Genomic DNA, 72,089 nt, shown 5'->3' with positions numbered 1-72,089 from the left:
TCCAGCAGGATAGGTACTAGCAGAGTCAGTCCAGCTAGCTGGTTCAAGATGCCCTACCAATAGCTAAGGATAGTCATTTTCATTCAAGGGTTTCCACCGCAGGGCAGAGCTCGAGGGGGTTGGGTCCGCTTCCTTCCTACTACAGATGAGTTATGATAGGCCACTCAGCTTTAGGATGTTTTGATCATGGCGCACTAGAGCACTAGGCTAGAGAGTGTCCCGATTGGGCTAGACCTTTAGAGTAGTACCACCTCCGCCCAGAGGTGTAAATTGGGTTCAGGTCCATGACGAAGGCTAGCAAAGTGTTCAAGGAGGTCCTTGGAGAGACAGGTCAGATGGCAGGGTAAATGGTCATAGGGGAGTTTTACAAAGCCATTTCTATGTTGCTCCAGCGAGGGCAAAGGCTGAGTGATGCTATCATAGATACTATTCTTATTTGTCAGCAGACTTCTTTAGATTTATTTGACCCAAGTTCTACGTATTCCTATGTATCTATATATTTTACTCCCTAGCATGGTATTTTTTATGAGTTATTTGAGGTGTTGTTGCATGTTTCAACCCCGGTAAGGTAGTATTTAGTAGTGGATCAGGTTTGTAGATCCTGTGTTGTGACTATTCATGGGCCTGAGACCCTGGCAGATCTTACTTTACTTGATATGCTAGACTTCGATATTATTTAGGTCATGGATTGGCTATCCCCTCATCATGCAGTTTTTGACCATTACTTTAGCCATACATGGCATTCCCTTGGTCTTGTGGAAGTGATTATAGTTGCTCACCAACTGGGATCATATCCTTTTTGAGAGCCCAGTGGCTAGTTGTGGCTGGGTGTTTGGTGTACTTGGCATATGTCTGTGATGGGCTAGGCCCACATCTATTACAGAGATTCAAAGATTCATCTGATTGGCTGGGTATTATAAGCGTTTTATTGAGGGTTTCTCTACCATTGCAGCCCCATTGAACCGATTGACCTGTCAGGATATTCCCTTTGTTTGGTCCAAGGAATGTGAGTCAATCTTTCATAAGCTTTTAGTATATTGTAATACTTCTGGTGTGGGTCTTGGGTGTGTTTTAACACAGCGGGGTTGAGTTATTGCTTATGCTTCTAGATAGTTGAGAATGCACGAGCGCAACTACCCTACTCATGACCTAGATTTAGCAGCTATAGTTTTCGCGCTTAAGATGTGGAGGCACTACTTGTACGGAGTCCATTATGAGATATAATAGATCACCACATCCTGCAGTACATTATGAGTCAGAGGGACCTTAATTCTAGAAAGCAGTGCTGGATTAAGCTATTAGCCAATTATGACATCTCTATCCACTACCATCCGGGCAAGGAAAATATAGTAGCGGACTCCTTGAGCTGAAAGGCGGAGAGTATGGGTAGTTTAGCTTACTTGCCTATTATGGAGCGACCCCTAGCCTTAGACATTCAGTCTTTGGATAATATGATGGTCAGGTTGGACATCTCAGACTTCAGACCTATTTTAGCTTTTGTGGGAGGTCGATCATCTCTATTGGATCAAATTCGTGGCCGACATTTTGAGGATGGAGCATTGGTAGAGCTTTGAGAGTTGGTATTATGAGGCGATGGTGGCCAGGCTTCTATAGATTTAGATGGTATACTACAATTTGATGTTCGCCTTTGTGTTCCCAAAGTTGGAGACTTTATTCAGTTGATCCTTCTCGAGGTCCATGATTCTAGGTACTCTATTCATTCGGGCACTGCGAAGATGTATAAGGATTTAAGATAGCATTATTGGTGGTGTGGCAAGAGAAAAGATATAACTGAGTATGTATCTCATTGTTTGAGTTGTCAGCAGGTTAAGGCCAAGCATCAGAGGCCTAGTAGAGTGTTTTAAAGATTACTCATTCTCGAATAGAAATAGGAGCGGATTACCATGGACTTTGTGATGGGATTACCTCATACACCCAAAGGTAATGATGGTATTTTGGTCATCGTTGATCGATTGACCAAGTCAGCATATTACCTGCTGGTGCAGTCTACTTTAACTACAGATCACCTAACTCGGATCTATAATCAGGAGGTGGTCCATCTGTATGTGGTAGCGTATCCATTATATCATATAGGGGATCTCAATTTACTTCCATTTTCTTGAGGGCCTTTCAGAGAGAGTTGGGCACCTGGGTTGATCTTAGAATGGCATTTCATCCATAGATTGATGGCCAGTTAGAGCTTACTATTCAGGTTCTGGAGGATAAGTTATGAGCTTGTGTATTAGAGTTTGAGGGTTATTAGGAGCAGTACTTGCCTTTGGAAGAGTTTGTGTACAATAACATCTACTACACTAGTATTTAAATGGCCCCATTTGAAGCCTAATATGGTAGGAGTTGTCACACTCCGGTTGGTTGGTTTGAATCTTTAGAGCCTGGGTCTCACAGTACCGATTTACTTTAGGAAACCATAGATAGGGTCCTTTATCTAGGATAGGCTGAGGATAGCTCAGAGTAGGCACCAGAGTTATGCTGATCGCAGATGTCAGCCCTTGCGCTTTGAGGTTGAAGATCGGGTGTTCTTGTGGGTGTCTCCCTTGAAGGGCGTGATGAGATTCGGTAGGTGGGGTAAGCTTAGCCCCAGGTATATCGATCTTTTTGAGATTTTGAGAAGGGTTGGAGAGGTTTCTTATGAGTTGGTTTTTGCCTCTAGCATTTTCAGCTATATAACCTATTTTTCATGTTTCTATGCTGTGCTGGTACATTCCAGATGAGTCTCATGTACTTCATTATGATTCTGTTGAGTTGGATGATTGCCTGACTTTTGTTAAGGAGACGGTTGCTATTCTAGCCAGAAATATTTGCCAGTTTCGTTCTATGTCCATCCCTGTGGTTAATGTCCAGTGGCACCATCATCCAATTGAGAAGGCTACCTAGGAGATTAAGCAAGAGATGCGGGAGCAGCTTCCTTGCTTATTTGAGCCTCCAGGTATATCCTTATCTTTATTTTCGCGGAAAAACATTCTTATAGTAGTGGACGTTGTAATGACCCTTTTGGTCATTTTCCTAATACTGCATCCATTTCATCGTTTAGAGCATTCCTATAACGACCCCAAGTCATTTATGACCTGCTGGCGCCGGTAGCACGATCGCCTGGTCGTTCATTTGGGTTTTAGACTTGTTTCCCCATCTTAGAGCTTTTATAATTTAAAATGTTGACTTCAGTCATAACTTTAGGAAAACGACCTTAGAACGAAATTCTGACGATTCCATCAGCTCCGGAATGGCCAAATTAGGCTAATATCATATCAGCCCAGGTATCGAGGCAACTAGTACGAGTTTGAGACCATTTGATGCTTTTGCCTTTCAAATTTGGCCCATGGTTGACTTTGGTCAACATTTTTGGAAAATGCACTCGGATGAAAATTTTAACAGCGTGGTTAGCTCCGAAATATCAAGTTTGGTCTAGAATGACCCTTCATTCTCTTTCCGAGGCTTCTGGTCTAATCCCAAGGCACATTATGGAATTTGGCTCAAAATGGCCCTTGTATGTGAGACCCACTTTCAGTCATAACCACCTCGTATGTAAAATTTTGACTACGCCACTGAGTCTAGAATATCGAATTTGATGGGGGAGTATATCTCATTTGTACGCACGGGATTCTGAATGAATTCTGAGCACCTCGTCGGAATATTTGAACTTGAGAAACTTTAGCTTTTTAGCTGATATCTTGTGCATCCAAAATTGTTCTCCGCAATCACGGGCCCTTGGCAACGTTCATGGAGGTCCAGGAAATTGAACTCCGTGTTCGCGGGACCAGGGCAGGGTTCACAAAGGTGTGTTTGGTTGGCCTTCGCATTCGCTGGGCCTTGGCCTCATTCGCAGAGATGTGAGACTTTTGCCTCCGCATTTGCGAGCCTCTTGCCAAATTCGCGAAGGCCATCTTCTTGACCTCTGTGTTTGCGGGCCACCAAGACCGCGTTCACAAAGGCCAAGTCTTTCCAAGAACGAATTTCAACCATAACTCATAATTTCAAACCTCGATTTCTACTTCAATACAGCTCAAATTTGACGATTTAAGGGTCTAAAATCAAAAGAATTTCATGGGGGTTGGTAAGCTCAGAATCTTGCGGGGGAGGCTTCATTTGAGGTAAATTTATGAAACTAGCCACAATTTTAGTCATTTTTAGAATGAAATTTTATTGTATTTTGGAAGATTGTATCTTGGCTAATTTAGCTCCATTTTTAGTAATTTTTAGGCTAGATTATGGGGGTTTTGCACGGAACATAGTGGTATATTTAGTTTGGATTGTGGGGGTATTGTTTGTGAGAAATAACTGCATAAAGGTGTTGTCATGTTCATCTTTTTAGCTTAAAATTTGGGAATTATTGCATGATCATCTTGCATTGTTTTTCCAGCCCGAATTGTGTTGTAATTTGATCCTTGAGCTTGGAGTGCTGCTTAGAACCTATTTTGGGGTCAATTTCGGAATTCTAGATGCGGGTCCCATATTTTTCATTTTAGACCCTGAAATTGGTCCGTCTCTGAAAATTATGAAATTAGTGTCTAAACAAATGTAACAATATTATGATTTTATTTTTGACAGTGTGGCGGCATTTCGAGGACGTTCAGAAAGGAAAAGCTCTGTCTTAGTGATTTGGAGTGCACATTTCAGCCTACAGGTAGGCTACCACTTCATTTCTTTAGATTAAGCTGGAATGTGAAAAAGCATGTTGAAATAGATGGAGTTTGGGTTGGGTAGTTTATTTGTATACCTTAGGTGTTAGAAATCATGTTTTTGGCATTTATCTGGTTTTTCGGGTAATTGGAAGTATGTGTTCCTTTCAGTGATTTGTTAGTATTGTAGAAGGAGTTGATTGATTATGTTGTGGATATTGTGGAGGATGTTGACCTTAGTATAGGTTGTAAAGTTGCCTTAGTTGCCCCGGTGTCACTCCGATGGGCTTATATCCTTGTAGAATGGTGTAGTGGCCTAGTTCCTGGTAGTTTGGCCTTAAACTTGCTCTTAAGAATACCCTTATCCATACCTCGGCAGGATTGTGACTTCTGAGATCCTTCGGTGATACTAGACCCTGTGATCATACTATTTCAGCTTCGGTTCAAGCTTCGGTGGTATATCAGTTGATTCAATAGGAAAGTGATTCTCATAACTATTAGCGTCCAGTTGGAAGGGAGAATATTCGGCACTTGATATAATTATCTGTGAGCATCTGGGTACCCAGCCCCGGCTTTCATTTTGAATTTCCATCGGGGATCATCTAAGTTCTCAGCCCCGGCCTCTACCAACTTGCTAGTTTGGTGAGAATTCGATACCCAGCCCTGGCCTCGACCTTACCAATATGTTATGAAAAGCATTTGGGTACCCAGCCATGGCCTTGACCGTACTGATGCATAATGGAGAGCATCCAGGTACCCAGCCTCGGCCTCTACCACTTTGAATACTCAGGCGAGCATCTGGGTCCTAGTCTCGGCCTCGACCCCTAAGGCATTCCTGGTTCATCAATTCTTGGAGATTCTTGGTTCAAAAATGAAATGGTTCATCGATTCTTGGCATTACAGATTCTTGGTTCCTAGCCTTTGAAGTTGTAGCTATTTTGTATACTCAGCGGGCTTATGGGGGTTCATTTAGGTTTTTATTTTAACTTGCGCATGATTGTACCGGTTGGGCTTATGGGGTTCCAATTGGGTGTAGTTAGTTGTAGTTCTCTTTGCTAGTACTCTTTCCACCTTAGATGCTTATTATGATTCCTGTTTAGGCTTATTCCTCTTTTTCATATTATTCTTACATTTCCTGCTCAGTCGACCTATGATGCCTACTGGGTACCTGTTGTCTTGGTACTCATACTACACTTTGCATCTACTTTCATGATGCAGGACCGAGCACCAGCTACCGTCGTAGATAGATCGACCCTATTGCAATCAGCTTCAAAGACTAGGGTGATCACTTGTCATTTTGAGATCATTTCTACCTCCTTCAGTTTGGATGGCCCATCTTTTGCATTTCTGAGACTAGCCAATTGATGTTTATATTTTTGGTCCACTTTTGGGACTTGTACTCGTCTTTTATGTTGTAGTAGCTCTGTACTTGTGACCTCTAGATTCTGGGAGGGATCCTTAGTTGTATATATATCAGGTTTTGGTTTTATTTTTGCTCATTTATTTTGTCTATGATTAGAATTTCCTATTCGTGGTTGGTTTCTTCCCTCAAACCCATTACTTGTTATTCTGAATTAAGGATTGGCTTACCTACTGGTGGGTTATAGTAGGTGTCATCATGACTTGAGAGATCAGGTCGTGAGAATATACTATCAAGCTAATTTTACAAGCTGAGCCCGTGAATTTTGTAATGACTCGACTATTTCTCTCAGGACATCTAGCAAGATAGTCTATAATGTTTAATCAATATGAGATCATATACACACCTCAAAAGGTTGTGAAGGGGAAAGCACTTGCCAATTTCCTGGATGATCACCCTCTTCCAGGAGAATGGGAAACTTCAGATGAGTTTCTTGATGAAGATGCAATGTTTACTAAAGAATTACCGCCATGGACGACATTTTTTGATGGATTTGCACGTCGAGATGGGGCAAGAGCAGGAGTTTTGCTAATATTCCCAAAAATATTAATACTGCTATTTTCCTTTGTTTTAGGTGAAACATGTTCCAACATCGTTGCAGAGTACCAAGCTTTATTTGTGGGACTTGAAATGGCGTCAGATTTGAAGATTCTGAAATTGGATATCTACTATGACTCTAAGTTGATCATCAATCAACTCTTGGAAAGTTACTAGGTAATAAGGGAAGATCTTTTTCCATATCACCAATATGATGCATTCTTGCTTGAAAGATTTGATGAATTATTCTTAAACCACGTTCAAAGAGAAGAAAATCGCATGGAGGATGCTTTGGTTTACTTGGCCACAACAATGGTACTCGGAGAGAATGAGTCAACAAAGGTGTGTGTATGTCATCGATGGGTTATTCCTATTTGTCTTGATCTTGAAATCAATGAAAATCACCATACATCCATTCGAGTGGTTGAAGAAGAATATTAGAGGAAACCACCAATTGAGTATCTTGAACATGGAAGGTTGCCTGAGGATCTACGAAAAAGAGAAGACATTAAGAGAAAGGTACCACAATTCATCTTTCACGAGGCGACATTGTTTCATCGTTCTTATGATAGACTATTCTTGTGGTGTCTTGGCAAAGAAGAAGCTCAACAAGCAATGGAAGAAGTGAATTCTGGCGTATGCGGAGCACACCAATCAGGCCTAAACTTCATTTTCACATCAAGAGGATGGGCTACTATTGACCAACAATAGTGATGGACTGTCTAGAGCATGCCAAAAGTGTCGTGTGTCAATTCCATGCTAATTACATCCATCAATATCCAGAGGCTCTTCATCCAACTGTAACCTTATGGCCTTTCTGCGCGTGGGTACTTGATGTTGTTAGACCTCTTCCAAAGTGGTCAAAAGGGAAAATGTACATCTTGGTTGCTACTGACTATTTATCAAGATGGATTGAAGTCGTGCCATTAAAAGAGGTAAAGAAGGAAAATGTTGTTGATTTTATCAAGTCAAACATAATTTTTAGATATGACATACCAAGATGCATAGTTACTGATAATAGAACACCCTTCAACAATAAGCTCATGAAGAGTTTTGTGCGAGAAATTAAGTTTTAAGAAACATAAGTTTTCAATGTATAATGCACCTACAAATGGTTTTGTTGAAGTTTTTAACAAGACACTTGGTAACATGTTGAAGAAAGTAGTTGTGAAGAATAAAAGGGACTGGCATGAGAGGATTGGTGAAGTTTTGGGTCATATCTTACAAGCTTTATAACTGCTATGCAAGCAATTCCATATTTATTAGTGTATGGCGTATAAGTAATCCTTCCATTGGAGAAGCAAATTCCATCATTGAGAATAGCAATCCAAGAGGGACTTACTACTGAAAATAATGTTCAACTTCATCTAGCAGAGTTGGTGGCATTAGAAGAGAAGATATTGGAAGCACAACAAAAGTTGGAGTGTTATCAAGCTCGACTTGCTAGAGCTTTCAACAAAAAGGTGCGACCACAATCATTTCAAGTGGGGGACTTGGTGTTAGCAGTTCGAAGACCCATAATCCTCAACAGACGCATCGGTGACAAGTTTACATCAAAACGGGATGGGCCATATGTTGTGAAAGAAGCATATTCAAGTGGCACTTATAAAATTGTCAACCAATAGGGCGTAAGAGTTGGTCCAATCAACAGCAAGTTTCTGAAGCAATACTTCCCATGAAGGTCTCCTACTCTCCTTAAGGCACGAGCATAAACTGCATGTCACTCCTGGCCCGCAAGAGTATAAACTGTGTACAACCCACAAAAAGAAAATAAAAGAGTAGTCTGCTAGGTTGAAAACCTCAAAAGAGGTGGCCTACGCAAAAGTTAGGACAAAAAAAGAGAAATATATAAATAAATAAAAAAGAACTTGTTTTGTTGAACTACGATATGATTTGATCCTCTTTACCAAGGTATGTAGGCGCTTGGAGTAGTTACTCTAAGCTCAATCACATGAGTTAAAAAAAAAAAAAAAAGTAAAGAGGCTTGTGGCATTGCTTGATCATACAATAGCTCTTTGAAGTGGAATAGATAGCAGATGAACTTGATATTTCTTCACCAAATGTACACAGATGCACAAAGGAGAAGAGTCCAGCAAGACAAAGTCTGATCCAACTTCAAATGCTTATCTGTACAAATTTGTAAAGGTTTTGACCATGATTTTTACATGTATTGTAGTATTTGGAGTCCTCTTCGTAATGGAAAAAGCGTCTCATGATTCAGAGGCTCTTGCATCTGAGTTATGAATTTTCTACCGCAACTGCTCAAAGTTACGAAACAGACCATCAGACTTCGAATTTAATTTTAGCAGACTTTAAAGGCATATCTGTACAAATTATTGAAGATTTTGATCAGGATTTTTGCATATGCTGTAATTCTTGAAGTCCTCTTCACAATAAAAGAAGCAGCTCGTGATTCAGAAACTCCTGCATAGAGTTATGAGTTTCCTACTACGGCAGCTCAAAGCTGTGAAACAAACATGTCAGACTTGGAAATCAACTTCAAATTTTAATTTGAAAGGAATTTTGATTTAAAATCTTGACATACAACAGGCTGTTAAATTCCATTGTTGTTGCATCAAGTGACTTGCAATTCAGCTTGAGTTTTGGCTTGCTGTAGAGTGACAATTTTGAGTAATTCATTGAAGCTTCAAGGAGTCACTCAAAATTTGGGGCATCTTTACCCACAACATCAAACTGGGAAACCCGTCAGATCAAAGCTTTACTTATGTGTGTTGAAATAGTGTTCTTGCAAAGATAGTGAACTGATCACTACAAGCTCAAGAGATAGACTTTTGTTTTGAAAAGGGTGGACAAAGCTATAAAATTGACATTCCAGGAATGTAGTCAACTTTAAAAAAATATCCCGTCAATTCAGAATGAATTTTGTTGCGATTTCTACACATGTTGTTGTTCCTGGTGTTATCTTCGCAAAGAAATAAGAATCTCATAGTTTCATCACTCCTACGATGATTTGTGGATTTCAGACCATAGACACACAAACCTGGAAACAAAATCAGAAAAGAAGGGTTGAGCGAGGCAGAACCTGAGCCGACATTGAAAACATATCTGTACAAATACGGAGATCCTTTGGCTGATATTTTTATGTGGATTGTAGTTCTTCACGTCCTCTTTCCAATGGAATAGGAAGCTCATGTTTTTTACGCTCCTACTCCAAGTTATTGATTTTCTACCACAGATGCTCAAAGCTTAAAAGTTGAGCGAGATGGAATTTGAGCTAACTTTGGAAGAATATCTGTACTAATTCGAAGATTTTTTGGCCACGATTTTTACATATATCATATTTCTATGAGTTATGCTTCCAATTGAACAATAATCTCGTCATTTCAATACTTCTACACCGAGTTATTGAATTTCTACCACAAATGCTCGAAGGTGAAAAGTTACGCGAGGCAGAATTCGAGCTAACTTTAAAAATATTTTTGTACAAATCCAGAGATCTTTTGGCCATGATTTTTACAAATATTGTATTTCTGTGAGTTGTGATTCCAATAGAACAAGAAACTCATCATTTCTGTACTCCTACATCGATTTATTGATTTTCTACCACGGCCGCTCAAAACTGAAAAGTTGAGCACGGAGGAATTCAAGATAACTTTGAAAAATATTTGTACTGATCCGGAGCTCTTTCAATTATGATTTTCACATATATTGTAGTTATGTGAGTTACCTTTTCAATGAAACAATACACTCATTATTTAAATACTCTTACTACGAGTTATTGAATTCCTAACATAGGAATTCAAAGCTCTTCGAAGGGTTGGGGAAAGTTGACTGGCATATAGAATCAGTTATAAGTTGCACAACAAGCATTTGAACTGCGAAAGTAAAAGAAGGCATTTAAAAAAGAAAAAAGGTCACTTTTATAGTTTTATTTATCCAAGGAGGATTGTCACTACATCATGATAATGTTCAGGAAAAAAAACACCGAATAAAAAAAGAGGAAAAGAAGTAGGCATTCATAGGTAGAAATAAAATTATCGGAAAAGTTTAAAGCTAAGGATATGTTGGTGACTTGTCTCAATGTTCTCCTTTGGCTTAGTTAGTTCTTCTATTTCTCTTTTAGACAATGGGTTGATTTTCTCAATGGCATGAATCTCATCCCCAATAGTCATGATACTCTCTTGGCTTTTGGACAATTTCTTTTGGTACTCCTCGATAAGTGTTGTGGTTTTCTTCTTCTTAACAGTCAAGACCTCTAGCTTTTTTTCAGTTCTTGCAAGGATTATTTGAAGCTTTCCTAGGTGCTTGTCCTCATTTATAGTTTCCTCATTGGCAATATGAAGGCATTGTTGCACAGTAGAGAGTAGCTCTTGATAAGAATATGTTGTCATCTTCTGAGATGTAGACAACCTCACAACATCATAATCACCATGCTTCTTAAAAATAATCTTCAAGCAGAAGCTCCAAAGGGGAAAGAACGATGACATTGACCACCTGAATATCTTTAAGAATCAATTCAACCCCTTTCCTCAACTCTTTGACACTTTCCTAGGATCCTCCAGAGAATTGTGTAATCCATTCACACAAGGTACGCCACATCCCAGAGACATAAGAAAGTTTGAAGTTGGAAATACCCTCTTGGGATTCAAAATTTGAAGCAACATGTTGTAAAGGTTGGACCACATTATGAGAAACGATAGAACACTTAATATGATTCGCTCCTCTCTCTGTATCAGTAGTTGAGGCAGGTTGGGAAAGGTTAACATTTTCTGAAAGAATGGGGGTCAACTTTGGCGATAAATTCTCATTTGTAGCTTGATCATTGGCGTCATCAAGAGAGAGGTAAGTATCCTTCATCATGTGAGAGGGGTTCGGGCTTGTAATACAATCCTCAAACACATCATCATCAAATATATCACTGCCAATGTATCCAAGACCCAGCAGAAGAAAAAAATAAAAAAATAATAAGGCAAAGTTAGTAGCCGAGTAAGAAAGAAAGTGAGGTGAAAGATTAAAAAAATAAACTTTACATGGTGTGCAAATTCAGTCAATGGCATTGTTGAACCAGCAGCCCCATCTTCGATGATTGTGGTATTAATGCTAATGGAATCCAAATCAACGAACTCATAGTGTTGTTTGCCGAAATCCTTAGGCTTTTTCTTCAGACGCTTCCATTGTTTTTCCTGACTAATATTTCTCTCATTTGAGCTAGGAGCTAGACTAGTGATCCCATCTTCATGGACTGAAACAGAAGGTTCAGAGGTATCCCTACAAAATGGCACCATGCTTGGTGAGTTTTCAACATATTTTTCCACTGAGATAGAAGGTTTCTTTCTTTTGAGAGTGACATTAATCGCATCCGAAGCGATGGAAGTGGCTTCCTTGAGGGTCAACGAAGGACACCCGACTCCGCTGTCCTCTACTTGTGTACCCTTTCCTTTCAAAATTTTAGACTTCGAAGCAACTTTGACAGTTTCCGGAGAATTGCTCGATGTCACCTTAGACCTGGAAGAATGAGAAAACTTTCCTCAAACATTCAACTTAAGTTGTTCTCCTTTGGTTGGCAAAGGAGCATCATCCTTCCTCGAACCTCTAAAAATTATGTGGGTACTTCGTCTCAACACATTCTCTCGATGGGATGGCCACCATTCTGAATACTCACGAGACATTAAAGACCCCTTATTGGATGGACGCATTGGTATGATGATCTTCGAAGAGCTTCCAAGATGGACACATGAATCAAATAGTTGTACCAAAGCTAGCACTGAACCATCATATAGTGCTCTATGAGAACACTAGGAACATCTTCACAATACCCAAATTGTCGACTAAATCAGTGCAGATTATAAGTCTCCAAAATCATATCATCATCCTGTCTCAAAGTGACAAAACTTGAACGAAGGCCTATAAGGAAATCGCTCCAGGAATTGGACAGTTTGCCACTATCATCATTGTGTAGCTCCTTTCCTTGTAGCAGGGCCAAATAATGGAGGTTATGCACATTCACTAGTTGAAATAACTTGCGAGCTTCAAGATCGAAATGTTTGCCATCTTTTCTCCAGAAATATGCCTCATTCCCACACCTTGTTGGGGGCGGGTAACATGGTAATAGGTTTCAAAATACTCACCTATCTATCCATTATACATAATGAATGGGAAGTAGTATGTTGCAAGCACCCAAGTTTGAAGAAGTGGATATATCCTTAAGGCCGCGATAGATGCTTGCAACGACCAAAACAGCCAAAAAAAATTCTTTCCATGAGCCATCAAGCTTGCAACTTTGAAGACACTAGCATTAATACAATCAGCCTTCTTGTTAGGAAGCACAAATTTGCAAAGCCAACATGCAAGAAAATCTGCCAGATTAGTCTCATCTCTGAGTGATTCATCCATACCTAGCTCTACAAAAGGGGCATTCTCCTCTTCGGTTCATGGTAAAAAGCTCATGTCAATGTTCCCAAAAGGATCATGATTCATCCTTGGTTTTGTATGATTCTTAGACTCTTTGGTGAAGGCTCAACATATTCTCTCGGTCCTCAAAACCAGAACTTTGTCCATTCTCGAAAGGAGACTTCGTCGATGACACCTTTGGTAAGTCGGTAGAACACTGAAAAAAAGTATGAGCAGATTCTAGTGAGAAAATACTTCCCACGTCATCTACATGCTTCAACTCCTTAACCGAGGGTATAACTTCATCATAAAAAGGACCCATGAACAGGAAGGCCTCCAATGGCTCTCAAACCCCATAAAGATATAGATAACTATGCAATGAAGGTAGAGACCATGTTGGTGGATGGACGCCAATTCCAACTCTCGCAAAAGGGGTGGAGAACATTTTCATTAAGGTCATATATGAACATCGAAGCAAATATAGCATCACAAGTCTTGATGGACTCCAAAGTTTCCTTGCGACGGGAAAGCACATCTTCTACCCACTTCCAATAGCTAGACGTATAGCGAAACTCACCAAACCCAGAAGGAGGAACACGCCAACTGCAAAGATTCTCATCACGACGAGGAGGGATGAAAATGACAATATTTTGATGAGTGGAAGACTTCAAGAGGAGGAATTTTTTGGTTGTGGCTTTGCTCGAGAAGTTGTCATGACGTCCTTCATTTCTATTGTTGACCATTCTGGGAGATGAAGAGTAGTATCCAACAGCTTTCTAATAAGTAGGAAGGCGCCAATCACCGAAAGATGAACTTTCAAAGCGAGAACTTTGGCACGCAAATTTTGCTTATTATCCATGATCTCAAGACAAGGGTATGGCACCTCTCAATTACTAAAATCCATTGTCATTGCTGAAAATCAAGACGTTGTTCTGAAAGAAAAAAGTTACTTGGGTGAAAACACAATTGATGAAATCAAAAGACAAAAATAATCTGATGTTGAGTTCAATATGAAAAACAATAATGGTAGCAATACAAGAGGAATCCGGCTGCAAATCTTTGCTACATCATAGTTACATGTTTTTAGTTACGAAAAAATCAAGCTGCTTGCAATTTCAATTTTTCTACAGTGATATTTAAATTTTATACTACAGCCGTGCAAATCTTGACCATAAAAATCTGCCAGCTGCTAAACAAACTTTAAAAAACAAAAATTGTAGTAATGCGAGAGGAATTTTAGCTGCAAATCTTTCCTATGTTATAGTCCGATGTTTCTAGTTTCAAAAAAATCAAACGGCTTGAGATTTTGATTTTTCTACAATGAGATATGAATTTTACACTATAGAAGCACGAATCATCAAAAACGGGTTAGTGCTAAACTTTCTTTAAAATTACCTGAGAAAGTGGAAGGAGTACTTTTGCTCTAGGTTTTTGACACACAATGGAGGCTACGTCTCTAGATCGATAAAGCTAAGTGATGTCACAACTTAGCAGTTAAACATACTCATGTGAAATGGAGAAGCTTATGTAGAATTCTTTGACGAATCTTTACAGATTACGAATTTTTTGATGAATCTTTTGAATAATGGAGAAACTTATGTAGAAATTCTTGTGAAAATTCTCATTCGTATTCAAGGAAAGTTTGGGTGGAATTGGGAGAGGAAAATCCCTGACTGACTCTTCAATGGAAAATTTACCATATTGAGAAAGATCTCTTTGGAGAAAATTTTGATCCCTTTTGAATACCAAAGGAAAGTTAATATTCTTTCTTCTTTTTTTCTTGGTTCAAAAGTTCTAATCAAAATTATTATTTTTCTGATTCCTTAAAACACAAAGTCACGTTGGGGTAATGTGATCACTCAACGAGGATTCTTCTATTTAAATTTATATTGAGGGGTCACATTGTTGTTGAGCCTGAGATTTTTTTTTTTTTCAAAAAAGAAATGAATTGTTATTTGGTATCACTACAAGAAGTCATTTGCCCCTTTAATGAAGTACTTTCATCTGGTGAAAATGTAAAGAAGAATTTTGATGGTAAACAATTCTCAAAAGTGGCCTAACTAGAATGCCACAAGAAATAAGTAATTTTGAAGTCATAAAAATGAAAACACATTCATGAATACATCAAATTTCGTTGTCAAGTTTTGGCAAGCCTACACATCGACAATTCTCGAAGCAAGGGGCCTTTGTAGATGTATAAATTTTATTGGATTAACTCATACAAGGTTTTGAATTTAATTCATGTTCATTTGGGTCGATTAATTAATTTGGGTTTTGCTAATTAATTAGTCCATCTTAATAAATTTAAGTCCAAGATCCATTACACCTTGAAGCTCAAATCCATGCCACGTGTCGTGGTGACTATGAGTCCAAGACCAACAAGGTGACACCACGTGTCCAAATGAGGTGGTAGTCCCAGTCAAATTCAATAACCAATCACAATTCGCCAAGTGTCAAAATGACATCTTTAAGCCAGTTATAAGCAACCTTATCTACTCCTTATAACTATAAATAGGAGATAGACATATCATTCAAGTGCATTCTGCAAACGCTTCAACAAGCACTAGAGCAAGTATTGTAGAAAGCTACAAAATTTACCACATATTTCTTCCAAGGAGTGATCGTTGGAGTTCTTTTCAGAGATCTTTTCGAATCAACGAAGCACTAACCAACGTTTCCGGAGATTGGAATACATCTCTAGGAGATCCAGATCATTAAACAATTTGAGAAGAACATTATCGAAGGCCTGGAATCTTGAAGAAGTTTAGGAGAGAAGAATCAAGAAAGTAAGGATATTGTACTAAAAAATTCATCAATAAAAATACCCTTTTCTTTTATTTATTTTTTATTGCAGTTAATTTTCAGCTCTTTGAAAATATGTTGGGAACAATAACTTCTCCGATTCTTTTCTTATGTATTTTGTTTTCCTCCTTTTCTCATAGTCTTGTTTTTCATGTGTCAAAAGTCAAATAGAGATAAATAGATTAATATTAATTCAGATTTTATTTTCTTCCTTTTTCATCTGTCTTCTTCTCATGTTTATGTCTTTTTGGTTGATTCTTTAATTCTGCATTTAAAATAAAGAAAGGACACATCCGACAAAGGTAAGGAAGAAGACATAGAGGAAGACACTCTGATGCAGACGAATGGGCCACAAAGAATTCAAGGAAAGCAAGTCAAATGAGGCAGAGGAGTTAATCAGTGAAATCTGATAGAAGACAGTAGGGTCTTTACATTGGAGAAGAACCCTGACAAATTTATAAATAGTGTTCCTGTGAATGCCACTAAGTCATATACCAAGATACAAACTAAAAACAAATTTGAAGTTTTGGCGGAAAAGGATAAGCAGGAGGAGTCTCACACAGAAGATGAACAAGAATTAGCACCAAAGCTCCATATTGTAAATTCAGCTTATTGTTTGTTGCTAATTCTTGTTTGTATATGGTGAAGATTTGAATACGGTGCAGCAACTTGTTGATGTCATTATTGGCTTATCGCTAGTACTCCTAACTTCATTCGAAGACTAATCGAGTGTTTAAGTGGGAGAGGAAGCACCCAACTAAAGTTTAATATGATAAAAAATAATAAAAATAAATTGAACATGTGGAAATCCCTTAAAGTTTGCCTCTTTCTTTTCGATTTCAATCTCACTCTCCTTTCTCCTTCTTCTAACATGTAACTATGAATCATATTAAACACACGATAACTATAAATCTCTAATTAAGTCCAAGTTAGAGTAATTTTCTAAAGTTTCTCCATTACAAATCATAAGGGCAAAAAGACAAGATTAATATGCATCATAAAATTTATATATATCGGTCTTTGCTTTGGTTGGATTTTTCAATTTTTTTCATGAATATCCTCAACTGCACATATAAACTTTGTGCGAGTTTCTTGTTCAAGATTTATCTTTTTAAGGCTTCCTTGGGATTCGATTCAATTTTTTGAGATATAAAATGATAAAAAAATTTATGTGGTACAAGGGTTGATTTAGTTGAAAGATACAAGGATTAATATTTTAAAATTGATTTATGTTCATCCTAAAAACAATACAAAAATTAATGTTTGTTTATCTTAAAAACAATATAAATGAAATTTTATGAGTTCAAGAGCATGCGTCTTAATTCAACTCCTTTTAAATATGTTTACAATGGTTTGAATTTAAATCTATATTAGTACTAATCTATTTATATCTATTCGATTTTTGACAAACTAACATAAAGAACTATCAAAAAAAATAAGAGAAACAAACTATATAAGAGGAGAATTGGAAAAGTGGTGTCTGTGTGTGAGAGAGAGAAAACATAAAATATTTAATAAAGTGATAGTATAATTTTATTGAGTAATTGTCTTGAATTCAAATTTCTAACCCACGTTCAAAACTGTAATCCATAATTCTACAAAACCATAAAATATTTAAAAAGCAATATATAAAATCAAAATGATTTAAAAGTTGAGTATATATAAAGAAATCTAAATTCAGAAAACATGATTTTAAAGATAAGCATTATATTATACTTGAATTGAATATAATTTTTTTAATTAGAATTAAAATTAGTATAAAACTCTTTAATTAAAATTTGAATTTCACATTGTCAGCTTTCACATTATATTATACTGGAATTTTGAAAACTAATATCTGTTGAATTGATATTTTTATTTGAAGTTAATATTACTTGAAATTGTGTGTGCAGTTATCTCCTAAAAAAATTGGTGGAAATATAATTATATGCCATTGACTAAATCTTGTAAAAAGATTGGAATTTACATATTTTAAAGTCTTTTTTTTTCAAAATATATTAATTAGATAAGATGTATTAACTAAATTTGTTAGCAAAATTTATGCATTGGTACACATAAACTATGTTAAAGCCTATTTCATATATTTTAGGTAGGCCAATGGAAAGAAAGATCAAGATAGCAAAATTTATGCATTGGTACACATTAGGGGTGTACATGGACCGGGTTGGTTCGAATTTTTTACAAACCAAACCAAACCATTTGTATTGGGTTATTAAATCTATAAATCAAACCAAACCAATAAAGTCGGGTTTTTTTATATCAATTTTTCTAGGATTTTTTTGATTTTTTCCGGGTTTTTTGGGTTTTTTCGAGCTTTTCGGGTTTTTTATAGTATCTAATAAGAAGCACAGAGCAGTGCTTCTTAAAAAGAGTTCTATTACAAAATATCAACATATAAGATGGAAGCAGAACACTGTTTGAAGTTTTAACTTTATAATATAACTTTATAAGATGAACTTTTTTTGTATATTATTTAGATGGGCTTCTCAAGTCCAAATCTAACTGTAAGAAAGAAAACAAAAATTATGAAAAATTTTAAAAACATATTTATAAATTACATTTTAATAAATATTTTTATGTATAACATAATTTAAAAGTAGTATATGTATAATCGGGTCGGTTTGGATTCGGTTTGACTTTTTTTAGTTAAAACCAAATCAACCCTATAATGGTCGGATTTTTTTTCAAACATCAAACCAAGTCAAACCAAACCACTAGTCGGATTATTTTTCCGATTTAGTTCAATTTGTTGGTTTGGTGCGATTTATCGGTTTCCCTGTACATAAACTATGTTAAAGCCTATTTCATATATTTTAGGTTGGCCAATGGAAAGAAAGATCAAGATCAACTTATTCCTAGAGTACCCCACATCCTAACAGGTACAAAAACTATATAAAATAATTACTTTTCTGTCTATAGGCTAATGGCATGTATATGCAATAGTTTAAGTTCAACGAGATAATTTTGCATCCCCTATAAAACTCAACGTTAAAATTCATAATTCAACATATATCTGAAGATGGAGAAGGCTATCTTAAAGCAGAAAACTCAACTTCATTGGTTCAAAGATGGAGATGCCAATACCAGCTATTTTCATGCTATTATCAGAGGAAGAAGAAGAAAGTTATTCATCCATCAGATTAGTGATGAACATGGCAATACTATACAAGGTGAAGACAATATTGCAAGAGCAGCCACAGCACACTTTGAAAAAATATTCAGTGGAGAAGAGAGACTGATCAGGGAAGATGTTCTTAAATGCATTCCAAAAATGGTTATAGAGGAGCAGAATGAGAGCCTACAATCCTTACCTACTATGGATGAGCTGAAGAAAGTTGTATTGTCTATGAGCCCTACATCAGCTGCTGGACCAGATGGAATGAATGGGAAATTCTTTCATTCATGCTGGGATATCATCTGTGAAGACCTACTGAGATTAGTCTAGTATTTCTTCAATGGACATGGTATTTCCAAGTTTATTTCTCATGCATGCTTAGCTCTACTTCCTAAGAATGAGCATCCTAACAGCCTCTCAGAATACAGGCCTATTTCTCTCAGCAATTTCACTAACAAGATCATTTCTAAGTTGATAAGCCTCAGAATTGCTCCAATATTGCCTCAGCTAATCTCAGATAATCAATCTGGATTTGTTAAAGGTAGGAGTATTTCTGAGAACATAATGTTAGCTCAAGAAATCATCCACAATATTAAGAGACCAAAGCCTGGGGATAATGTGGTGATAAATCTAGATATGGCCAAGGCCTATGATAGGGTCTCTTGGTCATTCATTTGTATGGTCATGAGGAAAATGGGGTGGTTTGGAGAAGTGTTGATTGATATGGTTTGGAGGATTATGTCAAACAATTGGTACTCAGTCATCATTAATGGTGCAAGGTATGGCTTCTTCCACTCTACAAGAGGACTCAAGCAAGGAGACCCTCTATCCCCTACTTTATTCATCATTGGAGCTGAAGTTTTGTCTAGACTTCTCAACAATCTTCATCACCATTATTTATATATAGGATTCCAGATGGAAAGAAGAGGTCCTCAAGTAAATTACTTGAGCTTTGCAGATGATGTGATCATTTTCACATCTACCAGCAACTTCTCACTTACATTGATTACCAAAACTCTTAAACTGTATGAAGCTATTTCAGGACAACTTATCAATAAAGATAAGAGTCAAACCATGATGCCACTGAATACTCCCTCTGATGTGGTGGAAAGGGTCAGCATGATCACAGGATACAATTGCACTCATGGCCCAATCACTTACCTAGGCTATCCCCTATATATAGGAAGACAAAGGATCATATATTTCTCTAGTATGGTTTCTAAGGTTCTAAGCAGGATCAGGGGATGGTGTAATGACCTTGAGGGTGATTTTTGAAAATTTGTACAAAACACGCGTGAACAGTAACACGCATGAACAGTAACACGCGTGAACAGTAACCTTTTGGGCAGAAAATGCCCCTTTCTTCCCATTTCAATATTTTTCATCATTTGTTTGAGTTCTTGAACTCCTTGAGGTGATTTGAGAAGAGATTTTTGAGGCAAAGTGTTGGGTAAGTGATTTTTGACCTAAAACCTTCCTTTTTCATTAAGTTTTTGACGATTTTAACTCTTAAATTTTAGTTTCAAACCCCAAAAATCTTTGTTTCTTCCCTAATCCGAATTTAAGGAAAATTGTGATTTCCAACTCGTTTTGAGCTCTATTTTTATGGGTTTTTCAACCATGAGTTCCTTATTACCAATAGAATGGGATTGTTCAATAAATTTCCAGATTTGACCCTTTTCGAAAATAGTTAATTTTTGGACCATTTTACCCCCGGTTCCGAAACCTATCAATATGGGTGTCATTGGACTCCTTGTGACGTGTATGTTTCATTGTTGATAGTGGGTTGTCATTCCGGGCGCTGAATTCGAGAGTTGCTTGTCCGGTGGAGGTATTCGAGTGCGGCTTCGGCAATTGAGGTAGGTTTGGCTATCTTTCTTTGAGATTGAGATGGGGTAATTAGTCATTCATATGTTATAGACTTTGGGATGGGGTTGTAGTATGAGTTGAGAATGTTATATATATTGTGATGTCCGTGTGGAGGCTTATTTATTAATGTGTTGCCGTGACGGGGTTTATTTGTATTACATAGCCCGTGTGGGGGCCTTATCTGTTATCTTATTTGCTTTGAGAGCATGTGAATTATGATTTGCCTAAGAGAGAGGCTTGAGTATATTATTTGACTTGTGATGCCGCCTGAGAGATTGGGTTGGGGGTTTTGAGCATACTTGAGTATTGAAATATTGTTGAGAAAGGGGTGAATATTTAAATGAAAGTGTGTTCTTCCCGTCACTATTTATTGAGGGTGAATATCATATGTAGGTTAAGTTTTGAGAACTTTGAACCTTATACCACATGTGAGTTGATTATTACTTCCATGCATATGTGTTTTGATGCATTCATCCTCATTCATCATATCATGAAACATGGGAAGTTGAGAAATATGGAAATTCTTTTTGAGAAAGAAAATGAAACACCTTTAAACCTTTGTATCTTGAGTCCCTGACCGAGACAGTTTTCCGGCAGGGTAGTGGATGCATTGTGATCCCAACCTTTGTATCTTGAGTCCCTGACCGAGGCAGTTTTCTGGCAGGGTAGTGGATACATTGTGATCCCAACCTTTGTATCTTGAGTCCCTGACCGAGGCAGTTTTCCGGCAGGGTAGTGGATGCATTGTGATCCCTTGACCACGAGGAGGTGGCAAGGATAATGAGATATTGTGATTAAGGTATATGGTCTGCGAGACCCCCATGGGTCCTGCTTGGTAGCACAGCTCAGCAGGTGTATACGACAGGCTGTGCGACAGTCTTGATTCCACCGTACCACCACATCATTGCATCATCATATTGCATTGCATTGCATTGATATTTGTGTTGCTTGAATTATTCAATTAATTGTGATTATGAGTTGTTATTATGGGTTTACTTTACTCGTGCCACTATATATATAAACTGGCGGCACCGATGCCGAAGTGGGACTTTTCTGTATGCAGGTGGAAGTGTTCCTTAGTTTATTTCATAGGTTTGAGTAATTCCTTATACTCAGTCAGCTAAAACCTACTGAGTACATGTGAATTGTACTCACCCCTACTTCTGTGTCCCTTTTTGATGCAGATACTAGTCAGGATACCCCACGTGGCAGTTAATATTCTAGCGGATTGTGTATTCTCAAATTAGTGGTGAGGTCCCAGAATTCGGATCGTCACTAGTCTATCTTTATTTTTCAGTCTTTTGTATCATTCAAAGACTTATGTTGTATCTTCAGATTCGAACCTTGTATTAGATGCTCTTTATACTTATGACACCAGGTTTTGGGATAATTTCTTCATTGTTTTTTTTTCTTTTCTTTTTATTTAAATCGTGGCATCACTTTCCCCTTTTGGAGTCTTGTATGAGTTTTATTTTTAGGGTTACACATCAGATTGGGTTTTGAGATGTGTGCCATCATGACCTCAGTTTTTGGGTCGTGACAATTGGTATCAGAGCACTAGGTTCACCGGTCTTATAAGTTAAAGAGCAGGGTGTCTAGTAGAGTCTTGCGGATCGGTACATAGACGTCCGTACTTATCTTCGAGAGGCTACAAGATACTTAATAGGAGAATTTCTTTCTTTTTACTCCCTTCGTGCGATTTATTCATATCAAGTGTTATTTACCTCTGATCTATTCCTTCCGCATTAAAAGTAACTGTCGGGTTCGAAATATCGGCTCTTGCTTAAGGATGATTTAGTGATGCTTATTCGAGCCTGATTATGAGTATGAAGATGTGGAGCAACAAAAAAAAAGTATGGAAGATGGTCGGTTAGACTTTGACAGTTAGATTTCAAATTTTAGATATCTAATTAGCCCACTTTGGATTCCTTTGAGATCTGTGGTTCCACCTATGTCTTCTAGCGTTGCTATGTTTATGTTAGACCTATGTCGTCAGGGTATTGTCTCCCAAGTTTGAGGTTATCACTGTTGAGAAGGCTTATATCTTTTTGACCAAGTGTCAGGACAGGTTGTTCAAAATTGGGTATCTTGAAGGCACATGGAATGTCTTATTTCTTTTTATAATTGCGGGAATGGCTAAGAAGTGATAGAGGTCTGTTCTTGCTCATAGACCTGTCGGTCCTCCTATGATGAGTTGGGAGTAGTTTACTTAGGTTGTTTTGTGATGGTGAGTTTGAATAAGGGGCAAATATGTGATTCTTCTTCTATTTAGCCAGGGTCACAAGTTGTCTGCAATACACCAGTTTTAGTTGTTTGAGGTGCTTCATGAAGTACTCGAGGTGGTGGTTGTAGTGGTTCACAGGCTAAGGGTGACCATTAATTATGCTATGCTATACTAGGTAAATTTGAGGCAGAGGCCTCTGATGTGGTTATTACATGTATTGTTCTGGTTTGCCATCATTTTACGTCAGTATTATTTGACCCAGGTCTACCTATTCTTATGTGTCGACTTATTTCGATGTGGGTATTGATTATGTGAGTGAGTCCCTTATTGTGCCTATTACTATTTCTACCCCAATAGGTGAATCTTTAGTAGTGGATCGGGTATACAAGGGATGTTTGGTGATATTTTCGGGTAGAGAGACCCGTGCAGACTTGATTTTACTAGACATGCTTGATTTTGATGTGATATTGGGTATGGACTGGTTATCTCCTTATCATGCTATATTAGATTATTATGCAAAGACCGTGACCTTAGCTTATCCCGGTTTACCTAGCTTAGTATGGAAGGGTAATCCGAGTTCGTATCCTAAGGGGGTGATATTTTATATTCGTGCTCGTCGCTTGATGGATAAGGGTTGTTTGTCTTATTTGGCTCATGTACGTGATCTCACCACGGAGTCATCTCATATAGAGACTACGAGGGTGGTGAGAGAGTTTATGAATGTATTTCCTACAGACTTGCCGGGAGTTTCTCCTGACCGTGATATCGATTTTGTGATTGATTTGGAGCATGACACTAAACCCATCTCTATTTCTTCTTATCGGATGGCTCCGGCAGAATTGAAAGAGTTGAAAGAACAATTAGAAGATTTGTTGAAGAAAGGGTTTATTAGACCTAGTGTATCACCGTGGGGTGCACCGGTTTTATTTGTGAAGAAGAAAGATGGTACTATGAGGATGTGTATTGACTATCGACAGTTGAACAAAGTCACTATCAAGAACAAGTATCCTCTCTCTCATATTGATGATTTATTTGACCAGCTTCAAGGTGCATCGGTGTTCTCAAAGATTGATTTGAGGTCGGGTTACCATTAGTTGAGAGTTCGGGAATTTGATATCCCGAAGACTGCATTCAAGACTCGTTATGGGCATTATGAGTTTGTGGTTATGTCCTTCGGGTTGACTAATGCCCCGGCTGCTTTTATGGAGTTGATGAACCGGGTATTTCGACCTTATTTGGACTCGTTTGTGATCGTGTTTATTGATGACATCTTGGTTTATTCCAAGAATGAGGCGGATCATGTTAGGCACCTGAGGACGGTCCTTCAGAGATTGAGAGAGGAGACGTTGTATGCAAAATTCTCCAAATGTGAGTTTTGGCTTGAGTCCGTGACATTCTTGGGTCATATAGTGACCAAGGATGGTATTATGGTTGATCCAGCCAAAGTTGCAGCGGTTCGTGATTGGGTTAGGCCTACTTCAGTTACCGAGATTCGGAGTTTTATTGGGTTGGCAGGCTACTATCGTCGGTTTGTTCAAGGATTCTCTTCTATTGCAGCCCCATTGACTAGGCTAACTCAAAAGACCGTGGCATTTCAGTAGACTGATGAGTGTAAGGCGAGCTTTCAAAAGCTCAAGGAATTATTGACTTCAGCACCTATTCTAGCCTTACCCGAGGAGGGCGTGGCATTTATTGTGTTTTGTGATGCTTCGGGAGTCGGTTTGGGTGGTGTATTGATGCAAAAAGGTAGAGTTATAGCTTATGCTTCTCGACAGTTGAAGGTACATGAGAAGAACTATCCTACCCACGACTTAGAGTTAGCAGCAGTGGTGTTTGTTCTGAAGTTGTGGAGGCATTATCTCTATGGATTGCATTGCGAGGTCTATACTGACCACCGTAGCCTTAAGTATATCTTTTCTCAGCCGAATCTGAACATGCGGCAGCGTAGGTGGTTAGAGTTATTGAAAGACTATGACATTACCATACTTTATCATCCGGGAAAAGCTAATGTGGTAGCGGATGCCCTGAGTCGCAAAGCATCTAGCATGGATAGTTTGGCCTTTCTTAAGGCTGTGGAGAGGCCTTTGGCATTGGAGGTTCAGTCATTGGCTAGACAGTTGGTCCGACTTGATATTTCTACACATCATGGTATTTTGGCCTTTGTGGAGGCTAGGTCTACTTTGATGGACCAGATTCGTACACACCAGTTTGAAGATGAAAAGTTGAGGGCCATTCGAGACAAAGTGTTAAGTGGTGAAGCAAAATCAGCCTCTCTTGATTCGGAAGGAGTTTTGAGGATTAATGGTCGCATTTGTGTGCCCAAGGTTAGTGAATGGGTACGTATGATATTGGAGGAGGCTCATTGTTCCAAGTATTCGATTCACTCGGGAGTGGCAAAGATGTTTCATGACTTGAAACAACACTATTAGTGGTGTGGCATGAAGAGAGACATTATTGATTTTGTGGCTAAGTGTTTAAATTGCCAACAAGTGAAGTATGAGCATCAGAAATCGAGTGGTCCTATGCAAAGGATGCCCATTCCTTAGTGGAAATGGGAGCGTATCACTATGGACTTCGTGTCTGGATTACCCATGGCATTGGGTAAGTATGACTCTGTCTGGGTGATTGTGGATCGATTGACCAAATCAGCCCATTTACTTCCGGTGAAGACTAGCTACAATGCGGATCAGTTAGCTAGGATCTATCTTCATGAGATTGTTAGGCTGCATGGGGTGCCTATCTCTATTGTATCGGATCGGGGTTCAGTGTTCACCTCTCACTTTTGGAAGGCATTACAGCGTGGTTTGGGTACGCGGCTAGAGATGAGTTTAGCATTTCATCCCCAAACCGATGGTCAGTCCGAGCGGACTATTCAGGTGTTGGAGGATATGCTTAGGGCCTGTGTGATTGATTTTGGTGCCCGATGGGACCAACACTTGCCCTTAGCAGAGTTTGCCTATAATAACAGTTATCACTCCAGCATTCAAATGGCACCATTTGAGGCATTGTATGGTCGTAGGTGTCGATCACCCATTGGATGGTTTGATTCTATTGCGGTTGATGCATTGGATACTGACTTACTTAGGGATGCTGTGGAGCGGGTACGTTTGATTCAGGGTCGACTATTGACAGCTCAGAGTCGTCAGAAGAGTTATGCTGATAGGAGGGTTCGTCCCTTAGAGTTCATGGTGGGTGATTGCGTGTAGCTTAAAATATCGCCCATGAAGGGTGTGATGAGGTTCGGAAAGAAGGGCAAGCTTAGCCCAAGGTTTGTTGGCCCGTTTGAAATCCTGAGGAGAGTAGGTGGAGTGGCGTATAAGTTGGCCTTACCCCCTAAATTGTCAGCTGTCCATCCGGTGTTTCATGTTTCCATGCTTCGCAAGTACATACTGGATGAGTCTCATGTGATTTCTTATGATGCGCTAGAGTTGAGTCCGAATTTGACTTATGAGGAGGAGCCGACAGTTATTCTAGATAGGCGGCTTCGTAGACTCAGGACCAAGGAGGTCGCTTCGGTCAAGGTGCAGTGGCAGCATCGGCCTGCTGAGGAGGCGACTTGGGAGTTAAAGTCTGATATGCAGGCTCGGTACCCTCAGCTTTTTGAGACCCCAGGTACTTTATTTTATCTTATGTTCGAGGACGAACATCCTTTTTAGTGGTGGATAATGTAATGACCTTGAGGGTGATTTTCGAAAATTTGTATAAAACACGCGTGAACAGTAACATGCGTGAACAGTAACACGCGTGAACAGTAACCTTTTGGGCAGAAAATGCCCCTTTCTTCCCATTTCAATATTTTTCATCATTTGTTTGAGTTCTTGAACTCCTTGAGGTGATTTGAGAAGAGATTTTTGAGGCAAAGTGTTGGGTAAGTGATTTTTGACCTAAAACCTTCCTTTTTCATTAAGTTTTTGACGATTTTAACTCTTAAATTTTAGTTTCAAACCCCAAAAATCTTTGTTTCTTCCCTAATCCGAATTTAAGGAAAATTGTGATTTCCAACTCGTTTTGAGCTCTATTTTTATGGGTTTTTCAACCATGAGTTCCTTATTACCAATAGAATGGGATTGTTCAATAAATTTCCAGATTTGACCCTTTTCGAAAATAGTTAATTTTTGGACCATTTTACCCCCGGTTCCGAAACCTATCAATATGGGTGTCATTGGACTCCTTGTGACGTGTATGTTTCATTGTTGATAGTGGGTTGTCATTCCGGGTGCTGAATTCGAGAGTTGCTTGTCCAGTGGAGGTATTCGAGTGCGGCTTCGGCAATTGAGGTAGGTTTGGCTATCTTTCTTTGAGATTGAGATGGGGTAATTAGTCATTCATATGTTATAGACTTTGGGATGGGGTTGTAGTATGAGTTGAGAATGTTATATATATTGTGATGTCCGTGTGGAGGCTTATTTATTAATGTGTTGCCGTGACGGGGTTTATTTGTATTACATAGCCCGTGTGGGGGCCTTATCTGTTATCTTATTTGCTTTGAGAGCATGTGAATTATGATTTGCCTAAGAGAGAGGCTTGAGTATATTATTTGACTTGTGATGCCGCCTGAGAGATTGGGTTGGGGGTTTTGAGCATACTTGAGTATTGAAATATTGTTGAGAAAGGGGTGAATATTTAAATGAAAGTGTGTTCTTCCCGTCACTATTTATTGAGGGTGAATATCATATGTAGGTTAAGTTTTGAGAACTTTGAACCTTATACCACATGTGAGTTGATTATTACTTCCATGCATATGTGTTTTGATGCATTCATCCTCATTCATCATATCATGAAACATGGGAAGTTGAGAAATATGGAAATTCTTTTTGAGAAAGAAAATGAAACACCTTTAAACCTTTGTATCTTGAGTCCCTGACCGAGGCAGTTTTCCGGTAGGGTAGTGGATGCATTGTGATCCCAACCTTTGTATCTTGAGTCCCTGACCGAGGCAGGTTTCCGGCAGGGTAGTGGATACATTGTGATCCCAACCTTTGTATCTTGAGTCCCTTACCGAGGCAGTTTTCCGGCAGGGTAGTGGATGCATTATGATCCCTTGACCACGAGGAGGTGGCAAGGATAATGAGATATTGTGATTAAGGTATATGGTCTGCGAGACCCCCATGGGTCCTGCTTGGTAGCACAGCTCAGCAGGTGTATACGACAGGCTGTGCGACAGTCTTGATTCCACCGTACCACCACATCATTGCATTATCATATTGCATTGCATTGCATTGATATTTGTGTTGCTTGAATTATTCAATTAATTGTGATTATGAGTTGTTATTATGGGTTTACTTTACTCGTGCCACTATATATATAAACTGGCGGCATCGATGCCGAAGTGGGACTTTTCTGTATGCAGGTGGAAGCGTTCCTTAGTTTATTTCATAGGTTTGATTAATTCCTTATACTCAGTCAGCTAAAACCTACTGAGTACATGTGAATTGTACTCATCCCTACTTCTGTGTCCCTTTTTGATGCAGATACTAGTCGGGGTACCCCACGTGGCAGTTAATATTCTAGCGGATTGTGTATTCTCAAATTAGTGGTGAGGTCCCAGAATTCGGATCGTCACTAGTCTATCTTTATTTTTCAGTCTTTTGTATCATTCAAAGACTTATGTTGTATCTTCAGATTCGAACCTTGTATTAGATGCTCTTTATACTTATGACACCAGGTTTTGGGATAATTTCTTCATTGTTTTTTTTTCTTTTCCTTTTATTTAAATCGTGGCATCACTTTCCCCTTTTGGAGTCTTGTATGAGTTTTATTTTTAGGGTTACACATCAGATTGGGTTTTGAGATGTGTGCCATCATGACCTCAGTTTTTGGGTCGTGACAGATGGCAGACTAAAATGTTAAGCTATGGAGGTAGAGTCACCTTGGTGAAATCAGTGTTGCAATCCATTCCTATACACCTGCTGTCAACTATCAGTCCTACCAAGACCACCATGAATCAAATCAAAAGACTAATTGCTGACTTCTTTTGGGGATAGGAAACTGAAAGAAGAAAATATCACTGGGCCTCTTGGGATACTCTCAGTTATCCTTATGAGGAGGGTGGTATAGGTGTTAAAAAATTAGAGGATGTGTGCTTATCCTTCCAATATAAACAGTGGTGGACTTTCAGATCAAAGAAGACACTATGGGGGAATTCCTTAAAGCAAAATACTGCCAAAGGGCTCATCCAGTCATAAAGAAGTGGAACACAGGACAGTCCCTCATGTGGAAGCACATGATGAGAAATAAAAGAGATATTGAGCCTCATATACAATGGAGAATCAAGTCTGGAACAAGCAGCTTTTGGTGGGATGATTGGCTAGGGGTAGGTCCATTAGCTTACCACAATGAAAGTCTCTCTAGATTGAATAACACTATTGTCTTTGAACTAATGGAGAATGGAAGATGGAATGTAGAGGAAGTAAGGAAACATGCACCACCTCAGCTGGTGTGCAAAATTATCAGCACTCCCATCATCTATATTCCAAATATGCAGGATCAAGACATCTGGAAGCCTAACTCTTATGGTAATTTCACTTGTGCATCAGCTTGGGAGTTAGTAAGAAAGAAAAAGACAATATCTCTCACTAACAGCAACATATGGCACAATAGCATTCCTTTCAAGGTCTCTTTTCTTTTGTGGAGAGCTTTCAGACTTAAGCTACCCACAAATGACAGAATTGTGGCCTTTGGACAGGAGCCTGCTGCATGCTCTTGCTGCTATAGAGCAGGTCTTGATGATGTAGACCATATCCTTGTTTCAGGCTACTTTGCACAACATATTTGGAAGCACTTCTCAGGGTACTGGGGTCTACAACACAGCAACACTCCTCTAAAAAACCTATTGATGAGGTGGTGGCTAATCAAAACTAACAATGAGCTTCATAAGTTAGTAATGCAAGCCATCTCCATTTTTGTGTGCTGGAATCTATGGAAGAATAGATGTGCATGCAAGTATGGAGGCAAGAAGTCCAATGCTACTAGAGTAATATTCTCAATATCCAAAGATCTATATATGCTTATCTCTACTGTGTATCCATATATTGATTTGCCAAGTAAGTGGGCAGATTTGGTTACCATGGTTGAAAAAAGCCAACATGAGTTGAGAATAACCAAAGTATGTTGGACTAAACCATAACCTACAATGATCAAGCTCAACACAGATGGGAGTGTCCTTAACAATCCAGGAAAGATAGGGGCAGGGGGCATTCTTAGGGACCATAATGGAGTGCTGATATATGCATTTCCATCTCCACTAGGCTTTGGTTCTAATAACCAAGCTGAAGTACAAGCAGCTTTTATTGGTATTCAATGGTGTCTACAACATGGCCACAGTAGGGTAGCCCTGGAAGTAGACTCTGAGCTACTGATCAAGCGGCTCAAACAGGAGATGAAACCACCATGGAATATTCACACCTATCTCACTGAGCTGCAGTTATTGATTAGCAAGATGGAAAGCTTCCACTACAGACATATCTTTAGGGAAGCTAATTTCCCTGCAGATACACTCTCAAAAGAAAGCCACATGAAGGACCATACACAACACTACTACAGCTTTCAACAACTTCCAAGAGAGACCAAGGGATATTACAAAATGGACAAAGATGGCATGGCTAGCTTTAGGAGAACAAAGATGAAGAAGATCCACCAACCACCTTGAAGGATATCACTAATCATGCTCTAGTGTTAGTTTCCATTCAAGTACATTTATTCACACTTTTCTAATACTAGCTGATATATATAATGATATCCAGGACCATTGTAAAAGGGAGAGTCTCCCTAGTTTACTGCTTTCCTAGAATAATTACCATACCACTAGAGATAAGGGATAGAGTAGCTATCTTCTCTTCTCTTGTCCTTTTCTTTTTGCAGGTAGTTGCAGACATGGAAAATGTCAACCAGCAATACAATAGCATACAACAATCCATAGCAATAACTGTCCAAACCAGCAACACAACATCCACCACATGGAACTCTATTCAACAGCAATCAAAAAGGAAACTCTGGTTCTATTATTGCTTTCTGTTGTGTGTCTCATTGTGCAGGTTTAATGCTACTTTGAGCCTGGGGTTGGAGTTGCAGCAGCTGAGTTTGAAGTTCTTGCACCAGCATATCAACAACATCACATGTAGATGCTACAGCAGCAGCAACTACATTACAGAGATGCAGCAACAACAACATAAGAATGCTGTAGAGATGCAGCACAGGAATCAGCAATGGGATTTCTCCTTTTGTTTGTCTATCTTGTGTAGGTACTCTGAAGAGCTGATCCTGATCATAAGGAAGGGTCTACTCTTGGGAGTAGCTTGCAACAACAAGCATCTTAACCCCCTCTACTATGGAAGTAACAAGGAGATACCCAAGGACCTGCAGCAGACTATGACCAAAATGCAGCAGAGTATGATGTGCAGAGTGATTTGGACCATGTGGACCTGCACCAAGGTCTCCAAAATTTGCAGGACTGCAACAAATACTATAGGAGCAAGACCCAAGAAGTCTCATCTCAAACGAATAATTGGAGACGTTAGGCGAGCGACCTTGAAAAAGTCAGTTGTCTTAAGCCTAAAGAGGGAGCATTTTGCTATTTGGAAGTTCCAACCTGTGCAAAATGCCTCAAAATCTTGCAGGACAAAAGAAAAGCATGTTTGTGCAAGTCTCAAGGAGTTTCAGCTCAATCGGATAATTGAAGACGTTAGGCGAGCGATCTTGAAAAAGCAAACAGGCTCCAAAACACTATTAGAGGTCCTTTCCTTTTTGCTAGCTTGTGCAAGTTCTTTCTTGCTTTTGTTTGTTTGTTGTATTGTTACAGGTTGCTGGAGTGCTGCATCAATATGCATTAACAACAACTACATGGAGGACATCAAAGATACAACCACCAAACCAAATAGAAACTCCAAGACTGCTACACAAGGCCCATCCTGGTTTTTCTGTCTGGTTGGTTGTTCATTTTTCTTTGATGGTTTTTGTGTAAGTACAACACCTGATAGGGAACCTTGGCAAATAAAAGGCATCAACATAGAGATAGAAACCTTACAAGCTAGGACTTCACCAACACATCAGCTCTCCACTCAAGCCAATTCCCTCACTGCAACACCTGAAGTAGACCCTTTGCATCCCAAAACTCCTGAAGCTCATTGCTCCTTTACTTATTATGTGCAGGCACATAAGAAACAACTACTAGTTAATAGTACTAGTTACAGTAGTTTGCAGATTTGTTTGGTTGTGTGGTTTGTTAGTTTTGTTTGTCTGTGCAGGTCCATAAATCCTCACACTAAGGGAGACAACTACTTGGCTTACTTGGACCTCATCATCACAGCAACACTACTACATACCAGGTTCCTGGTCTCAACACCTGCAACAGCTTTTGTGCACCCCAACTACAACTTCAAAGTTGAGAATGCTTGGGTTCTCAAAGCACCAGCAGCCATCAGCATCCAATATCTGTACCAACAATTTGCAGCACTCAATGAGCAACTACAAGTCATTACTACTTCATACATCAGCTTCCAGATTTGCTTGTTGGGAGAGGCAATAAGGAGCTGGTTACAGGAATGCAGCAACCTTCCTTGGCTACTTGTATCAAGAAGCTGCCTGCAGGTTTGCAACAGCCATCACACCTCCCATACTTGTTTGGCTCTTTGGTTGCTTGGTTGTGCAGGTACACAAAGTCTCAGACAAAGGGAGACAACAGCCACACAAGCAAGGGCCTCACCTACTCCCATCACCTCTCCATGCATACCAGATGCATTCTTTCCTTCTTGGTTCATGTGTGGATGTGCAGGTACACCCCTGATCAGCTTCGACAGCACTGGAACTATGCAAAATGCAAGGCACACAATGGTGCACATCCAATCAGCTGCTCAAGTCAGAGAGACACAACTACTCTATCTTTCATGATCCTCAACAACAACCCCAAGGCTACTAGCTGCTATAGCTCCATTTACTTCCTATCCTTTCATCCTCCTTAACTACTCATCCTTATATTGATGTTGTTGCATATTTCCTTGGACTTAGTTGGTATGACAAGACTAAAACGGGCAAAGATGAAAAGAATTTTCCCATCCCATGCGAGATAGAAGTTTCTATACTTTTTTCTTCTTCAATTTAGCTAGTCTGATACGTAGCATAGTTGAATAGGAATAGTGTAGGTTACTCTCTCTTTTCTCATGGAAGGAGAGAGTCTCCCTCATTTATGCTTTCCTAGTCGATTTGTACCGGGAGGAGTCCTCTCATAGGTTTACTGCTTTCTAGTTATAGTTAGCCTCTCTTTTGTATCGGGGATGAGTTAGCTGACCTTAATAGGTTAGCCGACTTATGAATCAACATAGGATCGGAGGTAAGGTTTATGTCCCCCTCCTTGTATTTTTATTTTGCTTATTTATGTTAAGGCTTGGGGGTGCTGCTCAACCCCTGACTGTGCACGAGAGGTGGGAGCCTCGTGTAGGGTCTGTTCCCTTAAAAAAAAAAAAATTCAACATAAGAAACCTTAAAAAGTGTAGTAAACCACAAAATTTAATAAATGCCAGCACATAAACTAAAGAAAAATATCATCATAAAATAGTAGATAGTGTGATTACCTACTTGCAAGAGTAGGCCGATATGACGTACGATCAATTTAATATTTTTGAGTAAAATGAAAAATGCTTTATAGAAAAATATCAAAAATGACCCAAACTAAGTCTTGCTTATTGTATATATTGATTATTTATGATAAAATGTGCCAAGTATATAACCATAACTTATAATAAAGACATATATTTATATTATATAAGCCTCCAAAAATTACATACTCATGAGAAGCAACATAGAAAAGTGTTAATAACCTTGATGCAGTTAACGTGATGATTTCACTTAGAATATGTACTTAACATGATGTATTGATTCAGATTTTGTGCTTTGAATATAGATTATGAACGCATACTTCCCCTTCTTTGTTGCTCTTTGTGTGCCTCTACGTACATATGAGAGATTCTTCTCCGGTTTAGCCTTATGACACCTTTCCTCCAATTAAACCATAAAATATAGTAATAGAAAACCTTCAAATTATAAAATTCAGAATTGGATATAGTTGAAATAACATATACAACAATATAAGCAAAAGAAAACTCAAAATCAGTTAATTCAAAACATAAAGTATATAAGATCAATGTAACCGTATGTATAAGTAATGGGAGTATTCTGTGTGATCATGCGGGAGAGAAACTATCCTCATATCATAATGTTAATTTGAATGCGAAATTCATCGGTGGCTTTCTAAAGTTGACACCAACTTTCACTTAGATACCTCAATTAAGCTTTGTTCATTTTAGACATCTCAAGTAAGGTCCCGATGTGTCATTTTGACATTTTGTGCTGACTTGGCACAATTATGTGTTCTGCACCCATTTTAAGCGCGTGAAGAGCATTTTTTTTTAAATATATATATATATATTGTCTTGTTCTTCTTCGTCTCCATTTTCTAGCTATCATTTTTCATCCATGGTGAAATAGATTTGATAATACCAAATATAAAGTGAATTGTATTAAATAGAATTTTGTTCTACCCCTCATCATCGTCCCCAACCTCATTGCTACTACGAGCTCACTTTTTTTTATAATAATAAATTATATATATAAAAAATTATAGATCCAAGTGCTAAATAGAAATTATGAATGAAAAATATTTTTTATTATAATAATAAATTATATTAACAGAAATGGTGATGGTAGGGTTGTCCGATGATGACAAGCAGTCCAATATGGTAGGAAAAGAAGAAGTTGATTCATGAATCTTTTCTTTTGCATTTGGAAACAATAAAAATAAATAAAATAGCAAAGAATCAAAAAAAATAGAAGAGAGAGATACAGAGAAATGAAGAAAATGACGACCTGGGGGTTGGGTTGCCTTTTCTTTTTCAATTAAGAAATTATTATTTTCAATAATAAATAAAATTTTAGTTACATAGTGTCAAGCGTCAATAAAAGAAAAAAAAAGTAAGCTTTTCCAAAAAAAAAGAGTTTTCCGCCACGTGTCTTCGTTTGATTTGCCACTTTGATACATCATCGGCAAGTGTATTACACACTTTAGATATTTGGGTGATTATAAAAAAGTGTCAAAACGACACATTGGGACCTTACATGAGGTGTCTAAAATGAACAAAGTTTAGTTGAGGTGTCTAAGTGAAAGTGGGTGCCAACTTTAGGAGGTCATCGATAGGTTCCGCCTAATTTGAAATTATAAGGATAGTTAAGTTTGCAAAATTTTAAATTAATTTTGCAAATTATATATAGATAGATATTTAGATTTAAAAAAAACTAATAATTCTAGATTATTTGTGGTGCTGATGTGTGGCACTTTCTCTCCTATATATATATATATATATATATATATATATATATATATATATTATTATTAAAATTGACAAGATTCTAGATAGTTTTAATGTAGCAACTTGGTAGGTGAAAGTTTGATAAACTTGATAGGTAAAAGTTTGGTAAACTTTGACATCTTGACAAAATGTGATGTCGTGGATGACATCAAGTGCAGAAATTTATTCCTATAAAGAGGTAGCTTTTGATTCATTAGAAACACACCTAAAAAATATTTCTCTCTTGTATTCTCACATTCTAAGGCATTTGCAAAAATACATTAGAAGAGTAGAGAATTGATAGAGCAATTTTCTTAGTTGTATTTGGGATCTCTCCCCTTTCTTTATTAATATAAATGCAGTTGTTCTCTAGTGGATGTAGGATCATTCTGATCCGAACCATGTTAAATATTATTGTTCTTCCATTTTCTTTATATTTTCACATTTTCTCTAACAATTGGTATCAGAGCCAAGGTTATGTCTAAGTATGCTTTGTGATTGCAGCACAGTCTGAACTTTCAGATCAGAAATGAATTACTTTGATTTTCTGTATTTCCAAATACTTTGTAGTAGAAGAGGAAGAACAAGTATAAATGAGTTTCATGAAGTTTGCAATTGATAAATTTAGTGGACGCAACAACTTCAATATTTGAAAAATCTAAATAATGTCGTTACTATGGAGGGAAGGTTCAATCCATACTATTGATGGAAAGTACTCCGATAACACATTGGTTTTCGACAAGGCAAAGATTGAAGAAGATGCATTGATTGTAATCCAACTATCCCTTGCACCTAACGTGCTCTGTGAAGTAAGTACAAGTACCGATGAGACGGATAAACAGTTATGGGATAGGCTGGAGAGGCTTTACCAGGACCGGTCGATTACATCAAGGATGTTGTTACAACAGTGTCTTCACACAGTTAAGATGGAATCAGGTACTTTGTTGCAAGACCATCTAGATGCATTCAATAAATTTGTGATGGACTTACAGATTGTCGGAATTAAGAAGGATGAGGAGACGCTTGCATGTGCTTTGTTATTTTCATTGACTTCAAAATATTGTGATATTGCAAATTCAATGATGTATAGCAAGGCGCCTATCACTCTTGAGCAAGTGCGGCAAGCACTTAACTCTTGTGATGTGCGGAGGCATTTTGTAGGAGACAAAGATGATGAAGCTAGTGGGCTCTTTGTAAAAGGTCATACTAGCCAACAGGGAAGGAGTAAATCAAAGCACAGATCAAAATCTCATGTGAACAAGAAGAATGTGGAGTGTTGGGGTTGTCATAAGAAGGGACACTTTGAACGAGATTGTCCTATGTCAAAGTCCAAAGAAAAGGCGAGTGCATCCATTGTTGAGTAGGTACATAATTCTGATGATGAATATATACTAACAACATCATGCAATAGTGGAGTCTATGACAATAAATGAGTGTTAGACTCTGATTGTACTCTGCATATGACATTCCAAAGAGATTGGTTCGGCAGCTATGATAAAAATGGAGGAACTGTAGTAATGGACAATAATGCAACTTGTAAAATAGTTGGCATTGGTTCAATTTGGATTTGCTGTCATGATGGAATCGTGAGGACTACTACAGAAGTTCTTCATATTCTTGATCTGAAGAAGAATTTGATATCCCTAGGTACTCTAGATAATCAAGGCTACAAGTACATGAGCGAGGGAGGTACAATGAAGGTGGCTAAAGGTTCTTTAGTCATGATGAAGGCCAAGCTGGAGTATGGCCTCTACACACTAGTAGAAAGCACCATTGTTGGCTCTGTTAATGCATCTACAGTGCAGCAATTATCTGATAATGACAAGGCAAGATTATGACACATGAGACTAAGTCATATGAGCACACAAGGACTGGAGATGTTGAGCAAACGCAACTTTTTAAATAGTAAGAAGATTAGCACACTTGAATTTTGTGAGCATTGCGACTTAGAGAAGAAGAAGAAGGTCAGTTTCAGCACTAGCAAGCACAAGACGAGAGGAGTGCTAGACTACATCCATTTAGATTTATGAGGTCCCTCTCATCTTCCATCGAAAGGAGGAAAGAGTTATCTTCGCACATTCATTGATAATTTTTCATGAAAGATTTGAGTGTGTAATGGAAGATTTTGGTTGAGAATCAAATGGAGAAAAACATTAAGTATCTTCGCACAGATAATGGCTTGGAGTTTTACAGTGAAGAGTTCAATAATTTCTGCAAGGTTCATGGGATTGCAAGACATAAGTCGGTCAGGCACACACCACAATAGAATAGAGTTGCCGAGAGAATGAACAAAACTCTTCTTGAGAAGGCTCATTGTATGCCTTTACAAGCCAAAATGTCTAAAGTGTTTTGGGCTGAAGCAGTTCACACTGCTTCTCATATTGTCAATCGATCTCTAGCATCAACGATTGAGTTTAAAACTTTGAATGAAGTATGGTCAAGTGAGCCCTCTAACTATTCATACCTGTGAATATTTGGGTGTCTTGCTTATTTTCATGTTAATGAAGAAAAGCTTGAACCAAGGGTTAAAAAGGCTATATTCGTAGGGTATGTAGATGGAGTAAAAGGGTACAAACTTTGGTATTTATCTTTACTTAAATTTATAGTTAGTAGAGATGTTGTCTTTGATGAATCCTCTGTATTTGATCCTTGTAAAGTTTCTGTGGAGTTATCAAGAAACAAGAACAATGAGCAAGGTTAAGCTACCGGTAAAGCATACCAAGGAAAAAGATCAAAAAACTCAAGTTGATGAGTCAAAAGATGTAGATCTTGAAGAATATGCTGTCAATGAACCTAACACAATTGCGAAGGGAAGGGACAGAAGGAAGATACGGAAACCGAAACATCTAATAGAGCAAGCAAATCTCATTGCAAACATATTTGTAGCTACAAAAGAAGAGATTAAAAACCACGAGCCCTCTTCGTATATTGAAGAAACTTCTTGCAAAGATGATGCACAATGGCGGTTAGCCATGATGGAAAATATGGAGACTCTTCACAAAAATGAGACATGGGTCTTAGTTGAAAGGCCAAAGGGGAAGAAGATAGTTGGATGCAAATGGATCTACAGAAAGAAAGAAGGTATTTCAGAAGTGGAAGATGCTAGGTTCAAGGCGAGATTGCTTGCTCAATTCGCATGCTACTAGCATTGGTTGCACAATTTGATTTGGAGCTTCAATAGCTTGATGTCAAAACTATTTTCTTATACGGTGATCTAGAAGAGACAATCTATATATAACAGCCTGAAGGTTTTCTAGCTGAAGCAAAAGAAGATCATATATGTCAACTGAAGAAGTCTTTGTATGGTTTGAAGCAATCCCCTAGACAGTGGTACAAACGGTTTGATGCATTCATGACTACACATGAATTCTCAAGGAGTGCATTTGATAGCTGTGTGCATCACAAGAAAATATCTAGTAACTCTATAATTTATTTACTGTTGTATGTTGATGATATGCTTATTGCTGCTAACAACATCGTAGATATAAATATTTTAAAGAAACTGTTGAGTAAGGAATTTGATATGAAGGATTTGGGAGTTGCAAAACAAATCTTGGAATGGAGATTTCAAGAGAAGATTGTATTGTACATCTTTCTCAAAAGAGGTACATCGAAAAGGTTCTTGAGAGATTCAATATGCAGATAAGGAAACCTGTAAGTATACCGTTAGCTTCTCATTTTAAGCTTTTAGAGTTACAAACACCTCAGTCTAGGGATGAGATGGAGCATATGTCAAAAGTTCTTTATGCTAGCGCAGTTGGTAGCATTATGTATGCTATGGTGTGCACACATTCAGATATTGCTCAATCTATAAGTGTGATAAGTAGGTACATGGCCAATCCAGGAAAAAGGAATTGAAAAGCTATCAAGTGGATACTGAGAAATCTTAAAGGAGCTTCTGATGTTGGTCTAACCTTTCAAAAAAGTGAAGGCATTTTAGTTCTCGATTATGTAGATTCTGACTATGCAGGGGATCTTAATAAAAGAAGGTCCACAACTGGACACATCTTTGCTCTCGTTGCCAGTGTCGTTAGTTGGAAATCGACTTTACAATCGATTATCTCTTTGTCAACAATAGAGGCAGTGAAAAAAGCTATCTGGTTGAAAGATTTGGTGGCAGAATTGAGTTTGGTTCAACTGGAATCAACTCTAAGATGTGATAGTCAAAGTTCTATTCATTTGATTAAAAATCAAAGATTTCATAAGCGCACCAAACATATTGATATCAAATTCTATTTCATTCGAGATGCCATTGAAGAGGGAGCTATCAAGGTCGAGAACGTTATCACAGATGATAGCGGTGCAGACATGCTGACTAAGATAGTCCCGCTTGCCAAGTTTTCACACTGCAAGGACTTGGCGGGAGTATGCATCAACTGATGCAAACTCTGGGAGAACAGCTACTAGGTGGAGCTAGTGTGTTCAACAAAGGTTTGATTCTTCTTGTTTCTTACAACGGGATTGCCCAGTAAGCTTAGAAGTTTTGACCGGAGTTGTTCATACGAATGCTCAGAACACAAACCATGGTGGAGATTGAAAGAGTTGAGGTTGAATACACAATCAAAAGTTGCTGAAAGAAAGTTGAAAATGGAGAATCTTGCTGAGGTGGAGATTTGTTAAAATTGACAGGATTCTAGATAGTCTTAATGTAGCAACTTGGTAGGTGAAAGTTTGATAAACTTGGTAGGTGAAAGTTTGGTAAACTTTAACATCTTGACATAATGTGATGTCATGGATGACATCAAGTTCAAGAATTTATTCTTATAAATAGGTAGCTCTTGATTCATTTGAAACATACCTCAAAAACATTTCTCTCTTGTCTTCTCATATTCTAAGGCATTTGCAAAATACATGTAAAAAATTGATAAAATAATTTTCTTAGTTGTATTTGGGACCTCTCTCCTTTCTTTGTTAATATAAAGACAGTTGTTCTCTGATGGACGTAGAATCATTCTGATCCGAACCACATTAAATATTGTTGTTCTTCCTTGTTCTTTATATTTTCACGTTTTTGCCAATATATATATATATATATATTTTTATTTTCTACATAATGCTAAACATTTAGATTAGACAATGTTGGAAATGGTCTATTAAGATTATAAGTTATAAATTGATTCTTAATAACGCTATAAATTTCTAATTATCGTATCGCTTCAGCGTTTTCTATTATAATAACTTCTGAATTAGCAGAGATTTCTCCATTAAGAGAACAATTTTGAGTGTCATGTTGAGTCACGCATTATCTCCTGATTTAAGAATGAATAGTTTTCAAACAACTCTTTTTAAATGTATTTATCAATTAACGTGAGAATAAAAACATATTTATATCCAATAAATAAAATTTTGCGACTTAATAGTATTAAATTCAACTATTTATAAGAAGTTGATAAGACAAATAGAAGGATAAGGGTAACCAAATAAAACATAATGATAAAGTTCAACAGAGCTATAAAAACTAACTTTGTAAACAATAAAAAGTCTATAAATTAATAAAAGAAAACATATGCAGTAATGGTAAAGTTTCAAATATAATACCTTTGTAGGATTTTCAAGAATAAATCATTAGAGTATTGTTGAAGCAAAGATCATAGAATATTTTTGCGAAGAGTTGACGCTAGATTTGTAACATCCTGCAGGTACTAATTTCATGCATTAGAATTCATCAAATAATTCACACCAACAAAAGGTATAAAACAAGACCAAAACAAAAATCTATGCAACACAATAAAGAAAAAAAAGGATAAAAAAACTAAATTCTATTTGGGATAATAATGGAGTGTAAATAAGAAAATAGAAATTATTGGATTCGTTGGAAATAATAGATTTTTAACTTTATAAGAAGAGTGATGGAGTTGAGGGTAGTTTTAATTTTTCAAATACGTGGGTTATGGGGTGAATTATTTTGTAGGGATAAGATTAGTTACTTATCTTTTCAAATTCAAATTTTAAATTTTAAATTAATTATTTAGCAATTTCGACATTTGGCAGTAGAGGTATTCCTGTTTCGGATGAAAACCTATCTGACCTGAAAAACCAAACCAAATCGATTTTATTTGGGTTTGATTTGATTTATTTTACATTTTTAAAAATCGATAATATTTTATTTTGTTTTGATTTTGTTAAAAAAATCAAAAAAATAATCGAATCGAACCGATAAATTATATACATATATTTTATAATTATACATGCATAATATATTATTTTCTATGTACAATTTTAAATATCTTATATATTTTTTCAATAAAATTTATTTATTACTTCCAAATATCAAATTTAAAATTTTTTGTTCCGATATAATATTTTAACTTTCAAATATCACATTTAAAATTGTTTGTTCCGATATAATCTTTTAACTTTCAAATATTAAATTTAAATTTCTGTTCCGATAAAATAATTTTTGTTGATAATTTTTCTAATCAAATTGTTTCAATTTTTAAATTTTTATCAATATACGTGATTTTATAAACTTTTTTGTTGGTTTTTTTTATTTATTGTTTTTCATTTGTTTATTGGTTATTCAGAATGTTTTTGGATTTGAATATAAAATGAGCAGTAGTAGAAATATATTAGAGTTAGTAATTAATTTGTTTTATAAATTTTTTATTTTTTACGTGATTTCTTAAACTTTTTTTTTGTTGAAGAGTATACAACAGCAACAACAACAAACCCAGTATAATCCCACCATGTGGGGTCTGGAGAGGGTAGAGTGTACGCAGACCTAACCCCCACCTTGAAAGGTATGACAGTTGTTTCTGAAAGACCCTCGGCTCAAGAGAGGAAAATAAGATAAAAGGTCAGATAGGGACAAGCATATCGAAAACAAGATGAAAACAAGAAATATCAAAAGTGAGAAAGTCATGGTAGAATAGTAAGTAAGAAAGAGGCATTAACTACTATAAATAAATAAGATAATCAAAGTACAACGGCCTCAAACCTATAAACAGCAATACAATGAGCAGAACTACAACTACTATGGTGTAAGGATAAGTCACCTAGCCTTTTATCCTAATCTGAGTCCTCCACACAGGAAATTATAGTGCGCTAATGCGCCTACTAATACGGAAGAATAACGAGACTATGTACTAGCATTCTACCCTAATATGGGTCCTCCACACCCTTCTATCTAAGGTCATGTCCTCAGTAAGCTGTAACTGCGCCATTTTTCTATCTAATCACCTCTCCCCAATATTTCTTCGGCCTACCCCTACCTCTTCTGAAATCATCCATGGCCAACCTCTCACACCTCCGCACTGGGGCATCTGTATCTCTCCTCTTCACATGCCCAAACCATCTCAGTTGCATTTTTCGCATCTTGTCTTCCACCGAGGTCACTCCTACCTTGTCTCGAATAGCCTCATTTCTAATCATGTCACTCCTGGTATGCCCACACATCCATCTCAACATTCTCATTTCAGCAACTTTCATCTTTTGAACGTGATATACCTTAACTAGCCAACACTCCACCCCATATAACTAGCCGGTCTAACCACCACTTTGTGGAACTTGCTCTTAAGTTGTGGTGGCACCTTCTTGTCACATAGCACACCGAAAGCGAGCCTCCATTTCATCCATCCTGCCCCAATATGATGTGTGACATCACTGTCAATCTCCTCGCTGCCTTGCATGATAGACCCAAGGTACTTGAAACTACTTTTCTTTTGGATGGCCTGGTCACCAAGCCTAACTTCCGCGCCAACCTCCTGAGGTGTCTCACTGAACTTGCACTCTAAGTATTCTGTCTTGGTCCTACTCAGCTTAAATTCTTTAGACTCCAAGGTTAGCGTCCGCTACGAGTCTTATCGATCAGGACTATGTCATCCGCAAAAGCATACACCATGGCACCTTACCTTGAATTTATCGCGTCAATCTATCCATCACCAAGGCAAATAAAAACGGACTAGGGATGATCCTTGATGCAACCCCATCACAACAGGGAAGTGCTCTAAGTCCCCTCCTACTATCCTTACCCTGATTTTGGCACCCTCATACATGTCCTTGATCACCCTAATGTACGCCATAGGTACACCTTTAGCCTCCAAACATCTCCATAGTATCTCTTGTGGAACTTTATCGTAAGCCTTTTCTAGATCGATGAATACCATATGCAAGTCCTTCTTCCTCTCCCTATACTACTCCACCAGTCTCCTCATAAGATGGATGGCTTCTGTAGTTGAGCGTCCCGGCATAAATCTGAACTGGTTCTCTGAAATAGACACGCCTCTCCTAACCCTCATCTCCACTACTCTTTCCCACACTTTCATAGTATGACTTAGAAGCTTGATACCTCTATAGTTGTTGCAGCTCTGGATATCCCCCTTGTTTTTGTATAGAGGGATCATTACGCTCGACCTCCATTCTTCGGGCATCGTTGTTGTCCTAAAAATGACATTAAATAACCTAGTCAACCACTCCAAACCTACCGGGCTCGCGCTCTTCTAAAACTCCCAAGAATCTCATCAGGTCCGATCGCTCTTCCCCATACTCCTGCAACACCCAACATCGTAAAGCCTCCCCGTATGTTCCAAATCTTCCAACACAATCTCTCTGTCTCCTTCTTCGTTCAAGAGTTTATGGAAGTACGACTGCCATCTCTGTTTAATGAGGGTCTCCTTTAACAATAATTTTCCATGCTCGTCCTTAATGCACTTCATTTGATCCACATCGCGTGCCCTTCGCTCCCGCACCCTGGCTAGCTCGAACAATTTCCTATCCCCGCCTTTCTCTTCTAGTTCAACCTAAAGACGTTCAAAAGCTGTTGTTTTTGCCGTCGAAACCGCCGACTTCGCCTCCTTCCTCGCCAGGGTGTAATCGTGGTTTGATGTTGGAGATGTTGATAATGTATAACTGATAAATAAAATAATTGGTTGAATATTTAAAGATTTATAAATAGTTTAATTATTTTGTAAAAAAAAACTAGTTTTTAAATGAAAATATACGTGTGCTTTAGTGTAATCAAATTATTTCAATTTAATCAATGTGTAATAATAATTTATTTTAAATTTATTTTGAAAGTGAGATGTAGTGAAGCTATATTAGGAGTTGGTAAAGATTAAATTGTATCATCTTTTACATTTTTTATTTTTTATTTTTTTTGCCTAAATGAGCTTCAAACTTTTACGTATTTTATTTTCTTTTGGTCATTTTCATTTTTTTTTATTATAATTGAATGTTTTGGTTTAGGATGTGAAAGTTCAAATATCATATTCAAAATTATTATTTTTCCGATATAATATTTTTATAATGTTAGAAAAATTATTAACTAATAACTAAAGAAAATTTCATAAGATGCCAAATGGCTTTATATGGAGGTTGTATCCTCTCCTTTTAATTATATATAATATATAGAATAGATATAGATTTGTGCAGATATGTTTAAATAAATTTTAATAAATACAAAGTACTCTATTTTAAAAGGGGATGGGTAAATGGAAGGTGGGGTTGGAGAAGCGAGGAGAAGTTATAATGGTGTGGGACCAACAATATGTATTTTTATCAATAAAAAAACCATGACATGGTATGCCTAAATTTTCCTGGGGTTCCTTTCGACATAATTTACGACATATATATTCTTTACTTCGCAAGCACCAGGCAAACATCTCTTCCAAACGACCAAAAAAAACTGACTTCCACTGCTAGGTAAACTATTGAAAGCAGCATAGCAACACAAACAAACTACAAAATCCTTCATTCAGACCAAGCGACTTGTTTCATTCTCCAGCAACAATTACTTTGAAAGCTATATCTAATAACGTCGATGGAGCATGTCACTAAGAAAATTACAAACACTTGATACTCTGGAAATTGTTTGAGAATGCAACACTCCTTCAAAGAATGGAACTCATCATTGCAATATAGTTATTCTTCCATAGCATCTTCACCTTCAATCACCTCTACCATCTCTCTCAATGGTATAATCTTTGTAAGAAGAACTTCTGTAAGCACAATTCAATTAACCACATAAGTAAAGTCCAGGCTGAAAGCTAAGCATTTTGCAGACACTTAACTTATATATTTTAACAAGGTATTCCTCATTTATAATATTGGGCGTTGACAAGTATGAGAATACTAACCAGTCTTTTTAGGGAATGAGTAACCCTTCTGTGGATAGGTCCGGGGATTAGGAGACATATGATTCCTTAAGTACTCCGTGTGACCCTAACAAATCAGCATTGGAGTTGAAATACGAGCAAAATAGAACATGGATTCATGTATAACAAGATGAAAAATTTGTCGTTGATTGCTAAAGGAGATTAGACCTTTGTTATCACACAGACATCAACATTACTTCCACTACCAAGATCATTGAACACCCCAGACAATATGGCTTCCGCTACTAGCTTTATGCCTTCCTCTTTCTGCACCAAAATTCCATCTCAACATTTTAATAATTTACAATGTAAAATAGAGGCCAGATTCAGTGGACTAAACATAGCTGCAGCAAATGAACTTACACTTAACCCTTCACGGTATTTTGACTCAAAGATAGCCATAGCTGCAAGGGAACCAGAGCCCATTGTAGCATATGGCAGAGTATCAGTTGATCCATGTGGATAAATCTAAGAGGCCATTAACCAGCAACATTTCAAGATTTTAACAATGGAAAAAATAAGAATATACTAAGGTGAATCAAACACAAGACACTCACAGTATGGAGATGTGGCCCTGTGACATCAACCCCACCAAGGACCAAAGCAGCTGAGACGTGCCCCTGGTAGCTGGTTAAGAGAGCATAGTTAAGCCTCTGTGTTAGCAATTTAATTGCACGTAAAGATGTAATTATACATTAAAATATATGTTTCACCTGAAAAGATGAGACTTCAAAAGAGTGAGAGCTGTCACAACCCTGGATTCACGACCAGTGTGATACCTGTGAAGCTTCAGTTGGGAACTGACCATGTCTACAAAATAGCAGTTGCTACTTAAGGTATGAGAGAGAAGAGTAGGATTTGAAACTTGAAAGAGATGTTATTATTGCAAACGGAAATACATGAATATCAAACTCAAACTACCAGTTACTGCCTCAGTATCAGCAGCTGTTCCTGCTCCACAACAATATATGTTTGGGGCCATGTAATGAATCTTCTCACAGTTCTTATCAGCAACGATCGGTCCTTCAGTGGCTCTTGTGTCTGCTCCAAGAATGACGCCATCCTGGAATACAAGAGATATTCTTAAGCTGTTACATAAGAATCACTTGCAAAGTCTGGTGGTAAAACATGCACCAATCATGGATACTCTTAAAGGCCACATTTTCCTCAAAAGATTTAAAGATGTATAGAAGACATAGCTTCCTGAGTCTGCTGATCCCTTGTGCAACATCCCATGGATAATCAATCACACATTCATTCATTAAAGCTACATCACCCTTAAACTAAAAAAAATGAACATGCAGATGTATCTAAGATACTGTGAAGAGGAGAAAAAGAAAGAAAACCATGTAAGAATAGCAAAGATTTTTTTGACAAATGGCACTCAGCAATGCAGTTAGCTATGTATATGGTTCCTAATTCTTTATGGAAGATAGCCTCAAGCTAATAGCTGTTGCCTCTATCACTAAAGACTGAGGGTGGTGGCTTTGTTGTGGTTGTAATTGCAAAGTGATGCAACGAGTTTTGGAGGATTCTTGTTCCCGTGGCTGAGAAGTCAAACCACACCCTTCTTTACTCACCTCTTAATCTGTAAAAGCACACTTCCCTGGATGAGAGGTAAGCTCTAGAATTAGTGGACAGCCCAATCCATTCTTTTCTTGAAGTTTAGCATGGAGCGGAGCTACTTCTGCCGCAAATTCATACTAAACTCAACGCTTGCAAGTATATCTATCATATCGATGAAACAAGTTTCATCCTATTTTTTGCTGAGCTACTCATAAAATATTCCAATTGGAAAAAATTAACAGTAGAACATAATTATAAACATTAGCTACAAACATGCTTGACTCTTGATAGCTCGCTCTGCTTTCCATAACATCCATGCCATGGCCATATATTAATAAGAAACCTCATATCTGAGTTGGCTTTTTTTTTTTTTGAGAAGGCAACATTTTGTATATATTTATCAAAATAGCACTTAGGTTGTGCTGAACCATAGTTACAAGTGAAAAAGAAGAAAACTGCTCCGGAAACCTTAACAAAAACTATGGTGTCTTTAGTTGAAACAATATCTTCTATGTATTTCTGGTTAGATCAAAAAAAGAGAAGTCTAAAGCAATTCAACCTAATCCTCTGAACTGCTACTGTCTTCAAAACATCTGAAATCTCTCTCTTTGTAGATTGTCAACCAAACGCAAGTTGGGACAATCCACCATCTATCTTTGTATGGCAATCCTACACCTGCTTCTTCCCAGCTGAGCAAGACCTCAGTAATCTTACTTGGCATTTTCCAAACAATACCACTAAGATTAATGAAGATCTTCCATAGCATGTCTCCGATCCTACAGTTTAGAAATAAGATAGCTGACTGTCTCAGCTTCTTCACCACACATGTAGCACTTTGAGCAAAGGTTGATTTTTCTCTTTCAAAGATTTACATGAGTCAGCACCACTTCCATGGTTAACAACCAACTAAAACATGCTACCTTGTAGGGTATTTTAACTTTCCAGATGTTCTTCCATGGCCAGTTGTCCACTTGCTGCATGTCTCTGCTAAGAAGCTTGAGCAAACCCTGAAACTTCCGCACCGTGTACTTGCCACAAAAGTCTATCATATCTCTCCTGTGTACCTTTGAATCCTTCCCGTGTTCTATACAACTCTACCAATGTATCCACTTCCCAATCATTTAGATTTCTTCTGAATGTACACAACTCTGCTAATGCTCCATCTACTGTTTTCTCTTGCTGTAGATCCAGGGAATAAAGGTTTGGAAAAAGATCCTTTAGACAAGAATTGGCAAGCCATTGTTCCCTCCAAAAAGATGTATTGCAGCCATTAAATACCCTGATACTGGTGTGAGCCTTCATCAGAGGCCAAATTGTTCTTCTGGATATCCATAAGGTGAATTTACTTCCTTTGTTATCCACTTGTTATCCGGACCATATTTAGCTCTTATTATGTCTACCCGGTAACCCGGTAAGTTTGAGAATCCTGGGAGTATCTCCACAGCCTTTTCAGTTTGAGAGCATAACTTTGCCATTTTAAATTCCTGATGCCTAACCCACCCTGTTTCTTCCCATGCATCACGTTGCACCATTTAACTAAATGGAACCCTTTTTCCTCCTTATTTCCATTCCACAGAAAATCCCTCCTAATCCTATCAATCCTCTGAATAACCCCATCTGGAAGGGGGAATAGAGACATCATATAAACTGGCATTGTATCAAGCACTGGATTAATGAAAGAGATAACGCCCCCCCCCACCCCCCACCCCCACCCCACCCCCCAAAAAAAAACAAAGAATAAGTATTGAGCCTTCTTCCCTGTCAGTTTCTTTTCGCACTTCTCATTTCATGAATCCTAAATCTCTTTGGATTTTGATTTGGTTCCCAAAGACATTCCTAGGTATGTAGTTGGCAGTGTACCTACTTCTCATACCAAAACCTGAGGCAGAAGTTCCATATTAGGCATTGTGTGGATAGGATACAAATGACTTTTTCTCCCATTGATATGTAGCCTTGACATGCCCTCAAACATAACAAAAATAGTCCTAAGTACTCAGTGTTGGTCCTTCTGCATCACAGAAATTTAGTGTGTCAGCGACATATTAGAGGTGTGTGACTTCTTCCCTAATCTCTGAATTGCTGGCCATTTCAAATCCTGAGTCTTCCGGTTGCTTTAGCAATTTTGATCATATTATTTGGAACTTCCATCGCTAGAATGAAAAGAAAAGAAGATAAGAGGGTCACCTTGTCTTAAAACTCTCTATGCACAGAAAAAATCTCCGGGTCATCCATTTATCAAGACTGAGAATTTCACTGTTGACGTACAATATCCAACCTATTTGATCCATTTCTCCCCAAACCCCATACATGTTAAAACCTTGAGGAGAAACTTCCAATTAACATGGTCATATGCTTTCTCAATGTATACCTTAGACAAGATCCCTGACTTCTCCTATTTGATTCAGGTATCTACTGCTTCATTAGAAAACAACACTGCATACATTATTTTTCTCCCCATAATAAAGGCCATTTGTTGGAAGTCTACCAACTTATCAACCTATTTTTCAATCTTTCTATCAACACCTTGGACAAAGAGCCAGTTTGGATTGGCTTTAAGTTGGTCAAAACCAACTTAAAGCCCCTTTTCAGCTTTTGGACGTGTTTGCCTAATGCTAACTTTAAGCCAGAAAGTTCTTAAAGTCAGTCAAAAATGAAAAGTTAGGATTCCTAACTTTTTTTTTCTAAGTGCTTAAAGTCATTTTCTTTGACCATGAAAATTACTTTTATATCCCTTATATTTTAACTAAATTCCCAAACTACCCTTTTTATTCTTTTAACCCTAAAATTCACGTAATTTTCCTCATTTAAGCACTTTTATCCAAACACTCAACTGCTTATTTATAAAAATAACTTTCAGCACTTTAAAGTTCTAAAAGCACTTCATACATAAAAGTTACTTTTTTTAAGCCCATTCAAACGGGCTCAAAATCTTATACATACTGCCTATCAATCTTATGGGTATGAAGTCTTTTAATTCCTTTTCTCCTTTCTTTGTTGGTATTAAGGCCATGCAGGTGGCAATGTGGCATTGTAGCTCTTCTCAAAAATTCATGTGTATGGAAATTGTGCAAAATATCCATGATGCCTTGTTTCACAACTTCCTGGCATTTGATAAAAATAATCAAGGTGAAACCATCAGGACCAGTGGCTTTATCCATGGCACACATCTTCAGACATTCAAAGACCTCTTTCTCATTAAAATTCCTTCGTAAGGACTACTTTTCCTCGTCAGAAATGGTTGGATTGTTAAGTAGATTGTAGGAAGGTCTCCAATTTTCTGTTTTTGTGTACAATTTCTGGTAGAAATCAGTAATTTCCTTCTTGATTATGCTAGGCTCTTCCACAGTTCCCCTTTGAATCTCCAGCTGACTGATGTGCATAGCCACTTTGTGGAAAAGCTGGTGTTTTTATCTCCTTCCTTTAGCCAGAGAACTCTAGATCTTTGCCTCCATGCCACTTCTTCATTCTTAATGTGTTCTTCGTATTCCATCAAAAGAGATGCCTTTTGTGTTGATTCTTCTTTAGTGAGAGCTTTGGTTTGTGTATAGAATCAAAAGAAGCAAGATATTAAGAATTTAAATTTTTTGTATGCCCAGATTCCCTTGGTTGCTCCTGCTCCAGTCCTTTAATTTTGTCTTATCGGCTTTGAGTTTGCAAGAAAGAATATAGTCAGGTTTCATAGTAAATTCAAAAGATGTCCACTGTCTCTTAATTCTGTCTACAAAGTCTTCAGTATTCAGCCACAAATTTTCAAATTTGAAATAAGATTTGTTGTACTCCCAGATACCACGTTGCAGGCAAATCGGGCAATGATCAGAACAAAATCTTTCAAGTATGCTTTGTTTGATATTCCTGAATCTATCATCCCATTCTTTGGAGAAAATTTTTTGTCTATTCTTGAAGAAATTCCATAATTATCTCACTTGAATCATGTGTATGAACCGTTTGAAAGATCTATAAAGTCCAGATCTTCAATACAATGTGAAAATTCTTCCAGTGTTGAAGTTTTCTTGTGCAATTTGATTTTTTGGAGGGGTATCTTGTGATGTTAATATCTCCCCAAACTACCCAAGGACCCTCCATCAACCCCCTAATTTCTACTATCTCCTCCCACACTTTACTCCTTTCATATGTACAATTTGGTGCATATACACCCATTATGTGATTCTCAAAATCTTGCAAAAGTGCCACAAACTTGCAAGTGAGAGTATATGCACCAATCTCCAAAACTTCCCCTCTCCACACCTTACTTGTCCCATAACATTATAATAGCCCCTCAAAAACCTCTAGCTTTAAGGCAGACAAATCAAACCTATCTCCCTCCCCAAATCTCCTTTATGGTATTCCTCACTTCCCCTTCTAATTTTGTTTCCTGAAGGCAAATGATGTCTGCCTTCCAGTTGTGAATTAAACTGCTGATCAGTGTTGTCAAAGGCGCGCTTAAGCCCTGAAGCGAGGCTCAAAACATGTTTAGCGCTTCGCCTCGCTTTATGTACGCTTCAGTGTGGTCATCACGGTTCTAAGACATACTTTTCCTTGACAATAAGCCTCTTTTGAAGAAGTGGCACTATACAATTGATATTGCACTTTATTGTACCTTTTTTTCAACTTCTTTGGTCATATATTTGTCATTCATGTTTATAATTATAGCTCTTGGACTAATCATATATATTTGTATCTTTTTCTCCCTTTGCGCTTTTTTTCATTAAATCCCACACTTTATTTGCGCTCTGCGCTTAAAGCCCCAATGGACCTTAGAGCTTTTTTGTGCTTTTCGCCTTTGATAACACTGCTGCTAACCCTCCTTTTATCTCTGTTTTTGAAACCCCTCACATTTCAAGAAATCGGATTTATTCTCATTAAGAACAATTTCCACCCTTCCCCTACTCCTCTTCCCCTCACTTTTGAGATTAACATCAAAATTAGTGAGACCTTTGAGTTCATGAGTTCCTTTATATCATGGTCTTTTGGCAAGTACTCCTAAGGTCATATTAGTAGCCTGTCGGTTGCTAACAGTTTGGATTAGCAATTCCAAAGCTTCCCGCTCGTGCTCTTGGAAGTCCATCCAAAAAATATCCCAATTTCAGCAAGTTTTAATGGACCCAGGCTGATGCACCTATCTCTTTGTTCAGAAGAAGGTTTTGTTCTTGTTGTATAGGTTTTGCATCTTCCACCACCCAATCTAGAAAATTTGCACCTTCAATCATAGACAACGACTCATGCTAGTTTTCTTCTGAATTTTCCCCCTCCAAAGGATTTCCCCAATTGTTGCAATTACCATGTCATTAATTGTCTCTTTTCCGTGAGTTCCCGTGGGATCTTTTTTGGTGATTTTTTTTGAGTATTTGGAGTTGCATGTGTAACTTCTTTGTCGCTTGATGTTGGGGTGTAAAATTCTAGATGACCATTGTTTCAACTGGATTCTTCAGCACCGGATCGAAAAAATCCAAAAGATTGTGGCTTATTTAAGTGATTAAAAATCACTTGAGATGCTGTGTATGGCCCAATTTTGAGATCAACTTCTTTGGGCCTATTATTTCTCTATTACCTTCCATGTCACATTTTACTTAGGTGTTGGCAATTGGATCAGCTGAGGATCTACCTTCCAAAGAAAAAATCCTCTCTACCACCAAACATCACCTTTCATATATTGTGATTCTCTTTGCAATTAATTAGGTTGAAGGATCTACAAGGGTGGGGGTGATGATGTGTGTTGGAGAGTGAGGAGGAAAAAATCAATGTGGAATGCCACTTGTAGAACTCATTTTAAGGTACTTATTTTCCTAGAAAAAATGTTTTCAAAATTTTTTGACCAACCGAACATGAGAATATTGAAAAACATTTTCCTCCATACCAAACACACCCTGAATTGTACTTTTTAACAACTGATATAGGTTAACTGTCTTGGCATGGATATACTTACATCTGCTAATGAAGGTTGGGAAGATCAACGATAATGAATGATCAAATTTATGGTTCTATTCAGATTCAAAAAAAATCCTAGTTTCAAAATCATGGTTCTATTCATCCCACAAATAACTTGGTGAAAGTTTGTCAAACATTTCCTTCAAAGGACTCCAAGGGAAAATATAGGCAGAGTTCTCTAGTATTTATTTATCAAACTCAGTAGGGCATTATGAACTCCATACTTCAAAGAAAAATGAAGTAAGGGAAGGGGAAGGAAAGACAAGAAGAAATCCTAAGTCACAAATCCAATATTTTCTTGGTGTACTAAGAAACTTTATTTCTTCATCTCCTCTTCGTGTCCCTCAAAACAAGGGTGTAGGTGTTAAATGAAAGACGATACCTTCCAGTGGTAGCCAACATTTTGAATCCTTCAAAATGATTGGCACACAATACTCCCCATGCCTAAAATAAAACACTTTTTTTCTCTTTTCTTTCCCATTTTACTCCAAATTTGTCAAAGGATCTCTAATCAAGAAAGACAAGTTTTTGATGGTAAGGTAAAGTTGTTTTGCTTGCACAGTTTCCTGACAGAAAAATCCTTTTAACATATGCTTCCATACCAGAAGCAGAATATTCAGGCTAGACATACAACCTATGAAATCTATTTCAGCACATACAATCTAATGCATATGAGGGTTTCTATCTTAAGAAACTTCAAAAGCAATGAAATAACTCTCTCATGTAGTTAGCAAAACCATAGAAATCTTGTCCAAACAAATGAAAGCAAACAACTAGTTAAAGAATCATTAACCACACTACTCAAATGCCTTTGGCCTGAAATGATCTCTTTCCCAACTAAATGAAGAGATCCTGAAATGTTCTCCATGTTGTACTGCAAAGCAAATGACCCAAACCAAATGTCTTTTTCTCCCTTAAATCAAAAAACAATTCTGCATAAAAATCTTCATCTCGATGAAAATACAGTAGGCAAATGCTAACAGCCTGTGCCTATAACATGACTTTGGTTTTCCTTTTTTCCGTCCTGCATTTAAGGTTTGGACCAGCTTGCCTGCACCTGGACCATTCCGCCACTTGCAACCCCCACCACTATCGATACCAAATAACTTTGTCCACCAGAGTTTAGATATATTGAAAGAGATCATCCACCTTTTCTCATTATTTCTACTAGGACCCGAATCCCTGATCTACTATTATCTCCATTCCATTCTTGCAGTTAGAGAACCATTGATAATAAGTCCTTATGTGAATCTCATTGATGACTCAAAAATTTTATGTGGCTTGTGTAGCTTCTTCGGTTTTCTCTTTTCATTTCTCTTTTTGAGAATGGTAAAGAAAGGATGATTTTCTCATTTGCACGTCTTGAGTTGATGTTTTGTCGCATTGAAAAGCCTAATTGGTGCTAGGCCAAACTCATATGAGAGAAACGATCTTGTAAGTGTCAAAAACATGAGCATCAAGGCTCAAGTTCTCAAAATAGACAAGGGAAAGAGGAAAAGAGCTATTCCACGATGAGATCGCAACAGTGCATACAAATTTAATGCTTTTTTTTAATTCAACCAAACAAACAATACGATTCCCCTTTTAGCTTCATAGTATAACGGTTTACCTACGCGGTATCCAGTGATATGACTAAGAGGTATAGCATAATAAGCAGTTAAGACCCAAAAAAAATTTTTTTTAAAAAAAGGGAACATCTGGTGTACCTGAAAAATTAAGCCAACGATGGTAGTACCAGTCTTAAGGAAAGAAGGAGACCGAATTCCTTTATTCACCAGCATCTCATTCCTTCTGCACAAATCAAAGCTAAACCCACCCTTTGGAGGAACATCTATTGGTGCCTTAGACGCCATTAGAGACTGAAAACGCAGTCCTGATTACAAAAACAAAAGCAACAGCTGATGATTTGAAACCAAAGAGCTGATATGATCTTGTAAATTGGCCAAGGCTTGGAGAATAAGAAAAGAAGCGCTGAATTGGGCTGCTGATTTTTCTCGGGGCAACAAAGGTTTTGGGCTCATTTTCAAATTTTTTTCGGCCCGATATTGCACCCTACCAAAGGACTTCAAATTTTTGCTCTTCAAATTGGTGTTAACGTTTACCTACAAATTTTCAAATATTTTTGACAAATTATTTTTGGGTAAAGTTTTATTATGCGTTTGACCATATATTTTGGAGAAAAAGGTTAAAAATATTTTTAACGTATCATAAATTATTTTAAAATGCCCTCCTTTCACATATTAAATCAAAAATGTCCTCAACATTTTTTTAGGACATTTTGAACTCATTTATGATACCTTAAGAGCATTTTTAACCCTTTTATCTATATTTTGGGAGAAATATTTGGCTTTTTTAAAAATAATAATTTATACCCATAAGTTTTAAAAATTATTAAAATTACCATAAGTTTGTATATTATTTTATACTGAATATGTTCCGTTAAAAAATAATCTTATAACATAATTGATAACAATCAACAACAACAAAAACAATAACGATCCAGTGAAATCCCACAACATGGGGTCTGGAAAGGGTAAAGTGTACGCAGACCTGACTCCTACCAAGGTAGGACGGCTGTTTCCGAAAGACCCTTAGCTCAGTAAAATCAAAAAAGAAGTTAGATAAGAATAAGAAGTTCAAAACGATATGGAAAAGCAAGTAACGAAAGCAACCCAGATAAGATAGAGCAATCAAAGTACAGAAAGTAATGAAAGTAATAAATAATAATAGACATCAGACCACAGAGAATTATAGTGCGCTAATACGCCTACTAATAAGGAAGAATAATGAGACTATGAACTAGCCTTCTACCCTAATATGTGTCCTCCACACCCTCCTATCTAAGGTCATGTCCTCGATAAGTTATAATTGCGTCATGTCCTGTCTAATTACCTCTCCCCAATATTTCTTCGGCCTACCCCTACCTTTTCTGAAATCATCCATGGCTAACCTTTCACACCTCCGCACTGGGGCATCTGTGTCTCTCCTCTTCACAATGCCCAAACCATCTTAGTCGCATTTCCCGTATATTGTCATCCATCGAGGCCACTCCTACCTTATCCCGAATAGCCTCATTCCTAATCATGTCACTCCTGGTATGCCCACACATCCATCTCAACATTCTCATTTCAGCAACTTTCATCTTTTGAACATGAGATACCTTAACTGGCAAACACTCTGCCCCGTATAACATAGTCGGTCTAACCACCACTTTGTTGAACTTGCCCTTAAGTTGTGGAGGCACTTTCTTGTCACATAGCACACCGAAAGCGAGCCTCCATTTCATTCACCCTGCCCTAATATGATGTGTGACATCATCGTCAATCTCCCCGCTGCCTTGCATAATAGACCCAAGGTACTTGAAACTACTTTTCTTTTGGATGGCCTGGTCACCAAGCCTAACTTTCGTGCCAACCTCCTGAGGTGTCTCACTGAACTTGCACTCTAAGTATTCTGTCTTGGTCCTACTCAGCTTAAATCCTTTAGACTCCAATGTTTGTCTCCAATCCTCTAGCTTAGCGTTAACTCCGCTACGAGTCATAATTGATAACAATCAATGATAAGAAAAATAATAATATGGGCAAGAGTAATACTATAATCGTTGATTCAAACTTGTCACTGATTCATGATAAATTATAACCCATTAAAAATAAGTTGTTCTTTTTTCTCAAACTTGTCACTCAAATTATAACTCAAACTTGTCACTGATTCAACAATACATTAAAAACAATGATTTAGAAGGAGGTAGTAACGAGCTATTCTTTCATATAATCTTTCTACATTCTACGAACAATATCTTTCCAGCGAGCTGATATTATAGTGGAGCTGTTTGTTGATAGGTATTAATTGAGATTAATATATGATGGTGTTTTTATAAAATATAGAAAATTTGGATAATTTTTAAATTTTTAAAAGTTTAAAATACTAGCCCAAATTCTAATTATTTTTTTTTTGTAGAATTTGGGAACATGAGATCTTTCCCAAATATATTTGTCAATTAATGAAAGTAAACATTAGTTTTCAAGTTTTTTCAAATATATTTGTGGTCAAATGGCACCTTAATTTTGTCTCTTGTTCTTATTTAATGAAAATTTATTGCTAAAGATATCTTTAACTATGACTTAAATTTGTTATGCAAACTTTTTTAAAGAATATTTATCTTGGGTATAAGTTCAATAATATTTAATTTTCAAGGCAAATATTCAACCTTAATATTAAAAAGAAAATGTTCGCTAGGCACAAATTATGCTTTATAAGGCATAAGTTTAGTGTATAAACTTTTTAACATATAATATTCTAAAATTGGGCTTATGCCTTATAGGACATAACATGTGTCTAGCAAATTTCTTTTGCCTTGTAAATTTTTTCTTGTCTTCTAGTTTTGTTTTTAAATATTAGGGATATTTTTGTTCTTATTTTTATTACTTACAAGTGATGAAGGGAAAATATTTAGGAGCATGAATATGAGGAAATTCGACTCGATTATAAGGCTACTAAAATAATGAATTAGTCTCCCCCTCATATATATATATATATATATTCAATCACAAAGAAAGACATGAAGTATATGTAAAAAAACCTTTGCCTCAAACTTCTTCTTTTGTTATAAAATAAGAAAGTAACCATGAAAAAAAAAGAGAAGCAAAAACTTGACTCAAGTTGCGGAATTGCATTTCGATTATGTATTTAGTTGTCTTTTTTCCTTTATCGTGTTAGATGTAGAGGAATAACTTGAAGTTGTATAGAATAGTATAATTAAAATAGAATATTTAAATAATTTCTAATGCTATAGAACTCAAAGATAAAGAAAATTCAAAATTTGATGTGAATATCTAAAATTTACATGGTACACCTTTTTGAGAAATTCTCATCTTAGGTGGAATATACCTTTTTCCTCATAATCCGTATAGAAGTGTATGAGATGGGTACATACATTTTGATTAAAAGTCATTTTTATAGAAACATTCTATTAACAAAGTGATGAGAAAACATTTTCTTTTTCTTCTAATTGAACCTTATTCTACCCTATGAAATTAAAAATGAGGAATAACAAATAAATGATTAATTATCTTCCATCAGTTTATTGAACCTCATAAGTTATTTTCTCGAGTTTGTTTATCAATTAATCACCCTCCTATCATTGTTTATTTTCTCTTTATTATGCTCATAATCGCGATACTAATTAACTTTAAATTGGAATCAACGTCATAAAGGTAAATAATGGATATTAGGTAAAGGCCTTAAAGATTTGTTTTTCTTCCAATACCTCCATTATCTTTAAGAAATTCAGTCACGTTGATAGCTTGTCACATCAATCAAACTTTCTTCTTTACTCTTTCAATATCACTTTTAACTCAAAATAAATAACCAAAGAAAAAAAATGATAAAGCATTAGAAAGAAAAATGTACCTGATTATCATATAAATTCTCAAAAGTTACTAACTATAAATCCAAAGTGAAAAAGGAAGGGAAGAAAGCAACCAAAGTATTAAAAAAGATACTTCAAATTTTCCTGAGGATTGCTTTTAAAGATAAGGACTACTGAAAAAAATATGAATAAAAGGGCAACTCGGTGCACTAAAGTTCTGGCTATGCGTAGGGTTCAAGGAAGGATTCGACCACAAGGGTCTATTATACGCAGTCTTACCTTGCATTTCTGCCAGAGACTGTTTTCAAGGCTTGAACCCGTGACCTCCTGGTCACATGGCAGCAACTTTACCGGTTACTCCGAGGCTCCCCTTCACTGGAAAAAAGAAAAGAAGTATGAATATTACCTTTAAAGTGAAATAAAGGTGATGAAAACATATTGTAAAAAGTATTACTCCTATTATATACAAACAAAATCATGGATTACCATAGTTATATACCTCTTGCCATCCAACTTCAAAATTTAATCAACAACAAGTCAACAACATTAAAAAATATCTCAAATAGAATATTCCCTAGAGGTTAAAGTCAGCAGGAGTAAAATTTACAGCAAGTTCATTGTACATACTTTACGTAGTTAGTCATAATAATTAATTTAATTAAAAATCAAGTCAACAACTATTAGATTTTTTGTCTTTTTCAATTTAATTATTTTGATCAATATATCTGGACTCAATCTAGCAGAATACTCCAGCTAGCAAAGACACTTCCCGCCTGAAAATGTAAAAAAATTACAATGATATGAATTAAATTTGCGTAAACCTTAATATCATCCAAACAAACAGGAAGGAAAAGCAAGGAGTATAGATTGAACAAATCAATAATTTGGAAAACGTAAGTGGGTGATATTCACTTCCTCAACAGAAGAGAGTATACAAACTTGCGTCCTTTCCTGAACCAACAATTGGAGATGTCAGTTACCTTTTAAATTATTGATATTTATAAGATCTAAATAACATTTACCTATACACATATATAGATTGTTATCTTTGTCATATCTAATACAAATAGCAATTCACTTGCACCAAAATATCGATCACATCTTTCACTACTAAAAAACTGCCAAAAAACGACAGAACACAAAGCGACGGACTGCGTCGCAAATAAAATGCGACGGATAAAACGACGCTGTCCGTCATTTTTTTTTATTTTAATTTTTTTTTTTAATAGGAGCGACGGACGGTGACGCCTAGTCCGTCGCTTATTTTGGCAGATTTTTCCACTAAAATTAAATATTATTTTTATATAAATATTTTATATATTTTATTAAAAAATAATTATTTATAAATTAAATATTAAAACGCCGTCCGTCGCTTGTTTTTTTTTTAACGTAGTGACGGATTGGGTCGCTAAGTCTGTCGCTACTGGTCAAAATATTTGGTCAACATATTTAAAATAGCGACGGACGGTGTCGCTTTGTCCGTCGCTTTTTGGTCAAAATGGCGGTCAAATATTTTTAAAAAAACGACGGACTTAGAAACTCTGTCCGTCGCTTTTTGTTAAATATGTTCAACACAGAACGTATTTTTTTCAGTTTTCTCTCTCTCTCTAAACTCTCTATTTCTCTCTGCCTTCTCTCTAAATCCGTCCATCCCATCGCCGTCCCACCACCGTCCCACCACCGTCTCTCAGTCCTCCGTTAGTCAACCGCCGCCGTCATGTGGAGCTTTTGGACTATTATTCATTTTTAAGAGGTTAGGGCTTAAACCTAAAACTAAATTTTAATTTTTTTTATTCGTCATTTGTTAATTAGGTGATTACATTTAGTTTGTTGTAGTTCATTTTCTTTTATGGTTTAGCTTGTAGGTTTTTTATATTGGTTTTGTTGGATTGAAGTTATAATTGGTTGCATTCCTTAAAGTTGGAATCTTTTGCTGTGATGTTTTGAGATTTTTGATTTACTTTTATGGTTTAGCTTGCTGTTTATGATATGGGTTTTGTTGGATTGAAGATATTATTGGTTGGAATTCCTTAAAGTTGGAATCTTTAGCTTTAAATTTTTGAGATTTTTGATTTTCTTTTATGGTTTGGCTTGTAGTTTTGGATATGGGTTTTGCTTGATTATTGGTTGGAATTCCTCAAATTTGAAATCTTTAGCTGTGCTTTTTTGAGATTCTTGATTTACCTTGATGTTTTAGCTTGTAGTTCTTGATACGGGCTTTGCTCGATTGAAGTTATTCATGGTAGAAATCCCTCAAAATTGGAATCTTTAGTTGTGAATTTTTGGAATTCTTGATTTTCCTTTATGTTTTAGCGTCTTGTTTTTTTTATATGGGGTTTGTTGGATTGAAGGTATTTTTGGCTGGAATTCTGCTAAATGGTAATCTATAGCTGGGATTTGCTAACTTGAATTAATTCGGACTTGAACTTAATTATAACTTGAATTAATTCGGACTTGAACTTAATTATAACTTGAATTAATTAGAACTTGAACTTAATTATAAATTGAATTAATTATTATATGAATTAATTAATTATAACTTGAATTAAGTAGAGCTTGAACTTAATTATTACATGAATTAATTAATTATAACTTAAATTAATTATAACTTGAACTGAATTATTATATGAATTAATTAATTATAACTTGAATTAATGTCAGTTGTAGTCTCGATGAATTGTAGTCCTTATGAACTAATTACGCTTGAATATATGTAATTTTGTAGATGGATCATCGTTTGTGGATGTATAACATGCATTATGAAGTTGGTGGTGGTTTGAAACCTGAATTTATTAACGGTGTAAGAAGTTTTATCGATCATGCCATGACACTTGATGTTTTTAAGCGAAATAGATTGGTTAGGTATCCTTGTCGTGAATGTAGGTGCTTGAAATTTTTTAATCCAGATATAGTTATGATTCATTTGTATGGTAATGGATTTAAGCCTAGATATTTTATATGGGTTGATCATGGAGAAATAGATGGATTATTGAATAATATATTTTATAATCTGCTGCCCGTGGATGAATATAATATGCTTGCACCACATGGTCAAATTAGTGTTGAACATGATAGGGTTCTACATGATAGAGTTCAACATTATACATTTCAACATGATAGAGTTCACGAAATGGTTAATGATGCGTTCGGAGTTCAAGGTGGGATGGAACTCGAATAATATTTTGATGAAACTCCTAATGAAGAAGCAAGACGCTTCTATCAACATTTAGAAGAGGCTAGTCGTCCACTATGTGAAGGGAGTCTGCATTCTGCTTTGTTAGTTGCAGTCAGGTTAATGAATATTAAATCAGATTGGAGTGTTCCTCATGCGGCTATGGACTCAATAGTTGATCTTTTGGGCGAACCGGTTAATCCTGAGTTTAACATACCTAAGAACTTCTATCAGGCAAAGAGATTAGTTTCCAAGTTAGGATTGTCGTATGATAGAATTCATTGTTGTGTTAATGGCTGCATGTTGTTCTACAAGACTGATAGTGATTTAGAAAATTATAAGTTTTGTGGACAAACTCTTTATAAGAGGACTCCTGCTGGAAAGATGGTCCCAATTAAGGCGATGCATTATTTACCTCTTATTCCCAGATTAAAGAGGTTGTATACATCGATGAGGTCTGCCCCACATATGAGATGGCACCGTGAATATAGAAGGCCGCCGGGTGTCTTGTCACATCCATCTGACGGAGAAGCATGGAAACATTTTGATAACATGTATCCTGATTTTTCTAGTGAACCAAGAAATGTACAATTGGGGTTGTGTGCAGATGGCTTCACACCATTCTCTAATGCTGCCTCACCTTATTCTTGCTGGCCTGTATTTCTTACCCCGTACAACCTTCCTCCTGAAATGTGCATGACAAGTCCGTACATCTTTCTAAGTTGTATTATTCCAGGTCCTCCCAATCCTAAAAGTTTGATTGATGTCTATCTACAACCATTGATAGATGAACTTAAACAATTGTGGTTTGAAGGAGTAGTGACTTACGATATATCAACTAAGCAAAATTTTGTTATGCGTGCTGTTTTAATGTGGACTATTAATGATTTTCCTGCATACGGAATGTTGTCTGGTTGGATGACTGCTGGAAAGCTTGTTGTCCTCATTGCATGGAACATAGTAAGGCATTCACCTTAAAGCATGGAAGAAAAAATTCGTGATTTGATTGTCATCGTCAGTTCTTGCCAATGAACCATGAGTTTAGAAAGATGAAACATGCATTAAAAAAAATAGGGTTGAAAATGACCCTCCACCTCCATCACTAACAGGACATCAAATTTGGGAGAGAGTTTCTCAATTGCCTAAAGTTACAGAAACTCCACCATCTAGACTTCCTGGATATGGTGTTGAACATAATTGGACCAAACAGAGCATATTCTGGGAGTTGCCGTATTGGAAGGATAATCTCCTACGACATAATCTTGATGTGATGCATATTGAGAAAAATTATTTTGACAATTTATTTAACACAATGATGGATGTTAAGGGCAAGACAAAAGACAACACAAGAGCTAGAATGGACTTACAGGAATATTGTAGGAGAAAAGAATTGTGGTTGCAAGAATTACAAAATGGTAAAACTGTTAAGCCTAAAGCCAGTTATTCATTCACATTGAATGAGAAACGTGATATATGTGAGTGGATTAAAAATTTGAGAATGCCAGAGGGATATGCTTCAAATTTGGGTAAGCGGGCAAATCTGAATGAAGGAAAGTTAATAGGTATGAAAAGCCATGATTGTCATGTATTCATGAAAACATTGATTCCTATCGCTTTTAGTCATCTACCTGACAGGATATGGAAGCTAATCACAGAGGTAAGTCTTTTCTTTAGAGATTTATGTTCTGGAAAGTTGTTGGAGAGTAGTTTAGATAGGATGGAGGAAAATATTGTTGTTATTACTACAAAGCTAGAGAAGATTTTTCCATGTGTTTTTTTTGATGTGATGGAGCATCTTCCGATTCATCTTGTTAAAGAAGCCCGCCTTGGAGGTCCAGTTCAAACAAGGTGGATGTATCCATTTGAGAGGTAACGTTTTTCTTATATAAGTAATTAATTTATTCTTCGTATATATATACTATAATTATTACTTAACATATATTTAGGAAAATTGGAAGCTGCAAACAAACAATTAAACAGAGAGGAAAAATCAAAGGCTCAATTGTTCAGTCTCATATTGCGAGAGAAACTGGTGACTTTTATTCCTATTACTTTGGGGATGAAGTTCCATGCAAGAGAAATAGGCCTAATCGCAATGATGAAGGTGATAGTGATCCGATGTATCCATCGATTTCAATTTTTAATCATTGTGGTCGAGGATCTAAACAGCGTGGAAAATTAAGCTTCACTAACATGGAAAGACAATCAGTTGTGACCTATGTATTGCTTAACTGTCCAGAAATTCAGTCATATCTTAAGTAAGTGTGAAATTAAATTATCAAATTACATATTAATAACTGATTACTAACTATCAAAATTGTACATATCACTATCAGCACGTTCGTAAGCACATGGAGCAATGAAGCCATATATACGAGGTTTTCCAAATGGCTAAAGAATTATGTAAGTGTAAAAGCTTATATTGAATCCATAAGTATAATGTTTTAACCTTATAGTAAACTGTATTATTTTAAAATCAATTTGTAGGTTTATGATGAATACTCAAGTCTCGAACATTCGCCATTTGTGAGAGAGATCGCACTCGGGCCTGCATATCATATTCATACAATGAATAAATATTGTGTGAATGGTTTTAAGTTTCAAACTGAAGAAGTTTCTATGCACAAGAAAACCAATAATAGTGGTGTGTGCATTCAAGGTGATGTCGATGGTAATGGCCAAATTGTAGAATATTATGGTGTCATTCAGGAGATTATTAAAGTAACATATTCAGGTTGGCCTAAAAAAAAAGATAGTATTGTTTTGGTGTAAGTGGTTTGACCCATCACACAGAGGCACAAGGGTGGACCAACAACATAATATAATTGAAGTTAAGCACACCAGACAATACGGAAGTTATGATCCTTTTATCATTGCCCAAAATGCTAAGCAAGTCTATTACGCTCCATATCTATTGCGTAGAGATAAGGCTGATTGGTTTATTAAGACAAAGCCTGTGGGAAGAATTGAAATTGAGAATGTATTAGATGTGGCGTACCAAAATGATGTTGCACTTGTTCAATGACAAGTTGATGTTGAGTTGGAAACCACACTAGAACATCCTCAACACATAGTAGAAGAGGTTTCCGATGATGAACTTATAATGCCAAATGTTGAGGAAGAAGTAAACGAGAAATATGAATCATTTGAGGGGGAGGAATAGATTGACAATGAATATGAAACATCTGAGGAGGACGAATGGAAAGATGACGAAAATGAAACAAGTGAGGAGGAATAGAGTGGTAGATTATCACTAGTATGTAAGCTATTTATTTCTCTAACCCTAATTTTAATCAACTATGTGGTTTTTCTATATTGTATTGTTACTTTATATGCAGATGTCATCTGGTGATGGTGATAGATCCCGGGATCATCTTGGTATTAGCCATTCTGGTAGAAGTAAAAAGAAGTCTAGGAGACCTGTTGATCCTGAGGATATCCCAGGACATATTTCTTCAACGCCGGAGATACAGCACCGCCGAGCTAGTCCTAGTACACATATTCATGTTGTGCCTTTTGGGACTGTGGATACTTTAGTTTACCATAGTCAGTTCCGCCGACCACGCGACGCTTCTTCTTCTTCACAGGTCAGATATACTTCATATGATCAGACCTACCAACTACCCACAGAGGTTATTGCTCGACCCCCAAGAGTATCATCTTCTTCTACTCCATCTCCTGAATCTCAGTCTCCTCACATATCTAATCTGAGACTTAGAGATTGTAGTGTTGAGACTGACACTCCCACAGCATCACCTACACCTTCTTCTACTGCTAGAATAGAGGCATTACATGATATGTCTGGGTTAGCTCCTGGAAAGAGGGACAGACTTGGGAGAGTCATGATTGATCCTGATGGATCCTCGTAAGTTTAATGTTTTATTTATTTATTTATTATTGCTAGATTAATAACTTAGTGATGATATAATTACATGTTTATTATGTGTCTTGCAGGTGGCATCCTTCGAAGGATGCTGCTAGGGCTCTTCAGGAGAGTGTTAGGAGGCTATATACTGAGCCCTATCACTCTTGGCGGGAGATTCCAAACAATATTCGCCAGACAATGTTTAATGAATTCAAGGTATATATATGTTTAATTTTAGTTTTTTAAGTTACGTTTAATAGTTTTACTATACTTTACTTAACTAATTATTTCACGTTATTCATTTTTTTCAGACTTTATGTACCTGGGAGCCAAGGTACAATATGGTCATTGCGATCACTTTTGAAAGAAAAGCGAGCGCCAGACTGTCTAGCTGGCTAAAGAAAGCTAGGGATGATCGGGCACCTTCGAGTTGGATGCTACCTCATATATTTGAAGAATTATGTCGGTATTGGGATACCGAAGAATTCAAGGCCTTGTCCGATCAAGGTAAAAAAGCAAGAGCCAGCCTAAATGGTGGCTCGTTGCACACTGGAGGTGCAAAGAGTGTTGGTACGATTCAGAGGGAGATGGTAAGATTTCTAAATTTTAAGTTTAAATTCATTTTCTGAAATAAATTATTTCACAAAATATTATTTCATTAATTGTATTTTTATTTATAGGAAAAAGAATTGGGACGCACTCCCTATCGCCATGAAGTCTTTAAAAAGACTCATGTGAAGAAAAAGACTAATGAGTCGGATCCAGATGAGTGGGTGGAGGAAAGGGCCGAACAAGCCTATGTAAGTTATTCAAGATATATTATAATGTTTTTTGTTTCTAAGTTTTATTTTTAATGTATATATAGTTTGATTATAACTTTTATTTTCTAATATGCAACAAGATTATGAGCGGCACGTATGTGAGATGGAAGATTCGGTTCAGCTAACGCCTGAACAGTCCACTCAAATTTGGATAGAAAAAGTGGTTGGAGGCAGCCACAAGGGCCGAATATATGGTATGGGCTCTAGGAATAATGTACGATGACTCCAATCAGGTTTAGAAGGTATTGAATCATCGCGTCAAGCCGAGGCCATTGACGGGGTTCAGATAGCTGTAATGTCTCAGCAAATTGCAGAACTTACACGCGCATTGGCAGAATTAGAGAAAAGAAGGATCGAGGATCAAAAAAGTATGAATGAACAAGTTGAGAAAATTAAAGAACAAGTGCTCAACCTCGCCCATCAGCCTCCACCCCGTTATTCAAGAGCGTCCACTCTGGATGATTCCGACGATAGTGATGAATATATAGCAAATAGTCCTTAGGGTTCCCTATGTTTGTTTATGAACATTTTAAATATTTTTTATTAACTTTGAAACACTTTAAATCATTCTAAATTATGATTTTATTCATTTTAATTGTTTAATTATGTTTGTTATTATGTATTTTGTGAATTTTGTTTGTTGTTATTTGTGTTTGAATGGGCTGGATTGAATACAATTGAATTAAATTTTGATTGCAGGTGGGCAGCAGAAACTGCAGGTTTCTGCTATCAAAATTGTTGCAGAAAAAGCGACGGACAGGGTCCTTTAGTCCGTCGCTTTTTCTGGTTATTTTTTTTAAAAATATTTTCCAAAAAAGCGACGGACAGGGTCTTTTAGTCCGTCACTTTTTTGTTTTTTTTTTTAATTTTTTTTTCCAGAAAAGCGACGGACAAATGGACCCTGTCCGTCGCTTTTCTGGAAAAATTTCAGATAAACAAAGCGGCGGACGGAGACTAAATGTCCGTCGCTTTAGATTAAATAATTTCTTTTTTAAAAAAAATAAAAAGACGAAGTCCGTCGTATTTTTTTAATATTTTTTTTTAATTAAAAAAATCAGGAGCAACGCAGTCCATCACTTTTTATGACCCTATCCGTCGCTCCTTCAGAAGCATCGAGCAAAAAAGTGACGGCAGTGACTGCGTCGCTTTTCCGTCGATTTTGACAAAAAAATCGATGCAGTCCGTCGCTTTTTTGCGTCGCTTTTTGGTAGTTTTTTAGTATCGTTTGTTTCATCTATTTGTTAACATCACACTTTGTGTTTCCCCCTGCTAATAAAGATACTAGTACATGAGATATTGAAATTGGATTAACAGGTAAATAAAAGAACAAATTTGTTGTTTCATGTCTTTTAGGAGTATGTTGTATTCTTTTGTCTTGAATTCTACTTAAAAGCACTATAATGTTTACTTAAAATATACTACTTTTATTAAACCTTTTAAGACTAAAAAGAGTCCATGACTTATTGCATAATGAAAGAAAGTTAAAAGTCACAAGGTAGCTTATCCAATCCTTGCTCGCAAAGGTTAGAGATTGAAAACATACATTGTAGGCAAGATTTAAAGAACTAGTCTTCTACTTTAAAACTTAAATTTGGAAGTAGAACTCCATAAATTGTCAATACATCATGAGTACTTTTCTCATATGCTTTATCCTTTTCCCTTTTTCCTTCACTCACTTAAATGTATCACTCCATGTAAATTGTTCATAACTATTTTAATGCCACTTCTAAAATATTAAAACTTAAGTTAAAAAACTTGAATTATCAATGTATCATAGTAGCAGGGTACAAATCATGACACATAAATAAGCTTGTAAAGAAATAGTAAAATAAATACAAACGAACTACATATATAAGTAATCTAAAATCTAGTAAGAATGATCTTAATAAAAAGTTATTTTGGTCATTGTTGTTAATCCATTGCGTCACTGAAGGGAACTTTATTTTAGAGAACATCGATGTTATTTTAGTTGGAAATCTACTTTAATTCTTTTCCTGAGACATATTAGTTTGATTGCTAGTAATTGACATATTATTGACTTAGCATAAATCAAAAAGACTTAACTCGACGGACTTGAAAGCAAACAATATTACGTGGAAGTAAAGGCTACAAGGAATATCATGTTCCAATAACTCAATACTTGCACTTAAGCACAAGATATATCCCTAATCCAGACTATTTGCTAAACACGTTGTAAAACCCTATACTCGAATAGCTCCAAATCATCGTGGAGTACTATTTCGTATCCTTTTCACGTGGTATAAAACACATAAGAAATATATCACCTCATATAAGTGGAAGTTAGTCATAAAATCTAAAACCATTCAACTTCACAAATGCACTTTTTGAATCTACAAAATATACTTCTTCAGAAAATCACACACAATGAATTTACTGAAATAATTTAAACCTAAGTAACAATCAATATATCCATTAAACAGGAAATAAAAGTGTATTCTTATGATATATTATTGGGCGTACAAAATTTCAAAATTGTTCGCGGCATCAAAACTAAGTAAAAATTCATTCAATGCCCCTGAGAGTTCCTCGAGAGTATGAAAGATGTTTCTAATTGAGTATGAAAGTGATTTTGCAGAAATTTATTTCACACCAAATAATCTTTTCATTCAAAATTAGGGGTAAATAGAGGGCATCTGTGAATACCTTGATTTGTTGGGTGAATTAGCCTGATTAACATCTTCTTCCTATTCTTACATTGAAGAGATTAGAAAATAGTACTCCCTCCTTGTCGTGCTTTTCTTTTTGGTCTGCCCAAAAAGTCTCATTCTATATTTAGAAAGTTTTTCAATTTCAACATTCTACTATTTAGTAAGTTTAATACCACATGAATCAAAAGTCTCCCCATATTTCTTAAACTCCGAGTGGACATGGATATTTTTTACTTTTTTTTTCCAGAATTTAATTTTGAAAATCATGTTTGGCCATAAAAATTTGAAAAAATCCCGAAATTCAACTTCATAGCCAAACACAACTCCAATTTTCAAATGTCATTACTCACTTTTAAAAGAAAAATATACTCTTTTGTTTCAAATACTCACAAATTTTATAACGAAACTGTAAACTGTAATTTTGGTTGCTAACAAAATACAAAGAGGAAGCAATTCATCCAAGTTTAAGAGTTTAAAATCAAGTCTACCTCAAATAATAAGCTTTAAAATGCTGGAAATAGCGCAAACAATTATGTTATCAATACGGGGAAAAAGGAATATCGTAAAATCACAAGAGAGGAAAAAGAAAAAGGGATACATACAATTTGATTTTCCTTTGAAACTACTTCCCTAAAAATTTCTTTCTTTTATTTGATGTTGATGATGGAGATCCCACATAAGTATTCATATTAAGTCTTCCTCTAATGAACTAATAAGTATTAAGACCAAGTGGTTCTCTCGAATGCCAGAGATAGTTTCTGCGTGCCGGTCATGTCTAGGGTACCTTCTTGAGGCATGACACAAATAGTAATGGAGCAACCCAAGACGATATGCTGGGGAAAATAAAACTTTTATCATTTAAATCTTTCAACTATTCCTTTAACTCTTTCAACTCAACTGGCGCCATTCTATAAGGCAAAATAGATATAGGTTGGTTATCGGGTTCTACGTTGATACCAAAATTAATCTATCTGATTGGAGGTAATCAAGGAAGGTCATCAAGAAACACATCTGGATATTCATTCACAACGAGCACAGATTGAAGTGTTGGCATCTGCTTCTCAGCTTCAAGGTCTCTTACTTGGAGCAGGTGATATAAACATCCTTTCACTATAAGCTTTTGTGCCTTAAGATAGGAAATAAAACTTCCCCTAGGCATCAAATAATGGCCTTTCCACTCCAGAACTGGATCACCCTAGAAATGGAATCGAGCAATCTTAGATCGGCAATCAATTGTAGTATAATAAGAGGTCAACCAATCCATTCCTATTATGACGTCAAAATCCACTATTTCTAGCTCTATTAAATTTGTCAATGTGTCCCAGCCATATATTGTTACGATACACCCGTAATAGACCTTCTATCTATAATAGATTCTCCTATTAAAGTTGATACTACAAATGTCTCATGTAATAACTTTGGCTCTACTCTAAAGTTCTTAGCAACAAATAGAGTAACATATGATAGAATAGCCCCTGTGTCTACCAATGCATATACGTCATAAGACAAAATAGATAAGGTACATGTAACCACATCTGGGGATGTCTCAAAATCCTACCGATTGGCTAGAGCATACATTTGATTTGGTCTAGCTCCTGAATTGAATCCTCTGCCTCTGCATGAATGCCTACTTGCTGATAATTGAGGACCAAATAATAAAGAAAATGCTGATGACGATGATGCTCCTGTTGAGCCATTATATTGTGGTTTATCACCTTCACCCTCAACTCTAAGCCTAGGATAGTCACACATCTTATGAACTTCGACTCCATGCCTATCATAAGTGGTAGAACCAAATTGAAACTCTCCTAAATATGACCTACACATTGTCTGCAAGTAAGTGGTGGTAGTAGCACCTCTCTAATAACGGGGGTCTGGTACCCTCGAAGTCTAACTCTACTCCTGTCTAGGTCTCGATGACTGAGTTAGGGCACTAGTTGTAGGGTTGTCTACTGACTAAGCTTGACTTTGTGGACCTCTACTAGAATAAGCTCTATTAGCTTACTAAAACATGCCAGTTGTCCTGACCCTCTTATTTTGTTCTCTTTCTCTCTTAGCCCTACATTGTTGTAAGAGGTCTTCTATAAACTGAGCGTGTGCTATCAATCTAGAAATATCTATATCCTAATTTAACGTATCAACTGCACAAGAGCCAATCAAATGATCTCCAAGGCCAACTACAAAGCGATGCTTCCTTGTATCCTGGGTGCTGACCATCTTAGGAGAAAATCTAGCAAACTTAGTGAACCGTATGCTATACTCCTTGACACTGAGGTTGTTTTGTGAATGTTCAGAAATTCTTCAATCCTTGCCTCCCTGAGCTCTTGGGGAAAAAAGTTCTCTATAAAGGCCTTAGAAAACTCCTGCCAAACTGTTGGGGGAAGTATTTGGTCCCCTAGAATCACCCCAAATCTCCTACCATGCAATGGCATCATCTTTCAGGTTATTGGAGGCTAGTTCAACTGCCTCAATATCTGAGATATGCATGAAACTAAAAATTCCATTGATCTCACCTATAAAGTTTTATGGGCCCTCTATCACACTAGATCCGGTGAACACTAGGGGATTCATATAGAGGAAATCATGTACTCTGGATTGAACTGCCTCTCCCTGGATAATTTTAGGTGCAGTTTATTTTTTTCCTTGGACTTGAGCAGTGACCAACTGAGCGACCAACTGTACTGCCCCTCTAAAATCTTTCTCGAAGGCACCTGATATGGTATAGGTGGTACATGAACCACTGCTGATACTATTGGAGATATAGAAACTCCCGCAGACCCTTCTGTCCTTAGAATCTGAGAACCTAAAAGTATAGGACATGGCAAGCTCTCTTGAGCACTAGTTTGATCACTTAATAGTTGAGTCTACTCTGAAATAATTGCCTCGTAAGAAGTGCTAGCAGTGGCCCTCAGGCCTATTTTATCCTTATTTGTAATAGACATAATCTATATCACAAATAAAAAGAATATGAGTCAAAATTAACTATCTATTACTTAGCTCTATCGCATGATCTAGATTATGAAAAAAGGTCAAAAAACTAAATGTCCATATAGTCCCTAAATTATAAATATGGTGCACAACACATTTATAAGAAAAATCTACTAGACACAGCTTCATAGACTTCTTGGGACACTAGAACCTTATACTCTGATATCACATTTTGTCACTCCCCAACTAGGAAGGAACAAACATTAAGGACTTATTCGAGCACCTGATAATATATGTATTAAACTCATACTAAAGTTGTAGACTCATATGTAGCGAAACATATACTAAGAAACACACAAGATTATATAAGTCAGGTGAATCCATGATAGGAAAT

At 36.8% G+C, this 72,089-nt stretch overlaps 1 protein-coding gene across 1 annotated transcript; it reads right to left on the bottom strand.

The window, feature by feature from the left end:
- Positions 1–44,761: 44,761 nt before the first annotated feature.
- Positions 44,762–54,804, bottom strand: LOC129882782 (proteasome subunit beta type-7-B-like). Its single transcript, XM_055957262.1, has 8 exons — positions 54,579–54,804; positions 46,303–46,444; positions 46,095–46,191; positions 45,939–46,008; positions 45,745–45,849; positions 45,550–45,648; positions 45,364–45,448; positions 44,762–45,225 (listed from the first exon to the last, which is right to left on the bottom strand). The coding sequence occupies exons 1-8, from the start codon at positions 54,723–54,725 to the stop codon at positions 45,149–45,151; spliced, it is 822 nt and encodes a 273-aa protein (XP_055813237.1). The 5' UTR covers positions 54,726–54,804; the 3' UTR covers positions 44,762–45,148.
- Between the last annotated feature and the right edge of the window lie 17,285 nt (positions 54,805–72,089).

Source organism: Solanum dulcamara, chromosome 1, assembly GCF_947179165.1.
Source record: "Solanum dulcamara chromosome 1, daSolDulc1.2, whole genome shotgun sequence".
NCBI classification, from domain to species: domain Eukaryota; kingdom Viridiplantae; phylum Streptophyta; class Magnoliopsida; order Solanales; family Solanaceae; genus Solanum; species Solanum dulcamara.
The sequence above is the reverse complement of the archived record's forward strand: the minus strand, read 5'-3'. Positions and strand labels throughout refer to the sequence as shown.

What these genes read in the sequence shown, in the direction of transcription:
- LOC129882782 (XM_055957262.1), bottom strand. Translation starts at nt 54,725, where the DNA reads ATGGCGTCTAAGGCACCAATAGATGTTCCTCCAAAGGGTGGGTTTAGC. An exon ending in TCGTTGGCTTAATTTTTCAG is followed by an intron (nt 46,445 to 54,578) that starts GTACACCAGATG and finishes CTTGTATTCCAG; the next exon opens with GATGGCGTCATTCTTGGAGC. An exon ending in ATGTCTGTGTGATAACAAAG is followed by an intron (nt 45,449 to 45,549) that starts GTCTAATCTCCT and finishes CTGATTTGTTAG; the next exon opens with GGTCACACGGAGTACTTAAG.